General features: G+C 43.9%; 2 protein-coding genes across 3 annotated transcripts; both read left to right on the top strand.

Annotated features, from left to right (window-relative positions):
- The first annotated feature begins 19,091 nt into the window (after positions 1-19,091).
- Positions 19,092-35,929, top strand: GABRQ (gamma-aminobutyric acid type A receptor subunit theta). Of its 2 annotated transcripts, none has more exons than XM_081564181.1 (9): positions 19,092-19,656; positions 21,592-21,680; positions 26,670-26,737; positions 28,154-28,374; positions 29,550-29,632; positions 30,101-30,238; positions 30,776-30,928; positions 32,501-32,748; positions 33,304-35,929. In XM_081564181.1, the coding sequence occupies exons 1-9, from the start codon at positions 19,508-19,510 to the stop codon at positions 34,213-34,215; spliced, it is 2,061 nt and encodes a 686-aa protein (XP_081420307.1). In that variant the 5' UTR covers positions 19,092-19,507; the 3' UTR covers positions 34,216-35,929. The 2 variants fall into 2 exon arrangements, with proteins under 2 accessions (XP_081420307.1, XP_081420308.1); XM_081564182.1 differs by having other exon boundaries at positions 19,197-19,656; positions 32,501-32,738; positions 33,408-34,215.
- A 20,487-nt stretch (positions 35,930-56,416) lies between these two features.
- Positions 56,417-57,217, top strand: LOC145536624 (melanoma-associated antigen 8-like). The gene has a single exon (XM_081566132.1). It carries the CDS (start codon positions 56,417-56,419, stop codon positions 57,215-57,217), a length of 801 nt encoding a protein of 266 aa, XP_081422258.1.
- The last annotated feature ends 5,326 nt before the right edge of the window (positions 57,218-62,543 follow it).

Genomic DNA, 62,543 nt, shown 5'->3' with positions numbered 1-62,543 from the left:
GTTGTAGAAGCACCACTCTGGAAGCAATGTGGAGAAAGGATAAAAGAGAGGCAATAATGCAATACACATTGTAGCAAAATCTGTAAGGATTGCTGAAGGAAGTAGTAGAAGGCACATTGAGACATACATAGAATTCAGAATCAACAGTTGATTTCCTATGAGCCATGACTGGAGGTGGGGATGCAGGAGATGTTGTTCATATATAGGGATAAGTGGTGGTTGATGTATTTACAACTTAGTAAGTCTTCACATAAACAGCAAAAGAAAGGAGAGAGGAGAATTTCACCAAGCCAAATCAATGAAATGAGAGAAATGGAGAGAATAGATGGTCAGGAAATAGAGATGAAGAGGCAAAGCTCTCAATAAGATCAAAGATCAAAAGTGTAGAGGAAATAGGAAAATGAGAGAGCTAGGAGAATAACTAGGAGGTTGTGATCTAGGATATTTTAATTTATGCTGTCAGAAATAGAGTAAGTAGGTTCAGGTGAAGAATAAACCTAGAATGGGTCTGTAGGAGAGCATGGCTAGTATGGGCTGGAGGTGTTCACTAGAGATGAGAAGGCCAAATTGCTTGGTGGTCGATGTGGAGGTTGACATCATCTGGAAGATGGTAGGATGGGGCAGAGAGTAAGACCATGAGCCAGACAGCCAAGTCCTTGACACGACTGAATAACTAGGAAGTCAGTAGATGATAGCACAAAGAAGCATAGAAGATGACACAGAAGAATGGTATGAACTTCAAAAAGGTAGATATAATTTGGCTTAGAAGCAGCATTAGAGTGAAGAATACCTATCTCTCATCCAGCCCTAATGTACATGGTGTATGAGAGAACAAAGTCTTCACTAGAGAAGACTTCAGGGTAAGCTGTGTTGTTAGTGAATAACCAGGGTACAGTTAAAGCCTGAATGTGAAGGGATCATTCAGAGAAGATGACAGAATGGAGATACCCTAGGTTCTCTACTCTGTTCAACTGATACATTCATCTAGCCTTCTGCTAGAACTTCACTGTCTTATTATAGCTTTATAATGATATTTGGCAGAGCAAATCCTTTTGCTATCCTATTTAGAAATATTTTGATTATTCTTGGGCTTTTGCTTTTCTACATAAATTTTAAAGTTAGATTGACAAATTCTACAAAATAAAACTTGTTAAAATGTTTACTGTAAAAGTATTGAATTATCAATGTTAGAGAGTATTGACATATTTATAATATTTAATCTGTCAGTCCATGAATATGGTATCTGTATTTGTTTCAGACTTGTTTCATGCCTTCCAATAAAGTTATATCATTTTATCTGTGGAAGTCTTCCACAGTTTATATTAAAGTTTTCCCAGGCACTTCATATGTTTTACTATCACTGCACTATTTAATTTTTAATATTAATTTCTAAATATTTTTTGAGTCAACAATGCTATCTTTTTCCTAACTTCTTGGAGGAAATGCTTAGTCCATCAGTTTTCAGACTTTCTTCCTTTTCATTTGAAAGATGCTGCTTTAACTGTATCTCACAAAATTTTTGGCCTTTTGGCATGTGGTAGTTACCCGACCAGGATTTGAACCCACGTCCCCTGCATTGGAAATGCAGCATCATAATCACTGGACCACTAGGGAAGTCCCATGTATCTCACAAGTTTCATTATTTTGTATCTTCATTTTTTTCACTTCAAATTATTTTCAAATTCCTGTTATGATTTCTTCTTTTATCTATGAATTATTTTAAATTGACTATTTTCAAATATGTAGAGATTTTTCTACTTAATGCCTGTGACTGATCTCTAGCTTAATTCCACTCGCTCTGTGTTGTTTCAATCCTTTGCAATTTGTTGAGACTTGCTTTTTGGACATACTATGGCCAATTTTTGTAAATGCTACACACGTTCTGGGAAAAACTGTACTTTCAAATTGCTTGGTAGATAATAGACATAGATGAAGATGGAGATGTAATTACAGATATAGGTATAGAAATAGATATTTAGATATAAGTGCATACAGCTATATGTCTCCGTTAAGTCAAGTTTGTTAATCACTTTTTTCAGATCTTCTATATGTTTACTGATTTTTGTTCCGCTTGTTATAACAATTACAAAGAGAGATGTATTAAAATATCCAACTGTGATTGGTCATTTCTCCTAATAATTATGTCAATTTTTGCTCTTGTGTTTTTAGGCCACATCATTAGGTGGCAGAAATATTTTAAGACTGCCAGGAGAGACGCATACATGTTCATCAACAGAGGAATGGATAAATAAGATGTGGTACCTATATACAACGGAGTATTACTTTGCTGTAAAAGAGAATGATAATTCCACTTACAGCAACATGGATGGACCTAGAGATTGCCATACTGAGTGAAGTAAGTCACACACATAAAGGCAAATATCATATGATATCACTTATATGTGGAATCTAAACAAAATAGTACAAATGAACTTATTTACAAAACAGAAACAAACTCACAGATGTAGAAAACAATCTTATGGTTACCAGGGGGAAAGAGGGAGAGGGATAAATTGGGAGATTGGAATTGACATATAAACACTACTATGTATAAAATAGGTAAGTAATTTTCTCCTGGCCTTTTTCTTCTCCAGAGCAACCACCCCATCTGATTCCTGCAGGCTAATCCTCTCCTAGTCAGTTCTTTGATTCTTATTGCACAGTAGCTTGTCTACCCTCCTTCTTTGCACGTAGGATCTATAGTTTTTCTCTTTCTTACTTCCATCCCAGAATGCCTAGTGCTGGACTGAATAAACAGCAGAAACTTGCAAAGTGTTTTTTTGTTTGTTTGTTTGGTCCCTCAAAATTATATGAACCCAAATGCTCTGTTGGTTTTTTTTTATCCTTCAGATGACCAAACTGGACCAAGTTCATGCTTTTATAGAAGAAAACCCCAAATGAGCTGCAGAGCAGGTCATGAACAAGCCTTTTAATTGGATGCCAATGATGTAATGACACTCATTACAGACATGGGTCTGGCTGTTCTTCACACTCCTTGCATATATAATTTCTATTGCACAATTGCAAGAATATTCTTCAGAGATTGCCACCTTTCTCAGGTGATTTGAGTTTTCAGTATTTAGTGCTTTGCTTTTTAGCATTCAGTAAACATCCCAGCAGTGCTCAGAAATATCCATTGTCTTATATTTCTTCTTCCTCTTCCTGAATTCCCAGTGATTTTATCTATGTGTGTGGGTCACTGCTTTTCCCTTGGATCCACTAAAGCAATCATAACAATGTCCATACCCTCAAGTAACTTACATTCTAGTGGAGAGAAACAGATGATGCACACGCACATGCGCGCGCGCGCGCACACACACACACACACACACACACACAAATAAAATATGAAAGATGACTTCAAAGAGTGATGAATGCTCTACAGAAAATCAAGAGAGCAATGTCATAGAGAGTGAAGTTGGGCTAATGTTAGATTTCAAGAAGATGACTGGCTTGAAGTAGAAATTTGAGCTATGCACCTATCTGGAGGACGAGTATTCTACGTAGTATAAGTGCTCAGTCGCTTCAGTTGTGTCTGACTCTTTGTGACCCTATAGACTGTAGCCCACCAGGCTCCTCTGTCCATGGAATTCTCCAGGTAAGAATACTGGAGTGGGTTGCCATGCCCTCCTCCAGGGGATCTTCCCGACCCATTGACTGAACCTACATCTCTTAGGTCTCCTGCATTGGCAGAAGGGTTCTTTACCACTAGCGCCACCTGGAAAGCCCCACTCTAGGTAGAAAGTGAAAGTGAAGTCGCTCAGTCGTGTCCGACTCTTTGCGACCCCGTGGACTGTAGCCCACCAGGCTCCTCCATCCATGGGATTCTCCAGGCAAGAGTACTAGGTAGAGGGAACAGCAAATACCAGACCCTGAGGCAGCAGTGTGCTTGGTGTGTTCCAGAAACAGCAAGACAGCAAGTAGCGCTTCAGTGAAGTGAGACAGGGTAGAGTAGAAGAAAACATTGGGAATTTGACTTTTGTTGCAAGTAGCACAGAAAGCCATTGGGGAGTTTTGAGCAAGGAAGTTATAGGATCTGGTTCCATTTTTTAAACATTTCCCTTAGCTTCCTTGTAGAGGGTAGAGGGACTTCCCTGGTAGCTCAACTGGTAAAGAATCCACCTGCAATGCAGGAGACCCCAGTTTGATTCTTGGGTTGGGAAGATCCCCTGGAGAAGGGATAGGCTACCCACTCCAGTATTTTGGGGCTTCCTTGGTGGCTCAGATGGTAAAGAATCCACCTGCAATGCATCAGACCTGGGTTCAATCCCTGACTTGGAAAGATCGTGTGGAGGAGGGCATGGCAACCCACTCTAGTATTCTGGCCTGGAGAATCCCTATGGACAGAGGAGCCTGGTGGGCTATAGTCTATGGGGTCACAAAGAGTCAGACACCACTGAGCAACTAAGCACAGCACAGCACAAAGGGTAGAATGTAGAGTTATGTTACAGATAGCAGAAACCACTTTAACTCATTTAAAAGGGTTTACAATTGGGTACTTACAAAGTTGTTGAAAAAATCAGAATAATTTATTGATACTCTGTGTTGAATGTTCAGAACATTTTCACTTAATAGCACATAACTGGCACATCAGGAAGGTGGAGAATCAGGAAGCCACTGCTCCACTAGTTGCCTCCAGGACCACACCGTCTCTGCTCAGATCATCACAAATCCTGACCATATTGCCTCATTCTCTTTCTAAATACAGTGGATACATTATGACCTGTCTTTTGATGCCCACAAAACTAGAAACTGCACCTTGAGAGGTCTGTTACTGCTCATACAAAAGAAGCAAAAGCTTCCAAGACTGTGCTCACTAGCAAAAATTAGAAATCACAGAAGCAGAAGCATGAATTCTGCCCACTAAGCCTTCCAAATTGCATTCAGTTTCATCTGCTTGGCAGAGACTAGGTCACCAGTGGAATGCACACTATGAGGGATTTCGGGAAATATAGGCTTTAGCATTCCAACCTCTATCATTTAGTAAGATATGCTTTGATTGGGGTTATAATGAAGTCAAATGAGCTAATATATGATATTTGCCACAGGAGACAAGATCGGAAGTAAGGGAGCCAGTTAGAGGCTGTTGTAGTAGTTCACCTGCAAGAGGATGATGATGACTTGGACCAGAGTAAAAAAGGTAAAGGTTTTGAAAGATGGTTGGATTTAATATTGTACTCTGAAAATAGGACTTGTTTATAGATTGGGGCAGGAATGATGAAAAAGATATAAAAGAGTGAACATTAAGACTTCTAGCCATCCCTGCCCCAGCTACCCTTGAGAACCTTTCCTAAACAATTAAGCCTGGTTTAGAAGACCCTCTTAGGTACATCACAGAATTACACAGTGTTGGAATCCCTTGTTTTATCATCTGTATTTCTACCAAATTTCCACTTCCCCGCCAGCAGAGCAGGTGTCTGATTGTGAATGGCACAGTGCCTGGCACATTGAGCAATCTCAATAAATACCATCCTAAGAATAGATGAAAGAGATGAGTGAACTAATTCATAAAAACACAAAAACTACCAAAACTGACTCAAGAATAAACAGAAAATCTGAACATACCTGTAACAAGTGAAGAGGTTGAACCAGGAATTAAAACAAAGAAACACCCAGGACCAATTAGCTTGACTGGGAAATTCTAGCAAGTATTTAAAGAAATAACACCAATCTTTTTCAAACTCTTCCAAAAAATAGAAAAGTATGAAGTACTTCTTAATTCATTTTATGAGTCAGCATTACCGTGATACCAATGTCAGTCAAGAAGACAAGAAAAGAAAACTAGGTTCTATCCCTTATGAACATATGTACAAAAATCTTCAACAAAACCCTAGCAAACTGAATCCAGCAGCACATTAAAAGGACTATAATTGTGACCAAGTGGAATTTGTCCCAGAAATTCAAGGGTGGATCCCCAATGAGTTATATGTAGATTTACCATATAAATCAGCAACTCCACTCCTAAGCATACCTAAGAGAATTTTAAAAGAATGTTTTCACAAGGTGTGTACAAGGTGAAAAGGTATACATGAATACTCACAGCAGCACTTTTCACACTAACCAAAAAGTAGACACCACCCAAATGTCCATCAATAGAAGAATGGAGAGACAAAATGAAGTATATCTATACAATGGAATATTATTCAGCATTGAAAAAGAATGAAGTACAGACACATGCAACAAAATAGATGAACCTTCAAAACACACTAACTGAAAAAAAATAGTCACAAAGGATACATGTTGTATCATTTTCTTCATACAAAATGTCTATGATAGACAAATCCATAGAATCAGAAATCAGTTTAGTGACTAAAAGGGCCAGGGAGCAGGGAGGAAGAGTGAGGAGTGACTATTAATGGGTATAGGGTCTCCTTTAGGAGTGATGGAAATATCTTGTAACTAAATAGAGAGATGATTACAGAACACTTTGAATATACTAAAATCCATTGAGTTATACACTTTAAAAGAGTGAGTTGCATGGTATGTCAATTAAATCTTTAAAAAGCTGCTATTAAAAAAAAATGATGGATAAAAGAATACCATATCACCTTGAGTCCATCTATTCAGAGGCCTGATGAATTTCTCAGTACTAACGTGCCATTAAGAGTTCTCACTGATTGCCAAGTGTTGCTGGATGGGGTTACAATCTTTACGGTAGTCAAAAACTGGAATTCAACTCCATTTGAGGGGTATGGAATCCAGGCTTATTCAAGCCAAGAAACACTGTGTTGGGCTGAACTTCTCCTTTACTCTCTAGCGGGGGATTTAGCCTTTTAAAGTAGACTACACTTCATTATAGCAAACAAGAAATGAAAAGATCCTGTGCTTTGTCCTTGTGCTTCATTATGAACTATAGCCATATTCACAGAGATATCTGAGATGATGTTGCTAACAGTGGGGTGTAAACACTAAAGCTCTACTATAGAAACTGCCCTGAAAGAGCTTTTAGAAAATGAAGGTGAAGCATCAGTTAGTTCAACATGGATTGGGAATTTTGAACAAAATCATATATGACACATTTAAATTGTATAACAATCAAATACCAAATGAAATCATTAGAAATTCCAGGGCAACATGATAAGTCTTATGTGACTCAGGCTTTTGATAACCCTACTGGATAAACTAGCAACTGTGTCACAAGACCCCAAATAAAACCTATGATGTATGGTCAGTGGCTTTGTAAATTGCCACATCTAAATTAAGAGGTAAATGAGTAGTTTAAAAACGAACTGTGATTCACTGAGCTTATTAGTTTTTTACTTGAGGTTCCACACTCTTCCTGGATACTGGTCCATGTAGGCCTATTCTTCTGAGATCCAGAAGCTTCAGACTGGGGCAAACACATTTGGGACACATCTCAGGCACCGATTCCTCTGGCCTGCATCCTGCAGTCCTTCTCTATACATGTGCTGCTGCCCCTACGGGAGTCACATAGCTCATCTTAAGAACTATGGATATAGTTAGTAGGCTCCAGAGACACATTTTTCCTTCCCTTCATCCCACCTAACTCCAGAAGATCTCCCATTGCTGACATGTTGGACATGTGCTTGGCCATTGCTTTAGGTATTTTCCATGTATTCATTCACTTTTTCCCTATGAGGAAGTCCTATTATCCCCACTTTGGAGATGAGGAAACTGAGGCACAAAGAAATTAGATAACTTGCTTAAGATCACACAGCTAGTGAGTGTCAAGGCTGAGATTCAAACCCAGGCAGGCTGGCTTCAGAGCCCAACTCCATCACATCCTCTCCACTCCTGGCTGAGAAACAGTAGCTTAATTACAGGGCTGTTGTGAGGATTAAATTATTATTATTAGTCCTCTGAAGTAGAGTGGCTCTTTCTGTCCAGTGGGCTTGAATTGGGAGTACATTTTGCAAATAAAGTTCCAGACATTCTGGAACAAGCATTTCCATTTATTTTAATAAGCCTAAGAGAACCTAAGGTGAAGTTCTGCATAAACAGAGTTCCATAATAATGCATTTCATTGGAAAGAAGCTCTCTTAACATGTTTACATTTAATGGAACACAAGAAGGGTCACTTTGACTTCATTTTCAAAGCTGACTCTTGAGTAACATCTGCACATTCTCGAAAAAGCTTTCATGGACCTAATAACTTGTGGGAAAATGTTATACACTTGAACATGTGCACACCCTGTTCTAAAAGCCTTTTCTTCCACTTTTGTAGTGTTGATGTTAGCCTTGGTCACTGTTCATCTGAAAGGCATCTTGGTCCTTTCTGCTCCATCCCAACTCAATAGGCTCTTCTGGAAAGAAACAAGTCTAGAGGAACCAATTCACTGTAATGGGCAATGTTCCCATAAACAACATCAGGAACATGAAAGCTGTCAGAAACACTGCAATGGGTTCCTGTCATTGTTTTATGGAAATTCATGCACCCAAGTAAATACCATACTCACCTCTGGTTTCTAGCCTCTGTAAATTTAGAGGATTAAATGAATGCAATATGCTCACATCCTGAAGAGCAAACTAGAGAATGGCTCAATTCTTAAAAACCCCATAATCCCCAAGTACAAACCAAAGGCTTAAGATAGTCAAGCCCAGAAGCTAAGAAATGAATCAAATAAATAGTTTAACAAACCTTTCCCTTGGGTTTGATATTTTCTAAAAGAGAGAAAAGGGTACCATGGGCTCAAATGTGGCTCCTTGTTGATTAATTAAGAACACTTAGGCAACATTCAGTGGAATCAATCATTTCTAGCCTGAATGCTTTTTTTTTTTTTTTTCCACTCAGACTTCTACATTGTCCATTAGCACCTAAAATGAGTTATGTAATTTGTGCTTTCAGGATGTCAGGCATTAAATTATTTTTCAGTACAACCCACACAAATCCTGATTGGGCTTATTTGTTTATTTGTTAAATGAGGTAGGGATTCAGGGGAGAAAACACAGTGGGCAAAATGTATTTTTGAAATTAGAAGAGATATGGAGAGAATATAGCTAATGATGACAGGAGGGAAGCTTACAGACTTTTAAGGGGGATAAGCCATACACACAGAGAGCTCTAATACAAGGGACAGTGTGGTCAGGGCACACAGGTGCTTTGTGGGGGAAGGTATGTGGTCTTAGGTTTAAAAGATAAGTTGGATTTAGGCAAATGAAGTTGGCAAACTGAATATTCACCAAAAGGGAGTTTGTTGCTCAAGGAAAGGCCAATAGCCCCTTTGGATGGGAGCTAGGTGTACATGTCAGGAAGGAGGGGGAGGAGAGAGCTAGAAGGGTCAGTTGGAATCAGATAGTAAATGGTTTGAATATAGAATGGATTAAAGTCGGAGCAAATACTGAAGGGGAAAACCAATTAGAAGACAACTGCGAGAGTCCAAGTCAGGCAAGAAGGCAGGAACTAGAGGTGGGAGCCGTGATCTGAGAAGGGCACTGTGGGGAAAAGTATCATGGAGATTGTTTCGAAGCTTATATTGAAAGGGAGATGGTGAGTCACACAGAAAAGCCACAACAACCAATAAATACTCTTTCCCTGTACCAGCTCCTGAAATCTTCTCCCAAAACGGGAGTCAATTATGATAAAACTGCAAAGGAGTAAATGAGAGATTAGTATGGAAAGCCCCAGTTGACTGAGTCAAGGAATAAAATGAACATGCAGTCACTTCAGGGGCTTATTTGATTATTGGGCAAGATGCCAGGTGTGCAGCAGCAGGCATCACAGCTGGCAATGTACTCTCAAGTTTGAGACAGTACCAGTTCCCCTGAACACTGGTGTACACACACACAAGTCCTTGGATAGCATGTACTCACATACTTAGGCTAATTGCTCCAAAAAGACCCTATCTGGACATAAGCACTCTACATCAGCAGAATGGTCTCAGTATATAACTTTATGTCTACACTTCTAATACTTGGGAATTTTTGAATTATAAAACTAATAAATGGAAAAGACTTCAATTTTTTCATCTAGTCCAACCATTACTATTCTCTCCATGATATTTTTAAGAAGCAGTCATGTAGTCTGTCCTTGAACATCTTCCAGTGATGGGGAGCTCGTCCCATCTTTTGCTTGCCCTGCATGACTGTGATTGTGCTTGGTACTAAGTCATCAAGTCATGTCCAACTCTTTTGCGACCCCATGGACTGTAGCCTGCCAGGATCCTCTGTCCATGGGATTTCCCAGGCAAGAATACTGGAATGGGTTACCATTTCCTCCTCCAGGGGATCTTCCTGACCAAGGGATGGAACCCAGGTGTCCTGCATTGACAGGCGAATTCTCTGCCACTGAGCCACCAGAGAAGCCCTGGACAGTGTACCTCTTTCATCCACTCTAACAATTGTTGTGTCAATAATTTCTCTAGGTGCTTTACTGTGTTGATCTCACTTAATCCCCACTTAATCCTCAAATTTTGCAGACAAAAAGCCTGAGGATGAGATAGAGACTGTGACTTGTCCAAAGTCATACAGATGGTGCCTGGCAGAACTGGGATTCAAGTCCCTGTCTGACTCTGATGCTCCTTCCATCAGAGCTAAGATTAAGCTAAAATCCATCTGCCTCTAAATCCCACCCACTGACAGAATTACAGCATCCCTTCTTGGAAAGAGGATGCACTCTTTGAGGTATGGGTAGAGAAAAGCATCTTCTGGATTCCTTTCATCAAAATGAAACCCAAAAAAGCCATAGAGCAAAGCCTGTTCCCCAACATATGGCACTTAGGCTTCTTCTCTCTCAGCTGTCACCTTTGAGCCTTCTAACCAATACATATGATGGCCACTTCCAAGTCCTCATGTTCTGGGAACTCCAACTGCGGAAAATTTTTCCTGTGTTCATTTCCAGGATGCTTCCTTCAACAGACATCTCTTGAGTTCTCACTCTAAAGCAGACTCCGAACTGGTTCCAGACAGCCACAAGATGAATCAGAAACAGTTGCCAGACTACAGGAACTCCCAGTCCACCCCGGAAGAGAGATGAGAGGCAAAAATACCAATACAAGTGGAAAGTGTTGTTGGTCTAGAGGACTGTCTTTTAAATTTTTATTAATTTTTAATTGGAGGATAATTGCTTTACAATATTGTGTTGGTTTGTGCCATATATCAACATGAATCAGCCATATGTATACATACGTCCCCTCCCTGTTGAAGGCACCCCTTGGAGCCTGAAGAAAAGAGTCACTATCTCTGCCTGGCCAGTTGAAAAAAGCTTCATAACAGCTGAAATGAGTCTTAAAAGATGAGTAAGAATTCTGTGCCCTGCACAACTCCAGGAGCTGCCTATTCACCGTTTGTACAGGATCACCATTTCTCAACCCCTGGGAACAGGAGCAAATGTGCCCAAGGCCAGACATCAGCACCTCGGCTAAGGTACAGGGTAGCTGGTGGCCACTAGGACCCCGGTGTAGAAGTTTATCCATTTGTGCACGAAAACTTCCTATATCAGAAGGATCTTTGCTCCCTGTGCTTATCACCCCTCTGTTTTGCTCGTGGAGTTGAAGGGTTTTTTTCAGGTCAGCCTGGCGTCCCGACGTTCGGGAAACAATTAGATAAACAGATTCATTCGACAATTAGACCAAAAAAGCTGAGGACCTCTGGTGGATAGTAGTGGTAATGACAGCAGTCTTTCCAGAATGAGATTATGAGAAATCTGATGGGACTGAAGAATTAGGTGAGATGAAGACCCAGAGTTAGGAAGTTAGCGAGGTCAGAGGCTCCCCTCTGACCATATTGTTCCATTATATGCATTATTATCACCCCCATATTTCAGATGAGAGAACTAAGATTCAGAGACAGTGACACATGCCTAGGTAGCTGATGATGGAGTTCCAATCTAAATCTTCAGATTTTTAGTCAAATCCTTTTTAGCACATATGCTACAACCAGTTCCAGGGGGGAAAGCCCTTTGAGTTAGCGGCTCATTCTTCCTATACCTCCTCCTCCATGCTAAGGGAGTAAGATACTGCTAGAACATGCTATATATCAAAAATCAAGTTTCTGCAGACTGTGGAGGGAAAGCTGTGACCTACACAAATTGTAAATTCCCAGAAAAAGTTAAGAGAAAGCCTGAAAACTCAGAATCAAAATTCTAGCAACCTCTCTCTTAATGACATTTGATCAAAATTGGTGTTGACATATTTGCATGCCACAAATGAAGTAGGTTTACAACTTCGTTGTTGGACAACTTTCTGGTTGGCTTGGGGTGAGGCAACAGAGGAAGCTTTCTAGCTCTCACAAGATTTTCTCTTGGAGAAATTGTTTTTTAGGGAGGATGCTCAAGAGGGTATATAAGAATGTTTACCCCTCAAATAGAAGAAATATATAAAGGAGTCTATCTATGCAAAAACACTTGAAATTCGTCTCTGAAGACCTTACCAACAGATGTTTTTCAGCTTAGGTTGTTGGAAGAGAATTTCAGAGGTGCAGGAGATCACAGAAACTCTGATGCCCCTATATGGCCATCCCCGACAGGTGGCCAGTCAACCAGCCATTACATGAACAGCTCTAGTAACAGGTCAGGAAACCCCTGTGGGAATTCAACAGCAGTCCAGCTAGACAGTGAGTGAAGCGCATGGTCAAGACCTGAAGGTTGTAATAAGGCATGCTGGAAAGCACAGAATTAATTATTTTATATATTTTTCCTTAGAAACAGAGTGAAAATTTGGGAGAGGGTAAGCAAAAGGAAGCCTTTCTACGAAGATTCACTTTTATTCTGCTTACTCTTAGAAGACCGTATATAAGCACGTTTCTCGAGCCGTTGAAATCAGCTGCAACCAGCATTTTAGACGCATGGAGAACTCTTGCTTCTTTCATGGCCCATGAGACAAGAAATACATACTTATAGGAAGATGGCCTTTCAAGCATGACAACTGTGAAGCTCCTACATGTCAGGTTGCTCTAAATAATCCAATTTTTAAAAAATATACTTTGTTAATTGGAAATAAAATGGGCAACATCTTTGTTAAATTGTTTTTCATGGAAAATTTGAGTCAAATACATTTTGAAGGCCAGAGTCTAACATCCCATCGTCTTGTTTCAATCTCTCTTACTTGTGCCTTGATTAGGACCTTACCTCCATCTTGAACCATTATCACAGTTTTCTTTGTCTCTGATTTTATGTACTTTCACTATGATGCCTCTAATGGATCCAAATTTTCAGCCATCATCTTCTTTCACATTTCTCTTGCCTCTCTTTCCAGGAGATCAATTAAATGTATGTTAGATCTCACTCTATTCCTTATGTCTCTGATCTACCTTTTTCTCTTTTACACATAATTTGTTTCTCCAGGCACAATTGTGGACAGTATCTTGTGACCTATCTCCAGTTCAATAACTCTCTCTTCAGTTGCATTTTGCCTTCTATTAAACCCATCTAGCCATTAAATTCTCAAATTTTATTATTATATTTTTTTAGTTCTAGTTCTATTTGATCCTTTCCCAAATTGTCTATATGACATTTTCTGTTCCCCAAAGATATTTTCAAGCTTATCTTTTTTTTTTGAAATATGATCAATTAGTTACTATAGTGTGTCTTGTAATTCTAATGTCTAAAATCTTTGTGAATTTGTTTTTGTCATCTATTCTTTTCTGCTGTCTGTAACTCACAGTACATATTTTTCTTTGTATGCCTAGTTACTTCTGACTATGTGCTGACATAGTATTGAAAAATTATTTGTAACAGTGATTTCAGGCCTAGGATGACAGTACCTCCCTATAGAAAGTATTCTCATTTGCTTCTGACAAATGCCTGGCGATGCTAGCTGTCCAACACTACTTTAATCCAAATTCAGAGCTTCACAGAGCATCCCAATGATGGGTATATAGACTACAAGTCTATGCAAGGGCTGGTTGCTGCTAGTTCACCATTATCCTGAAAGAGTAGCTACTCAGAATCTCAGTTTAAAGTGGTAGGAAGGCTTATCACATTTCCCACTTGTTTGGGCCTTGGACTTCAACTTTTATCCCTTTTTCTCATGAGGCCACCACAACCAGAGCTCAGTCTCACAACTCCCTTATGACTCATCAAGTGGCCTCAGGGCAAAATGGCTTTTCTTGCCAGACTTCCCCCTCTGGGTTCTTTTCTTCTTCTAGATTTTAGCCTCACTATTTTGGGATGGTTTTTTATTTTTTTATTTTTTTTGGTTTGTTTTTTTAGAAACAAAAAACAAATATCTTTTTTGAAATATTATTGACATATGTAAGCTTAATGTGTACAACATGGGGATTTGACACATGTATATGTTGTGAAATGATTACCACAATAAGGTTAGCTAATATCTCCATAATGGTTCAGATGGTAAAGAATATGCTTGCAATGCAGGAGACCTGAGTTCAATCCCTGGGTTGGGAAGATCCCCTGGAGAAGGAAATGGCAGCCTACTCTGGTATTCTTGCCTGAAAAATTCCACGAACAGGGGAGCCTAGTGGGCTACAGTCCATTGAGTCGCAAAGAGTCGGACACAACTGAGCCACCAACACTTTCAGTTTCACTTTCATCCCCTCATAAAATAACTTTTTTATTTTTATTTTGGTGGTGGTGATAACGTTTAAGATCTACTCTCCAAGTTTATAATGCATTATTGTTAGTCATAGTCGTTATGCCGAACATTAGATTCCCCATACCTTATTCATTGTGTGTGTTAGTTGCTTCAGTCGTGTTTGACTCTTTGCGACCCCATGGATGCTTGCCAGTTTCCTCTGTCCGTGGAATTCTCCAGGCAAGAATATTGGAGTGGGTTGCCGTTCCCTTTGCCAAGGAGATCTTCCCAACCCAGGGATCGAGCCCGGGTCTCCTGCATTGCAGGTAGATTTTTTACCATCTGAGCCACCAAATTACTTTATTCATTTTACAGTTGGAAACTTGTACCCTTTAACCTCTATCTCCCCATTTCTCTCCACCCTCAGTCCATGGCAACCAGCATTCTACTCTGCTTCTTTGAATTTGGATTTTTTAGATTTCACATATAAGTGAGAACATATAATATTTGTCTTTCTCTGTCTGAGTTATTTCACTTAGGGTTATGCTCTCAAACTCCATTCATGTTGTCCCAAATGACAGGTTTGCCTTCATTTTGAGGGTTGAACCATATTCCATTGTGTATACGTACCACATATTCTTTATCCATCCATCACTGAATACTTAGGTGGTTGCCATATCTCGGCTATTGTAAACAATACTTCGATGAATGTAGGAGTACAGATAGCTCTTTGAGATCCTGATTTAATTTCCTTCACATATATAACCAGAAGTGAGTTTGCTGGATCATATTGCAGTTCTGTTTTTAAATTTTGAGGAATCTCCATGCTATTTTCCACAGTGATTGTACCAATGTATACTTCCACCAATAGTGCAGAAGGATTTCCTTTTCTCCACGCCCTCGTCAACATTTGTTGTCCCTTGTCTTTTTGACAATAGCCATTCTAACAGGTATGAGGTAATATTTCATGGTAGTTTTGATTTGCATTTCCCTGATGGTTAGTGATGTTAAACATATTTTCATGTGCCTGTTGGCCATTTGTATGTCTTCTTTGGGAAAATAGTCCATTCCTCTACCCATTTTTGGTCAGACTTTTTTTGCTTTTTTGCTATTGAATTGTATGAGTTCCTTCTATATTTTGTATTAACTTCTTATCAGTTGTGTGGTTTGTAAATATTTCCTCCCATTCCATAGGCTTTCTTTTCATTGTGCAAAAGATTTCTAGTTTGATATAGCCTTACTTACTGATTTTTGCTTTTTGTTGCCTATAATTTTGATGTCATAAAAAAAAAAAGTTTCCAAGACCAATGTCAAGAGCTTTTCCTTTATTCTTCCTTGTAGTAGTCTTACAGTTTAAGGTCTTTAAGCTCATTAGAAAAGACCTTGATGCTGGGAAAGATTGAAGGCAGGAGGAAAAGGGTGTGACAGAGGATGAGATGGTTGGATGTCATCACCAACTCGATGGACATGAGTTTGAGCAAGCTCCGGGAGTTGGTGATGGACAGGGAACCCTGGTGTGCTGCAGTCCACGGGGTCGCAAAGAGTCGGGCACGACTGAGTGACTGAACAACGAATTTAAGTCTTAAACCATTTCAAAGTAATTTTTATGAGTAGTGCAAGATGGGATCTGATTTAATTTTTCTGCATGTGGTTAATACAATTTCTCCAACACCATGTATTGAAGAGACTCATTTCCCCCATTGAGTCTTTTTGGCTCCTTTGTCCAACATGAGTTGACCATATAGGTGTGGGCTTTCTTCTGGTATCTCAATTGTATTCCACTGTTCTATGTCTCTATTTTTATGCCAGTGCCATGCTATTTGATTACAACAGTTTTGCAATAGTTTAGAATCCAGAATTGTGATGTCCCCAGCCTTGTTCTTTCTTGGTATTGTTTTGGGTCTTCAGGGTATTTTACAGTTCTGTATGAATTGTAGGTTTTTTTGCTATTTCTGTGAAAAATGCCATTGGAACTCTGAGGTTTCATTGAATCTTAATTACTGTCATCGTCTTCAGTTTTTCTTCCTTCCAGTTTCTCCTTTACAAGGGATTCTTCCAAGGCACCATTCTGATTTAGCCGTTCCCTTGCACAGTCTTTTCAAAAGCACAAGCTGACTCTAAAATAAAAATCAAATTCCTTTTTTTTTTGACAATTAGGTCTAAAACTCCCTCTCTTTTGCTTTATTTATTTATTGTACACTCAGCGTGTGGTGCTTACCAAGCCAAGTTCGCCTAATCCCTTGCCTCTTACCTCCCTTACACCTTGTCTTACTCCAAATACACCGTACACTCCAGCCAAACTGAAACATTCACTGCCATGTGGCAGACCTGGACTGGAACCCAGATGGGCTGACTTCCAGGTCAATGTTCTTTCTCCTACATCACGGTCCCATATTCAGGTTTCAGTTCAGTTCAGTTCAATCACTCAGTTGTGTCTGACTCTTTGCAACCTCATGTATTGCAGCATGCCAGGCTTCCCTGTCCATCACCAACTCTTGGAGTTTGCTCAAACTCATGTCCATCAAGTCCATGATGCCATCCAACCATCTCATCCTCTATCATCCCCTTCTCCTCCTGCCTTCAATCTTTCCCAGCATCAGGGTCTTTTCCAATGAGTCAGTTCTTCGCATTAGGTGGCCAAAGTGGGCTTCAGGTGTAAGTCCATTCAATATTCAGGTTTAAGTCCATTCAATCTGCATAGTTACAGATATTCTAATAAATTAACTGGAGAAAAGCTCAATGAGTACAGATTACACTGACATTTTTGTATTTCTTGTCTTCTGGGGGGTTACTTATCTTGTGAGTTAGAAATTTCAGCCAAGCAATACCTCTAGAGAGAGCAGAAGTAGGGGAGCACCCTCTGGGATGTAAGGTCTGAACGTGAATGCTTCATCGTCAACTTTATGGCCATCTCCATAGTCACAAGTGCGCCTAGGAATAGAACTTCAGGCTTCAGTCCTGTTTTCCCCTGACAAATGAGGGACCAACCAATTGCCTGTGGAATTTGAATCCAGGGTACTGGGAACATTTGCATCTAAATAAATCTACTCCCATCTGCTGGCGGTTGCCTGAATTTGCAGTCATCGCTGAATCACACTAAAAGAAATAAATAACGTTCTGGAAGTAGTTTGGGCGTCTACTGTTATGTGACCTCGGGGCCATCCCCTTTCCTTCTCTGGGCCTCAGTTTCCCCATATTAAAGTCCAGAGGGTGGACAAAATGACCTGGAACGGCCTCCCACTTTTATCAAGCAAGGATTTTCTCTGTAATATTCCTGGACGATCAGAGACAACGAGGGCAGGCCAGCTAGCAGCAGGGATGGGTTTTATTGATCCACTCCTGTATGTAATAGTCAGTGACATATAGGTCCCATCATCTTTGTTTCTGCACTCATGTGGGAAGGAGACCATTTGCTCCACTGGTGGGGTGAAGGGGAAGGAAGGCATGAAGGTGATCTGGTCATTAAAAAAGAAAAAGGCAGGGAACTATGAAACACATTTTCTAAAAGTTTGATTCTAAGGTGGTTAAGAAAGTGGGGATAAAGAGTCAAACACTTAACTGTTCTGATGAGCAGCAAGAGCACAGAGGCTCAAAGCATCCCTGGATGCTCAAGGCTATGCACTTCGGGGTTTCAGAGGGGGCGAGAGACTACGGTCTGCAGCTGCCAGGGAAAGGGACAGACTGTGGGCAGTGAGGGGCAAGGGGGAGCACAACCAACCAGGTCACTGAAGGTTTTCGGGGCACAAGTAGTCCCAACTCACTTCACCAAATCCTGAAAGAAAAGAGAAGAATGCTCCATCTCTGTATGAATGTTCTAGCTAACCATGCTGCTGCTGCTGCTAAGTCGCTGCAGTCGTGTCCGACTCTGTGCGACCCCAGAGACGGCAGCCCACCAGGCTCCTCTGTCCCTGGGATTCTCCAGGCAACAATACTGGAGTGGGTTTCCATTTCCTTCTCTGAGCCAACCATGAGTGAACCTAAAATCCATGTTCATTGCCACCCTTCTCAATGGCATGCCTTAGGAATTGCCTGCCTGGTCCACGGCTCTGAAGGACGTCTTTCTGAACTTGCTTTTTCAAGGATCTGATATAGGAAGGATAGAGGGGTTTGGGATGGAAGAATTTTCCTATTCTCTGAGAGCCTTTTGTTTCATAGGACAGTGTTTGAGGTAGTGGAAAGAGTAAGAGCCCTCTAGTCACAATTTCTGGCTTTTCCACCTGGTGGGCCCAAAATGCAGAAGCATCACAGTCGCCGGCTCTCCAAGGACTCAATCCCTTGAAACACTGGTCCTTGCCTCCTTCCCCTTCCACGGTGCCGGCCCTGGCTCTGGGACCTTCACACCTCAGTGTGATCCCAGTCGGTGAACACTTACACTTCCCGGATCTCTGTCCTGGGGACCCAGAAATGTGCAGCCCTGTCAGAAGGTACATTCAGACAGAGCAAATTCCCTCACTCCCTTCACCGCGAAAAACAAACTCTTGGGCACACGGTCTTCCAAAAGACACGCACATTTTGAATTTTTTTTTGCCGAGAGAAAACACGCCCCATCGGGTGCCTGGCTGCGGAGCGCGTTCAGCCCCCCGGCAGCGACGCTCCTCCCTTCCCCCGGGCCGGCCCCGCCCCTGTCTGTGGCTGGGCGCGACTGCGGAGGCCTGAAGGGGCGGGGGGCCGGGCGGTGCGCTGGCTGCGGGCGGAGGCCAGAGCGCGCGCCTTTTTTGTGCGGCTTCTGGCACCTGCCGGATTGGTTCGACCAGCGCGACCGTCGGAGTGGGCGGAGCCAGCGGGCGCCAGGCTGGGTGCCCAGTCGCAGCCTGGAGCGGATGCAGACGGAGCGCACCTCGCAGCCGCCGGGCGCGTCCTAAGGCTCCAGGTCGGGCACTAGCCCGACTTCTGGACTCCGGTCCGACCTCTGCTCCCCAAACTCTCGCTGGAGTCTCCTTAGAGGCGACTCCTCGCGACTCCCCAGCTCCCTCTCACCTCGCACTGTCCTCGCTCGCTCCGTCCCATTCCCCGGCGGCGGCGGCGGCAGCGGCAGACCGCAGCCTCTCGCGCCCTCCAAAGCCCCGGAGTAAGCAGCCATGAGCATCCGAGGGATGCTGCGAGCCGCTGTGCTTCTGCTGCTCATCAGAACCTGGCTCGCGGAGGGGAGCGACCTCAGTTCCACCCCGAAATTCCACTTTGAGCTTTCCTCCACCGTGCCCGAAGTCGTCCTGAACCTCTTCGACTGGTAAGCGGGAGCCGCCAGGTGGGGCATGGCGGCGACAGGAGAGGACCGGCGGCAGCCCCGGACCTCTTGGACGGAGCGGGCGGGGGAAGACTTGAACCCGGGCTCGCCGATCCCTGGCGCGCCGGCCCTGCCTCCAGATCCCTGGAGGGAGATGGGCTGAGAGTAGGGGCGACCGTTTGAGATAGAGCCCTGGTGCTTCAGCCCACCTGTTAACTGCAGCCCCGGGGGTTGGGGGGAAGGATGCCCTCCCCCCAAGGTCTGCCATCCATCCCCAGAGACCAAAGCCCCTGGCAGCTTTTCCCAGTCACATCCTTTGGCACTTGTAGGATTGAGGGTGGGAGTACAGGGTGATGGGAAATTCACAAAACTGTGTAGACACCTGTTTGAGTCTGGATATTTTTCTCTATTCCCTGAGGCGCGTGCGTGTATTCGTGAATGTGTGTTGAGCAGTGAGGGACATTTTCCGATGCCGCAGACAGAAATTATTGACTCAACCTCATCTGAGCCCAGACAGTGCAATCGGTGGCTGTATAACATACAACCGTGTGGCCTGAGATGGGTGCAATTTTGTAGTGACTCCAATTAAACATTTGAAGATTTGGTGTTTGATTTCAAGTTTGTTTGAGTCTGTAAATATCTGAAGAGATGTTAAACAGTCAGGCTTTACATGGAGATCATATGGAAATATGTGTTTGTGATGGCCACAGATCCTGAGCACTGGCATATGGGTAGTGTGTGTGGTCCTTAACACACAGAAATCATTCATGTGCACACTTTGAAATTTTCTCATTAAAGATAATTGAGATTTTTTTTAAAAGATGATTGAGAATAATTTTTCAAATGGCAAACCAGAAAAGAACATGTATGAGGAAAAGGGAGGGGGGGATAGTTGGGCAAGGTTCCAGCAGAAAGCTCTGCAATGTCCTCAACCCAAGATACCAGATTGCTCTAGTGAACACACACACACACACACACACACACACACGAGATCTGCAGGGGCTGACGTTCCATAGTCACTGCGTGAAAGATACTAAGAGTTATAGTTTTGCCAGGGCCTATTCTCATTCACAAGCCCCTTTGGGGGAAAAGAGGCCCCAGTGAAAGACTATGTGAATTGAAAGGGCGCATCAGAGACTTCTGGAAAGGCCAGCTCTCTGGGTCCATTTACATGTGCTCATCCAAAACACGTCTAGGCTGGAAGCACACGCTTAGCCAAAGAGATGCCGGCTCCAAAAATGCATGTGTTTTTGAGGATGGTTCTGAAACCCAAGGATCAGAAATGGTTTGATTGATGAGGCTCATAAATCTCTGCTACATGAGCAAGGCGCTCTCTGTGCCATATATCACATGCCAAGTCTTGGAAACAGAGGGGCACAAGAACAAGATTCACATAGACGTGATAGCAAAATGCCGGCCCTAGCCTAGGTAGGGGAAATGTGAGTGAGGTGGAGGATGCAGGCTGGTGGGCTCAGCTCATGGAGGTACTGAGGGGGTAAGGTGCATCCAGGCCAGTGGTAAGGTGGGTCTCCTTAGGGGGCTTGAGGTAATGCATTTCTGTGAGTGCTCACGCCTGCCCACACCCTCTCCTCTCCACTTCCCCTACAGTTTTCCCCCATCCCCCCAATTCTGCCTGGTAACAAGAAGCCAGTCTTTATGCCCCACCCTTTGGATAAAGGCTGTGGAGGGGGAGGGGGAAAGAAGAGTCTGCGTCACTGCTGCACTTCTGGCTGACTCACTGGAGGAAGGGAGGGGAGCGGGGAGACATGTGTACATGTATGATGCACATGTCTGCATCAGTGACTGCACGTGTCCGCGTGTGTGCGGGAGGAGAGAAGGCCCTGGCGAGTTGATGCCCGGGGTGCTGTTTGCTGTTTTCTGAGAAGTGATGCGGCATTCACTGATGACCAATACCTACCAATGACTTCTCTGTTCCAGCAAAAATTGTGCAAATGAAGCTACGGTTCACAAGATTTTGGACAGGGTGCTGTCGAACTATGATGGCCGTCTGAGGCCGAATTTTGGAGGTAAGACACGTCCAGGTACTAGAGCTGAGAGACAGCAAGCCAGCTCCACCCAGTGAGCTGACCAGGGGCATTCCTCTGGACTGGGCCCTTCTGCCTCTGCAGACCCCCCTTCCTGACCCTCCAGAGACCCCAGCAGAGCATTCCCAGGCCCCAAGTCCCAGGCCTATAGCTCTTCTGCCGGCATTTCTCCCACTTCTCTGCCCCCTCCACACTCCTGTACAGCGGCCTGAGCCTGAAGCACATTGCCTGGGCTGCAGAAGCACTCGTCACCCCAGCTGTGCTTCTCCGTCTGGAGTTTTCTGCTCCATCTGTGGGGAGGACACACGTTCCACTTGTGCACACATTCTTTGAACCCTGGGCACTTACCCTCATTCAGCTAGTTGAAAACTAAGGGCATGGTCTTCTCTGCCTAGTTTACTTCATACACTCGGGTCCCAAGTTCCGCTGCCTCTGCTCACGCTCCCCAAGCCTTCAGCTCCCACCAAGTTCAGTTTATTGCACACACTGCAGTCAATGTGATCTTTATGAATCCCACCTGATTACCTTAGGAACTTCTGATAGCCTTATCTGCTAAGTAAAATCTACACTCCTCAGATCTCAAGCACAGAGATGAGAAATGACAAAGAAACTGAAGTAACAAACTCCATGAAACCTATACATCAGTTTCTCCTGTTGTTGTTGCCTAGCCCCTCACCCCACCCCACCCCGCCCCGGCTTTGGAAAGGGAGACGGGCCATCTCACAGCACAAAGTGACAGGCACCTACCTGAACTGCACGGAATAGGAATAGCATTCTCTGGCTGAGGGGACGCCCAGGAAACCTAGACCAAGGACAGACAAGAAGAGAGGTGCCTTAAATAGACATTAGTCACATTTTGGCTCAAAGGAAACCAGGAAAGATCTAAAAGGCAAGATGGCTAAGTCAGAGAAAGCACTTCCCTTCCTGCAGATGGACTAGACACCCACTCTAAAGGGTTAATGGATGCTAATGTTCACATTGGCACATTTGTGTGAATAGCCCTCTTCTGACTACACAATGCCTCAGCCCTCAAGGGCATACAGTTGTTAGCAATTGCCCTTGTGGTAGACCAGTAGGGGCTCTGTGATCTGCCTAGGAGCCACCTTGAAAGCATTTGTGTGAATAGCCCTCTTCTGAATACACAATGCCTCAGCCCTCAAGGGCACACAGTTGTTAGCAATTGCCCTTGTGGTAGACCGGTAGGGGCTCTGTGATCTGCCTAGGAGCCACCTTGAAAACCACGTTGGTTGCCCCGGGCCCTAAGGTTTGGGGGCGGGGCACTTGACTGCTATCCTCTTTGCTGCTTTGCTTCCGACACAGCCCTCGGATCCAAGGTGAGTGTACACTAGGGACTGGGAAGTTGGAGTGGACAGGACAGAAGGCAAGTGCTAGGGCACAGCCAGCACCCCACTGGACCAGTTGCACCAAGCAACAAATGGCAGGTGTCAACGGTGTAGCTGTTGCATTTTTTTTCCTCCATTCATCGTTTTCATGTTTTTCAGCAAAGGCTGACCAGCAGCCGTTCAAATACATCAAGCGCATTCTCCCCACTCCTTCAGGTTGCCATCTCTGCAGGCACACAGGGCCAGGGGGAGGGAATAGAGGGAACAGAGCAAGGACCAACCACTGGGGGTTGTCAGGTGCTCCTGACCCACAGATCTCCAAGGCACCTCACCACCATATTTTGAGCTAACCTGGATTTGTTTACACCTGATGTCTAACCTCCTGGATTATGCTAAGCTTCATGGACGTGCAGACTTAAGGAGTCGGATAGCAGCTCGGCCCCCAGTTTGGCCAAATAGTAGATGAAGGTGGAAGGACAAGGACAAGGCAGAACCTTCTAGCATTTAGACAGAGGGATGCACTACAGGCTCCAAGTCTGGGGCTCTTTTATGGGAGGGAGGGGGCAATCATGGGAGAGCAAGGCCAGGGGGTTTAGGGATGGGGGTAACCCAGCACTCCTACTGTACACAGAGTCAGATTCTGAAGTTAAGTAGTTTCAGGGCTTCACACACCAGCACACATGGACAGACGTGACCCAACTGTGGTTAGCTTCAAATGGGAGATGTTACTTCCTTGAGAAGAGAAGGAAGGTGAAGAGGAGGCATAGGAGGGGCCAGGGAAAGTTAACAAAGTTGCTTCTTTCTGAGCAAGAGAAGTGGGACTCCATAGTGCTGCAGAAGCAGGTCCCTAACAGCTTTGCTTAGCCTGTCACTTGGCATGACATAGGTGTGGAGCAAAGGATAAATGGAACACCTTCATCACTCCTTCAGTTACCTCCTCTTCCTCTGGTACTCTGATGGATGCTAGGGAGGAAGTATAGTTGGGGTTGCAAAGTTTCCAAGAGGGACAGAAGTGGTTACCCCCCCTCCCACTTTTTCTGCCTTCTTGAGTCCATCAGGAGGGACAGCGATGGGATATGGGGCTGAGACCATCACCCCAAAGACAGCATTTAGACACCTTATCTGGAAGCTTCTTGTTCCCCTCTGTTATGCTTGTAGGGGTGTGGTAGCTTAGTTAAGCTCTCGTTATGACCACTGCCAGCACATAAGATGTTCCCTCTATGTGGGTAAATTAGAAAAAGATCTCAGGTCCCCTTCCTTCAGGTCGCACTCCTGGGCCAGGACTCATGGCTTACTGAGGAGAATGTGGACTGCACGTTCCCACTTGCCCCTTTAACTGGGAGCCTTTGGACAAAGAGCCCTGGCACTTTAGGGTTCAGATCCCCAGGATTCTGCTGTAAAGGATGGGATTGCCTGAGTGATACAGAACGGTCCAGGATTACAGGTTTGACACTGGAGTGAGACAGCCAAGGGGATGGCTGCTCCGCCCTTCTGGGGCTTGTTGCCTGCCTAACACAGCTTTCACCCTTCTCTAAAGGCATGCAGAGAGCCTGAAAGGCTATAATAAAGAAAAACTGCCTTTATAGAAACCCCTATCACTACAAGCACTTTGCCAGGGATCATTCACAATAACCCTGAATGCTGGAATTGGTTATGCCCTCACACGGAGTCCCATTTACTTCTCAGCTGCCATTCATACATGGATTCCTAGTAGCACTTTGTAGCTTAGTTTCTAGGCAGCCAGCCTGCAGTGAAGCCAGCAGGCTGAATTGGAAGCCTCACACGTGTTTCCGTAACAACGGTGTGATATAATACACGTAGAATAATGGTTCGGCTGTGGGGCTGGGTGGAGGGAGTCCTGAGTCAATGAGGAAACAATAAAAATGTTTTTTTCTACAGTACTTTATAGTTTATGACATTTTGCACATCCATTATCACATTGGAATGGGCAGTGCTAACACCTAGTCCTGAAAAAGAAAGCCAGGAGGCAGAAACATAGACACACACATGCACGGATTCAATCATGGTTACATATTAATACACACAAACACCCTCACGTATGTACTCATTCACATGAACACACATTCACTCATTCATTCACACATAGACACATATCCACACATGGTTTGACATTCACATACATGAACGTACTCACATTCACACATGCTCACACACAAACATGTCCACATTTTTACCAACTCACAAACACATTCACACATGAACATGCTCACACATTCACTCATAGGTGTATAGTGACACACTAACACAGATGAATGTGCTCATGGGTTCACTTGCACATCAAAATAGTTGCACATTCACTCACACACAAACATAGTCACAAACATTCAATCATACTCACTTGGACATGTTCAAACGTTTTCTCAAGCACATCAACATGCATACATAAACTCACACTTACACACTCATAAGTGTGATAAGTGTGAGTGTAGAAGCATAATCACTTATCACACTTTTCACTTGCATATGAACAAAGTCACATGCACAAATGTATTCACATATACACACAATGAGCATGCTCACTCACACTCACACATACAGTCACATACCCATAAGTTCACTTACATTCCCAAACACAACTTTTCACACACAAACATAATCATGCATTCACTCACACATGAACATGCTCACAAATATATTAACAAGTGAACAGGCTCACACAAACAACCTACATAGTCACTCCCACATGATATATGCAAATACACACATGTGCTGACACATTGATTCACCCGGAAACATGCTCACACATTCACTCACACACAAACATGCTCACAAACAACATTCATGAATTCACTCACGCATGAATATATGCATGCATTAACATGCTCACATATACAAACACACCCACAAATTAACTCACACACAAACAAGCTCACAAACACACCCATGTTCACATTGCCTTGTGCATTAACAAGCTCACATACATTCACAGTCACACATTCTCTCATACATGAAGACACAAACATTCACTTGCACAGGAACATACTTATAATTCACTCCCACACAACATTCCTACATACGTGGACATGTTCACATATTTATTCCCACACAACACATTCAAGTACACAAATAGACACTCATGCATTTTTCTCACACACAGGCATGCTCACATACACTCATGTGCACACTGGCACATTCACCTGCACATGAATACATCCACAGATTTACTGTGTCTGTGAACATGTTCACATCCACTCATGCACACAGCTCACACATTCATTCTTCATTCACACGAAGACACACATTCACATGAACTCACACAAACATGCTCATGCACAGCATATGTCTTGTTTTGGGTCTCATTGTTCTTGAGTTTTTATCCAGAAAACTTTTAGAAAAAGAGTGCTTCATCCCCTTATTTTTTCTTTATTTTTGCCTGACCCTTTCTTTTCAGCATATTGTGAGCCAGGCCCTTCTCTGAGTGCTTGGCTTGCATTAACTGTAAGCTAAGTATTATCGTTAGCCCCATTCTGAGGAAACTGAGGCTCAGAGAGGTTAGGTAACTTTTTCAAGGTCACACAGCTAGTAAATGCCAAAATGAGGTTCAAACTCAGGCAGTTTTTTACCCTTTTTCCTACCCTGAATGTAACAGTGCCTTCCTCTATTGTAGGTGCCCCTGTGCCCGTGGGAGTGTCTATCTATGTCTCCAGTATTGAACAGATCTCAGAAGTGACGATGGTAAGTGTGTCAGCTCCAACCTTGGGGCTGGGGACCAGGTACATAAGACAAGGAGCAGGGTCATAAGCGAACTCCTGTTGTTACGACCTCCAGCAGAGCCCACATGGAGGAACATAAGAGGTTTCGGAAACTACAACCACCTGAAATAAAAAATAAATCCAGATGTATCATAGATCTAAAAGTGAAAGAGTTATGAATCTTTTAAAATATAAGATATTGTTTTAGTGTCTTTGCGATAGGTAAGGAGTTTTTTTTAAAAGACACAGAAAACACAGATTATAAAAATAAATACTGGTAACTTCAACTATAATAATATTCTCTTTAGCCAAAACTTTTGGCACTTCAGTCTTGTAAAAGAAAGAAACAAAACCATTATGAAAAGTTTGAAAGGAAAACTCAGATTGGACTACGATATTTGCACCACAAATGACTGGTATTGAAAACACACATAATTCCTGTGAATTAATAAGAATATTTTTAAACAATAGAAAAATGATCAGAAAATGCAAACAGGAACTTCACTTTTGTGAAGAAATACAAGTAGCAGATAAACTTATGAAATGATATTTGACTTTATTATTAATCAGTGAAACACAAAATAAGACCACAGTGAGAACCCATTACATACCTGCTGCACCAGCAAAAAGTCAAAAGTCAGACAAAACCAATATTGGCAAGGCAGGAGCGCTGGTAACTCTCATCTGCACTTAGTGGGAATATAAACTGGAACTTTGGCATCATAGTTCTTATTTCATTGTGATTTTGGTATGTATGGTGTCATCACATAGTAATATACATAGTATAATCATATAAGGCAATATTATCCAGCAATGCAAGTGAATGAATTTTAATTATCAACATCAAGCTGAACAAACACAAGCACAATGTTGAGTGAAAGAAGCAAGCTATGAACACAGAGAGTGTGATTTCTTTCAGAAAAAATTTTTAAATAAGTCCAAGTAAGCAATACATTCCTTAGAAATGCATAGGCAATAAAACTTAGGAAAACATGAAGAAAAAATGTAAAAAGCAAAATTATTACCATTAAAAGTTAAGATAATGTATTACTGCTGGGAGATATGGGAAATATGTTCTGCAGGGGATACACTGAAGCTTGAAAGTTATTGGGAACATTGTATTTCTTAACCTGAATTTTATTATATGGAGCTCATTTTATTATCCCTAACATTGAACATTCTTACATGTTTCATTACTTGTCTATATGTAGGATAAATTTCATATATCTGCATGCACGTGCACGCGCACACACACACACACACACACACACACACACACACACACACACACACACACACACACACACACACACACACACACACACACACACACAGAAACTCGGAGGACCAAAAGCTGAACAACCACACTTACAACTGGGATTTATCTTTCTCTCCTCAGGACTATACCATTACGATGTTTTTTTATCAGACCTGGAAAGATCCACGTTTAGCGTATCATGAGACCAACCTGAACTTGACCCTGGACTATAGGCTGCATGAGAAGTTGTGGGTCCCTGACTGCTACTTTCTAAATAGCAAGGAGGCTTTTGTTCATGATGCAACTGTGGAAAACCGCATGTTTCAGCTTCACCCAGATGGAACGGTGCGGTATGGCATCCGGTGAGTTCCCCAGGGACCTGGGGATCACCCTGGCAGGACTGATCTCTGCCTTTGGTCATTTTTATGCAGCATCCAGGGGACCCAGGGGTGCGCAGTTGTGCATCTACTGCCTATGGCTTTGTACAAACAGAATGTAGGCACCCTGGAACGCCTCGCTGGTCTATTTGTAACATAATAGACAGTCACCAAAGCCCTCCTCACAGCCTCATCTCTTACAAACCATCTTGTAAGACAAATGTAAGAGATAAATTTAGCTCAGAAAATTTCTCCAACAGGTAGCTACTAGGGTATAGCTCTTTCACACACACACACACACGCACACACCACCTACTGTACAAAATGGAAATCACTTTAAGAATTGAAAGAGACAAGGGTGGCACCTGGGAAGAGCAGGACAAAGAAGGGTCCAGAGGCTCCCAGCTGGGGCTGCAGAAAGCTTTTGTAAATCCTCTTCCCCACTGATCTCTTCTCCCATGGCCCCAAGTCTTCCAAGATCCCTCCTCAGATTCTTCTTTTGGACTTCCCACATGGCAATTGAAGCCTCATTCCATAGCTAACCTCAGAGATATTAATCCCTCCTGCCCATTTACACTCACTGGCATTTGCTAAGCCCTAGGACACTCATAAGCAGATGCACAGAGATGGGAGTGCTGCAGGGGCAGTTCTCATGGCCAAAGGTGTGTCTGGGTCACTGCTCACATCAGGGTGTGCACACCACATACATAAGATCTAGCACTTCAGCTGCTTCAGTGTTGTGGTTTCCTCCAAACAGCCTTGCTGATTCTTCAGCAAGAAAGTCCCCTTTCCGACTCTGCATTCAGTTTCCTCCAGGGTCCTTCCCATTCTGACACCTCAAGGTTTCCTGACATGCCAGACATCTGTTCTCATCTGTATTAGTCCCACACCACTTTTTGGTTTCTCTGTCACATACAGATTTCCTCTCTCCTCCTTACACAACTCATCTTTACTGCAACTCATCTTTCCTCTGGAGGGAAGGAAGGGAGGGGAAGAGAAAGAAGGAAACAAGAAAGGAAGAGAAGAACCCAGCTTTAATGTAGGCAGTGTGGGCCAGTCCTTGGGGCACCTCTCCCCACTCCACCCCTGCAGTTTTCTCAGGAACAGTTACTTGCCTGGGCTGGACTTACTTTCCCCTTCCTTTTGCTTTTCCTTTGCAGGCTCACCACCACAGCAGCTTGTTCCATGAATCTGGAAAAATTCCCTCTGGACAAGCAGACCTGCAAGCTGGAGGTGGAGAGCTGTACGTTTATCTCCCATGGCCCCTTCTTCCCTTCCTGGGTGTGGGGCCATGAAGAAACCAAAGGTGCACTTGACAGTGAGAGGGACTGCATATGTCCCCTACTCCCTCCCCCGCCTTTTCTCTCCTAGGTAGACAGATAGATAGACAGACAGATGGATAGACAGACAGGGGTGTATATAGGCATCTGAAAGAAGGTGGCCTTCAGGGTGGAAATAGTCCCATACGGGAATGGGCCGTGCTCTGGGGAATTTGTACACAAGCCGGTGGCACATCTGTCTATTCTGCTTTCCTTCCTGGATAAGAAACTCCAGACTGAAAGTTCTCTTTTCATGTGCCCTGCTGCCCCAGGGTCAGACCCACAAAACTGCAAACTGCAGGTTCCAGCTATCCTTTGGTTTTCACAAACTCCTCTGGTATGAAAGCCACCTGTGCCTGCTTCCTTTGACTCTGCTCGCTTCGCCCCTGTAGATGGCTACACAGTTGACGACATCCTGCTCTACTGGGAAGGCAGTGGGAATGCCGTCCAGGGAACAGAGAAGCTTCACATCCCTCAGTTCAGCTTCCTGGGAAAGACGATCAGTACCAAAGAGGTGTTTTTCTACACAGGTGGGTCTGACCCCCTTCTTCTCTCCTGTCTCTTGTCTCTTTTGTATGCTAGGGAACTCCTCGTGACCTCTGCCTTTGACCTCTAGAATCTCTTCTGCCTTCTTTCCTATTCCCTTCTTGTTCTGGGCACCTTGCAAAGCCCCCTTCAGGAAGTCTCAGAGGCTTACCTTCTGCCAGTGAGGAAATGAGTGCAGCAGCACTTGGCTGGGTTTGACATTCTACAGGCCTGCTTTCAGGGCCAGCTGCTCCATCTGTGGCACCTTTGAAATATCTCATCTCTCTCCCATTTCAACTTCAGTTGACATGGAGCAACTGAGGAAGGAAGGAAGAGATAGCAGACTTGCTGTGCCATATGGGCCTACTAATATGTGCCATTGTCACTGGCCTTAAGGCAGCAAAAGGGGTCAGGTCTGCGGACTGCCCAGGCTGGGATAGTAGAGGCTGAAGTGGCCATTGGTTTCCCCTCAACCATCCTGTACTTCACCCTGAAAATCCCCTCAGCCCTACCACCCTAATACCAGTCTGTCTCCTGGCCAGGTTCCTATGTGCGCCTGATCCTGAGGTTCCTGGTCAAGAGGGAAGTCACCAGCTACCTTGTGCAGATCTATTGGCCCAGCATCCTCACTACTGTTGTTTCCTGGATATCATTTTGGATGAACTATGAATCTTCTGCAGCCAGGGTGACAGTCGGTAAGTCCTGTCCCCATCTCAGGGAAGAACTTGGCTCATCTTGCTCAGAAAAGAGTTGAGAGTAAGGAGCAGTGTGTGATTGCACAGGCAAGGGAACAAGATGGGGCCTGACTAACAGGCATCTGTAAGGTGCCCAGCCAACCCCCAGCAGAGAGACCAACATTGGAGACAGATGCAAAAAAACATCAGGGTTGGGATCTTGATAGGTTGGGTCCAAACTATCAGAATTTCTATTTGCTGGATACATAAATGAATGGATAAGTCACAAATTTACATTAGAAATGGAACACCGTAAACACTGATTAAGAATCATATCAAAATCCTGTGAAGCAGCAGAGGGCTTCTAGATGAACTGCCCTTGACAAATGTCTAATGAAAGGCTGAGATACACACAGTCAGAGTCCAGAGGAAGAAATGACCTGTGTCTTCTTGGCTATAACTGCAGTAGGAAAGTACTGCTCAACCTGGGTTTTGAGGACTTCCAGGAGGCGGAGACATAAGTCTCAGCATTCCCTGAAAGAGGAAGTAGTTTGATTACAGGTAAAGGGTAAATTTCAGGGTACTTAGGGCTTCCCTGGTAGCTCAGTTGGTAAAGAATCTGCCTGCAATGCAGGAGACCTCAGTTTGATTCCTGGGTCGGGAAGATCTGCTGGAGAAGGGTTAGACTACCCACTCCAATATTCTTGGGCTCCCTTATGGCTCAACTGGTAAAGAATCTGCCTGTAATGCGGAAGACCTGGGTTTGATCCCTGGGTTGGGAAGATCCCCTGGAGAAGGGAAAGGCTACCCACTCCAGTATTCTGGTCTGGAAAATTCCACAGACTGTAGAGTCCATGGGGTCGCAAAGAGTCAGACATGACTGAGCAACTTTCACACTTTCACCTGGGGCACAAACTGGGGAAGTGGGGAGAGTAAGTATCAGGAAGAAAGCCTGGGCTGACTTGGGAATAACTTCAAATTCCACTTTAAGAATTTGGAACTTCATGTCTAAACAACGGGGAGCGTTGAAGACTTCTGAGCAGTACCAAGGAGGGGCCTAAGCTCCCAAATATATTTGGTCCCACTCTTCAGAATGCCTGTCTATCCCAGACCCTGGTCTGCTTTCTCCTTCACCATCTTTGGGGCAGACTTTTTAGCCTTCCTCTTTAAGAGCACACAGTACGCTAAACCTTTATATTTGTGCAATATTTTAGTGCTCACCAAATCTTCTGAGGGATGGACTACAGGAAAGCCTATATACTAGGAGGCAAAAAAGGGAAGGAGCATCATAGGGTAAAATGGGGCTAGATGTGTAACTCACTATGAACCATGGCTGGAGATTCTTGACTTGACCCTAAGAGCAATAGTCACTGAACTGTTGAAGTACAGGCTGGGCCTAAAGATGGGGGTGAAGAAGCTAAAAGGGCAATTGAGCCAAGGTTCTAAGCCAGGAAAGTTAAAGGCCTTTTGCTAAGGGCCCTCTTGACCTCTTGACCTTGGCCTTTGCTCCCTTCCAGTGGGATATGAGCCTGATGGCTTGTGCAAGAATTTCAGCCTCCTGAGGGGACTAACTCTGTGCTGTGTTGTTTATAGGTTTGACTTCAATGCTCGTCCTGAACTCCATCAACTCACATCTGCGGGATAAGTTCCCCCAATTTTCCTGTATCAAGGCCATTGACATCTATATGGTCGTATGCTTCTTCTTCGTGTTCTTGTCCTTGGTGGAGTATGTCTACATCAACTACCTTTTCTACAACCGAAGAGGATCCCAGCGTTCTCAGAGGCAACTCAGAAGAGCCCTAAGAGTCATGGAGCGCTACCGCTACCGAGAGGCAGAGCAGGTTTGGCTTTTTGAATGACAATCCACTTTCCTTGAGCACCTCTTAAACCTAAGATTAGCAGTTGAACCTTTTGCATTTCTTAGCTCCTTTCATCTTCACATAACACACACACACACACACACACACACCAGATAAGACAGAAGTAGAACAACTTATCATCACTTCTTTATAGGTTGAGTCATTATCCACGGTCACAAGGCTAACAAGTAGCGGAGACAGATTTCCCCAGACCTTTGGGCTTCAGATCTGGTCTACTCAGCATGCGTCAAAGGGTAGGTGTGGAGCCAGAAGGAAAAGGAACACAGGGAAGCTGCAAGGAAGAGACACCAGAGAGGCTAACCTACCTCTCCTTCCTTTGCTCTTCTGACTCCAAAACCATGCTGAGTCTTTTGCTGCTGGCAGTGCGTTAGTGTCCCTGCTTCACAGGGAGCCCACCCCCACCTGCCTGAGGAGGTCTTGCCTCTGCCCACTATGCAGCACTCCAGAGTGGGCAGCAACAGCCTGGGATGCTAACAGCCTTGTATATGCTAACAGCCTTTTGGTCCTGTTCCTCAGCACTGTGTGCGCAAGAGACGCCGGGAAGAAGAGACACTTTACCCAGTGGACGAGCCCATCAATCGTGCTGAAGAGGAAAGTCCTCCCTCTCCTCCCTCCCCAACAGTGGTTGTTCATATACCATTCAATGACCAGGTTCACCTAGAAGATGAAACTGACTCTCCTCCCTCCAGCCCACAGTGGGCCGGCCTAGCAAGCCTGGAAAGTCTTGGCTCTTTGGCCTCCCTTACAAAGGAGGCACCACTGGCCTCCTCAGAAAGCCTCAGTTCACTGTCCTCTCTGTCTGATGGGGCCTCACTGGCCACCACAGAAAGCCTGAGTGATCTCCTGTCCACCTCAGAGCAGGTGATACACCACGACGGCATTCGAGTTAATGGTATTGGTGTTGATAACAGTGTTGTTCCCACCGAAATCCGCAACCGTGCTGAGGCCCATGGCTGTGCTGAGACTCACGACCCAGAAGAAGACCCTGAAGAGAGCTCTGACTCCGATGAGAGTGAAGACAATGGCCCCAGCAGGAGGTGTCTGCTTGTCCGTGGCCAGAGGCGTGTGCAAGAAGAAACCTATGAGCTTCAGGAAATCTGTAACACCCTTCGTGATATCCATAGCTTACCTGATGACGTCAGAGTTGAGAGCGGCTACCTTGACCTTGAGGAGCAACTCAAGCGTAAAGTTGACAGTACCCGAAGCGTCTATAGTGATGATTCTATGGACTTTGATGGAGACAAGGAGAGCGACTCAGAGTCTGATGACAGTTTCCCCCCAAGCCCTGGCTGCTCCTTCAGTAAAGGGTTCTCCTCCGATCTCTTTCACCCTGACTACATCCCTAAGGTTGACCGATGCTCCCGGCTCCTCTTCCCTCTTGCCTTCGTGGTGTTCAACATTGTGTACTGGGTGTATCATATCTATTAGTTCCTTAAGTGTCCCCCGGTGGCAGGGACACTGCTGTGCTCCTTTCGTAGTTCCATTTTCTTCCATTTTGCCTTCTTTTCTGTCTTCATTTTACTTCATAGTTATTGGGCGCTTGAGTCCATTCCACATTTTTCTTTATAAACGTGATGTGAGGAGTAGTTGAAAAAGATGTATTCTGGCCAGAAGGGAAGGGATTGAGGAGGAGTTCGAGGTAAAGAACACACTGAATTTCCTTTCCTTCTGAAGACTATCATGTTGTCAATGACTTCTAACACCTAATAAAGACAGAAAAGCCACCTGGAAATGTTTACAGGACAGAGAGGAGCCGAACTGGAGGACAGGAAGGATCCGAGCCCTCTGTACAAAAACATTTCTGGGGACTTTTCTATCCCACTGAAGTGTTGAATTTTCTTTTTCATTAGTTTTTTCTTCTGTTTTTTTTTTCCCCTTCCTAGTGGTTATGGTCCTTGCTCACCCTCTGCTTAGGGTTTCATAAGAGAAAGCCAGACTGGGTTGTAGAGGGGCTATAGCCATCTCTTGCAAGTGCAGGGGTGGCTCTAGGGAACTTGGGGCTTCTGAGTGTCTTTTTTCCCCACTATTTTTTCTGTTGCATTTTGAGTGTAGTGTTCTGGTGCAGGCTGGGTGGGTAGGGGCGCTGAGTGAGATGTCAGGATAAGTGAGAGAGCATGCTTCCAGCAGGAACTTGCAGAGCATGATGCTGCTGGATTGGACATTACTCAGATTGAGCCAGCATCTTTGGAGGGATTGAAACTTCTCTTGTGTATGTTTCTGCTTCAAAATGCTTGATGATAGGGGCTCAGTACATCTGTCTGGTCAGATGCTGAGTTGATCATCACTAGACACAGTGCAAGCACTTGGTGAATGAAGACTAGCGTTAGGAAAGTTCACCATCTAATCTAGAATAGCAGATGAACAACTGTTGTGAGTCTAGATAATAATTCTTTCTGTTTGCCTAGTGCATAGTAAGTGTCAACAAGCTTACCCACACATCACATTGCCGAACCCTCACAAGAGTCCTGTCAGCCAGGGAAGGCAAAGCACATTGTCTCCAGTGTTCTGAGGGGGAAAAATGGAATTTATGTGCCATGCTTGAGGGCATGCATCCAATGAGGGGTGAAGTCATCCCACTTGCTCTTCCTTCTTCTTGTCCTCTTAACTCTGAGAGCTGAGGCTCTCCCCTCTTGCCCCTCTCTTTTACAAAAGGGTGTGCTCCATCAGGGTCTGCTTATGTGCTGGACATCAGACCTCATTCTACAGCACCTGGAGATGCAGAAAGAAGACAGTGACCAGCCAATAGGTGTGAACTGAGCACACCGGACATGGGAACTGCCCACCCAGTGGGCTCCTAAGGGAAGAAAGCAGTAGGCTGCTTGCCAACTTGCCACGCAGCTCCACTTCATTGATGCAGGAGGTGGGGGAGCAAGACTGGTGAAGCACTCAGCTGACGTCCCTCCTTCCTATGTAGGCAGCCTCTCCTTCAGCCCCTCAGCCACTTACGCTGTTAACCATGTTCCTGTATTTGTGTTTCTGTGTATACCTCGGTGTGTGTCTGCATCAGTTTAGTTCTGCATGCACATACAAGCACTTGAGAAGCTGTATAGTTCTATGTACGTCAGTGTAAGTCTATATTGGTGTGTGTAAGATTGTATATATAACAACATGTAAATGCAAATGCGTGTGCACCCCTATGAAAGAGTGTGTAAACTTATGTATGTGTGTTTACAAGCTATGTTTATCTATCTGAAATTGGTGTGAAAGGAAATACACCTGAAAGCGTATATATTCCCTGTACGTGGCCCTTCTAGAACCACCAGAATTATCTTGGCCTTTTCCCACATCAGGGGTGGGGGGATGTATCTGGCCAGGCTATTTAACTGAATGTTTCATTCCAATTCCCTGCCCCAGGGAGCAGGGTCTCCCGGTTCCCATCCACTCCTGTCTCCTGGATGGAAGAGGCAGAAAATGTGAATGTAGTCTCAGGAAGTGATCATTTAGTGCCTTGAGGTAGGAAGTGCTCCTCAGTCTGTACATATATACACACTTGCACAAACACAGCCACACACATGTATGTTCACATGCAGTGTCACACATTTACCCTCATATCCGCGCACACACACACACACACACACACACACACACACACACACACACACACACACACACACACACACATCTTGCGAGACAGCTAAAAACAAGAAAGATGCTGCCAGAATGTCTAAGATAGCCTCTCTTTTTGGACACCCCTCACAGAGAGGTGGGGGGATGAGCAGTGACCTCACATCAGAAGCTCCCATCATGGCTATTTGAAAGGCTTGCTTTCTTTGGCTTAAACATTGGTTGATTTATTTCGATTTGGGTTTCCAGGACCCAGGAGTGCCTTTGAGCCCTGCAGGAGGCAAGCAGTTCATTTGGGATGGGAGATCATACAGATAGATTGGAGCAGGAGAATAAAAAAAAGAAAGATTTAAGATGTATCTGGCAGAAATGCTCAGGAAGGCTTCAGAGCAAGGACAGAGAGCCCAGTTGTAAGTATCTCCATAGATCCATGTACCTTATAGATCTTAGATCTTATTATACCTTAAAGAATACCTGGCCCTAGTGTGCTGCAATGAGAACAGTTGAACGACTGTGACTCACTGTGTGAGAGTATGTGTCCAGGTGAAGCGGAGGTTTGGCAATGACACCTTTCCAAAAACTTGAACGTTTGAGTTTGCCATTGACTTGGTCATTTTAGCCTGTGCATTGCCAGATCCCCCCTTGTCTCCTTCTCTGCGTGTTCTGTCGTCAGCATCGTAATTGAGCCCCAACCTTCGCTGCCTCCAGCTGGCTGCCTACATCCCCTCCCAATTCCTCACCTCACACCAAGTAACTCTGGAAGTCAGGGCATCTGGCAGGGTGCTCCTGGGGCTCAGCCCATGGAGGCTTTCTCAGCCCAGACAATCAGAGTGTTGTGGTGATAGAGAATTTGGAGCTTGGGCAGAGGGAAGGGTCTAGCTTAGTCTGGGATGGAACAGCCCTGACTTGACTCCTCTACCTCCCTTCACTTTCTTTTCCTGTTAACTTTCCCCCTAAAACCCCTTCTCCACCACTTTCACAGGAAGGAGACTTCTGTGCCTTTAAGATGTCAGTTTGTTGTGGGGATATGTGACACGATTCCCATCAAGTTCTTGCCCATTCCATCTGCCACTGTGGAACACCTTTTCAGAGATAATAATCAATCTCTGTTATCTTACTGGAGCTTGTCAAATGTATTCTTACAATTCATGTCATCTTGTTAATAGCAAGGCTGCAAAGTCTTTGCATATTTAGAGCTGAGTTTTGCTGAGACTGTGGCCATTCCTAATGGGGTTTCCTTATTCTGTACATAAATGAGCTAACCCTTTGAGCTACTAAATAATGAATGCATTTACTAAGCTATCCACCTGCATGGTACCCTGCTGTGGTGATGAGCACTAAAGGAAATCGTGACTTGTCCTACTGAAAGTGCAGTGCGTTTGTGTTTGTGTTTGTTGTATCATGTCCTGTGATCAATATGAAATCTCGGTTATCAGTGTTGGGTTTTCAGGGTAGGGAGGGGGGAGGGTGTTACAGTGTCTCCCTGATGTACTTCAATTATGAAATACTCCCAGCTGGTCAGGGTCACCTCTGTTGACTCAACATATGTAAGACTTTGCATCCACTGTCTTGCCGGGTTGCATCCCCGGCATCAGCAGTCATCAGCAGAACTGAATTCTTCAGAGGGCAGCCAAAGCAGTGCCATTCTGGAAGCAGATGAAATACAGCAAAGCCACATACATGCAGGTCTTCAGGAGTGGTGCCAGGCCCAGGCAGTGAAAACCAAGAAAGGAAGAGGACCAAGAGCCATGCGTCCTGGATGGTCTGACTGGCAAAAGGGCCCAAAGAAGCAGAGATCACTCAAGATGACCCTGTTCCCGGTTCCCTCTTCGTCCTCATAATGCACACTTTTGCATGAAAAAACCTTGACCAGTCCTCACTTTTAAAAAGGAAAATATGAAGAAACAAAGTTTCATGTTTCTGAAAATATGCTGAAATAAAGGTTTGTAAATAGCCAAAAGGAGGAAATAAATATATATAATTGCAAATATGCTCATGAGTCATTGTATTTCCTGTCTGTTATGTTGGGAGGGACCTCCATCTGGGTCCAGGAAGCCTCTGCCTTCCATTCATCACCTTTGCCTCCCCACAGCTTTGCATATCCACCTGCTCATCCCCTAGGACATCTGAATCCATGGTTTTCAAGAGGAGGGAAAATAGTGATGTCACAGTTGAAATTTGTTTATGCTCTTGCACAACTCATTCTAATCATTTAAAACAAAAATTTAAAAACATGGCAAGTCATTGTGGTGTCAAATACAATGTGAACACGTATTTCCATTGGGGGGGAGGGGGGTTCATAAAGAACACTTAAAAAAAAAAAAAACTTTGCCAATGTAGATGTGCAGAATAAAAAGCAAGAAAGCCCTGCCCTGTCAGGGTGGGAAGAGGGGTGTGGTCAGGTTTTAAAAAGTCTGCAGAGTCACGTGAAAACATCCTGCTAATTCTGCAGAAGCTCATCGCTATGGCCCACATTTGTCAGTGTGGCCAGTGCTAAGCACCTTTTGATGAAAACCTCAGAGTTGCAATAGGAACACTAACCTAATCTCTCTCCTCTGTGATCTTTTGTGACCCAAAGCAGAACAGGAGAGCTGTGCATTCACACCTGACAGGTGTGATCTGCCCAAGGGGCTGGGAGCTGGTGTTGTCATAGGTACACATAGAAAGAGAAAATGCAGTTGGGGGTGGAAGGGTAGTTTTCACAGTATGTCTGGGGCCTGCCCTAAGCTGCTGAGTTCTCTGCTGGCTAATTTCTTGCCAACAACTCAGGTTCTGAAAGTGACCTGTGGCCCCAGTAGAGTTGTGGTCCTTGAATGTTCCTACTATCACTTGCTGCCCACCAACTAACTATACCACTACCTTAAGGGATATGGGGTAAGAGAAGGGGGATGCGGTCTCCCTCCTCATTTACATCTTCCCTAACTCTCAGGGTGAAAGATCCTTGCCACAGCCTCTCCAGGCTTTCAGAAAGGTCTCTTTCCAGGCTCCCATGTTGGCTCAGCTTCCTCTGAGCCCTGGAAGGGTCTCCCAGGGGCTCCTTGGTGCTGCCACGATGCTTCTTCCCCCATCCAGGTCTCTCCCAAGCTCTCTTCCTCATCAGACTCTCAAGGGAATTAATAAGATATACAGGACTGAGGCAGGATTATTTTATTTTTTAACAAACATAAGCACATTTTTTATACTGATATGTTTAAAAGGAATAGGGAAAATGAGGAAAAAAGAAAGTGAAGATTAGAAAACAAGTTATAGGGGATAAGGGCCTATTCCTCATGGGACTCAAACAAGTTTTCGTCCAATGGTCTAGATGCAACTCAGGAAATGTACGGTGAGCAAGGGCCACAGTTTGAACATAAATTCTTTCAATGGCCGGGCTAAGACTTGGTGCAATAGAATGCCGTCCTGCATCCTTGACTTTAGATTTCTCAGTTTCAATTACAAGTCAGCTTCTTAGAGAGTCTCCCTTTAATATCACCTTCTTTTCCAATGAGTAGAAAACATTCTACTCCATCATACCAGCAGATAATGGCTGGTCATATAATCCCAATTTATCATAGGAAAATCAATAATTGGGAGAGGTTAGGTGGGTGCTGATGTGGTAATAATCCCAAAATCCCAGTGACTTATTTCTTTCTCATACTGTGTGTCCATTGCAGGTCATCAGAGTAGTTTCTACTTATCATAGCCACTGAGGGACAAGCTGACAGAGGCTTCAATGACATGTGCCTCTCTAATGTTTGTAGCAAGGGGAAGGGAAGGGGGTTGGTCCTCACATTAGTGATTCAGTGTTGCACTTGGAAAGGACACACAGCACTCACACTCACAATTCATTAGCTAGAATGTATACCCTGACCCAACTATAAGGACCCAGGCTGTTCAGTTTGGTATATACCCAAAGGAGGTGAACCATATATCACTGAGTAGTACTAACAACCACTGGGACTTTACCTTGATCTTCACACGGATGTTGCTTTCTCTTCTTCCTTCTCATCTTTAACCTTGACACGGGAGACAGCAACATACATTAAAATTCAAAAATGCTGCCATTCATCAGTGAGAGTGCCTGCCATTCTTAAAGGAGGGTTCTTTTGCCTCTGGAGGAAGCTGCACCTTCTCTATGGATAGGAATCCAACTTGTCCTTCCAGCTACTCTGGGCCAATCACCTGTCAACTGAGGTAGTTGCCACTGGCTGAAGTAAGACCTTTATGGTATGTGGGTGTAGGCAGAGTGTCCAGAAGGAGCTTCAGGTATGCAAACATTCCTCTCAGCCCTTTCCCTCAGGAACAGGGAAGACATTCCCTTTGTTGTTTCAAATGGGTTGCACTACCAAAATTCCAGAAGTCATGGTGGCTAACAGCCGAAAACTATCCCCTAGCTGTCTCCAGGTTCACCACTGAGGATTTATACTCAATGCTAGCTACAAGGAGAGATTAACTGCACCCAGGATGCTAAAACCAAAATTGAGGAGCAAGTAAACTCCACCATAGCTGAGTCCTGAACAAAGTAGACTAGACCTAAAGGTGAATGACTTAAGTCTTCAGTGAAATCCCTGACAAAACTACAAGTAAACTTCTTTTCGAATCTCAGGGTTTCTGAATTATTCTGAGAGTCCTGTCAAGAGTGAGGACTGTTGAAATGGACTCTGTGGAGCAGAGATAGTGGTAGGCCTAGTTCTGAGCTAGCAACTCCTCATGGGTGACTGAGATGGCCAAAATGTATTCCTTCTTCCTGTAGGGTCCCTCAGCTAATGGCCTCGTGGTTCTATTTATGTGCAACCCCATACTCACTCCAAGAATAAGACTGCCAACCTGTAGCCTTTCCACCCAAGAGCTTCAGATCCCATTTTGACGGTGGAAGGACTTCATTAAGACACATTATGACATCCTACCGAGACTGGTGGTAGCTCATGTGCCAGAGGGGGAGGTCCTTCCACTGGCATCTCTGGAAGCTCTGTGATCACTGTGAATCAGTCCATGATTCCTGCCCTCTCCCCATTTAGAGTACCCTTGACCTCGGAAAAGAGAGAGGCCCCTCTGTTGCTCCATTAAGTAGTGAGGATCTACAGAAAGGGTTTTCTGCAAGACAGGAGGATCGGCAGGACACCTTCACCAGAGCAACAAAGGAGAGAGGCCAAGGCCTCCAAGTCCTTCTGGATAGCAAGAGCTTTCACTCATGTGGGAAGGGAGGTATGATATTGTCCCCTTCACATGCCAACAACCTGGCACTAGCTCCAAGTCAGTAAAGGACACCTATGTTTGTTCAAGCTGTCTGTAGTCAGCCCAATATCCCTTCGTTGTGAGCATCTGGAATCTTACTGTCAAGTCATACATGTATGAGTGGGTCAAGACCCACTCTCCAGAGCTCCAGAGATAGCAGAAAGACTGGTACAATGGGAGGCAGAATAAACAAATCATTGGCCCAAGTGGCTTTCTCCCAAGCCACTGCTAAGTTCCTGATCTTTGAAAACAAAAGCCTATGAAGGTAGCAAGACTATCAGTGCTGGAAAAAGGGGGCAGAAGGAGCTACCATTTCCTCTCCTCCCTGCCACAATTCACATCATCTCAATTTTTTCTGTTGCTGCCTTATTTTCTAGTGTTAAATTTCTTTGCATTCTGGGGATAAACCGTGTCACCAGCAGTTAAACATGTTTGTCTCTTTATAACTAATAATAAAAAAATAAAATAAAACAAAATACCCCTGAATCCTAGAGTCTCCAAATGACATTTTATCTCTCTCATCCTCTTTAGGAGGAGGCAATGGCACCCCACTCCAGTACTCTTGCCTGGAAAATCCCATGGACAGAGGATTTTCCATCCATGGGGTCGCTAAGAGTCGGACATGACCGAGCAACTTCACTTTCACTTTTCACTTTCATGCATTAGAGAAGGAAATGACAACCCACTCCAGTGTTCTTGCCTGGAGAATCCCAGGGACAGGGGAGCCTCGTGGGCTTCCGTCTATGGGGTTGCACAGAGTTGGACACGGCTGAAGCGACTTAGCAGCAGCAGCAGCATCCTCTTTATAGCTTTCTCAAAAATAATTTTTAGGCTTTCAATTTCCAGTTCTGCGTGTAAGAAAACTGGAAGTTGCTACTCCTTAGAAATCAGTAAAAAGCTAGAACAGGCTGAAAAATCAACAACTTTTCTTAGATCCATATGAGAGGTAAGAACACAGCAAACTGTGGTCCCCAAGATTGCAGAGACAGGCAGGTGAATACAGGGAGTGAGATTTACCAGAGCAGAGTCAGTAAGTATCAGAGAAAAATCCCCTCATGCTTCTGGTGGGAGGATGAGGGGTGCAAAGGAAACATTTTGAAATACACCAAAGCATGCTATTCTTCTCAACAAGTCCTAGCCTCAGAAGAAACTGGTTAACCAGAGCCTAACCTACTATGGTATTATCAAAGTGTAACTGACCACAGGGAAGGGAAATACCCAACTCAAGTCAGTTGTAGCCTTCTATGTGGAAGTAGAGAAATAACTCCAGCTCAGTATAGTCATCCCATGGCAAGAAAGGTGTGGAGGCAGAGAAAATGAAAAATAGCAATACTTGTGAAGTTCACAGTTCAGAGACATAGACTCACTAAATGACTGAGACCTAACACAGGACTACAGAAAATTTCCCCTCTGCTGACACCTTACCACCACATTAAAGGCTATTTATAGCAGTTCCTTTTATCCAATAATTGTGTCCAGCTATCAAGAAAAAGTTAGAAGACATATCAAAATGTTAAAACACAATTTAAAGAGAAAAAACAAACATCAGAATCAGACCTGGAAGGAATGTTGGGATGATTAATATGTAATGGCTCTACTGGATAGAGTAGATAGTATGCAAGACATCACATGGGCAATGTAAGAAGAGAGATGGAAATCCTAGGAAAGAACCTGAAATAAATGCTAAGTCATCAAAAATGCTAACAGAAACAAAAATGTATTTGCTAGGTTTATTAGTAGCCTGAACCTGGCTGAGGAAACAATCTCTGAGCTTAAGGACATCTCAATATAAACCTCAATTTCTGAAAAGCAAAGAGGATGAAAACTAGGAAAAAAAGGACATAATATCCAAGGCCTATGGTAAAACTACAAAAGGTGTAACATAAGTGTAGTAATAATACCAAAAGAAAAAAGAGAGAAAATGAGAGAAGAAATATTTGAAATAATAATGAGTGAGCATTTCCCTAAATTAATGACAGAAAATAGACCACAGATCCAGGAAGTTCAGAGAAAATCAAGTAAGACAAAGGTTAAAAGAAAAAAAAAACATAAACCCTACACCTAGGAATATCATTTTAAAACCACAGAAAATCAAAAATGAGTAAAAAAATTTTGAAAGAAATCAGAGGGGGAAAAAACACCTACTTATGGAGGAGCGAATAGAAGGATTATGTCTGACCTCTCCTCAGAAACCACACAAGCAAGAAAAGAGTAATGTGAAATATTTAAGCTGTTCAGAGGGAAAAAAAAACCCTAGAATTCTGTATCCTGCAAAATTACCCTTCAAATATGAAGAAGAAATAGAGATTTTATCAGAAAAGCAAAAATTGAGGGAATTTGTTTCCAGTAGCTCTGCTTTGCAAGAAATTTTGAAAGAAGTTCTTTAGAGAGAAGGAAAGTAATATGAGTCAGGAACTCAAATTGACAGACAGTAAGGAAAAACATCAGAGAGGGAATAAGTGAGAGTAAAATGAAAACAAATTAAAAAAATTAATTCATCTAACCGATAATACTTTATTGAAAATAATGCCAACAATGTATTTGCATGTATGTTTATTTATATTAATGTCATATGAACGTATATATACACATATTCATCTGTATATGTGTACACATATTTATGTATGCTTTTATAAAAGTGAAGTAAATGATTGCAATATTATAAGGGGCAGGAAGGAGGCATTAGGATTATCTTGTTATTATAATGTAGTAACACTAACCATGAAGCAGTATAGTGGTATGTGAAAGTAGACATCAGTTTAGTTCAGTCACTCAGTCGTGTCTGACTCTGTGCGACTCCATGAATTGCAGCACACCAGGCCTCCCTGTGCATCACCAACTCACGGAGTTTACCCAAACCCATGTCCATCGAGTCGGTGCTGCCATCCAACCATCTCACCTTCTGTCGTCTCCTTCTCCACCTGCCCTCAATCTTTCCCAACATTACGGTCTTTTCCAATGAGTCAACTCTTTGCATGAGGTGGCCAAAGTATTGGAGCTTCAGCTTCAACATCAGTCCTTCCAATGAACACCCAGGACTAATCTCCTTTAGGATGGACTGGTTGGATCTCCTTGCAGTCCAAGGGACTCTCAAGAGTCTTCTCCAACACCACAGTTCAAAAGTGTCAATTCTTCGGCACTCAGCTTTCTTCACCGTCCAACTCTCACATCCATACATGACCACTGGAAAAACCATAGCCTTGACTAGATGGACCTTTGTTGACAAGTAATGTCTCTGTTTTTAATATGCTGCCTAGGTTGGTCATAATTTTCCTTCCAAGGAGTAAGTGTCTTTTAATTCATGGCTGCACTCACCATCTGCAGTGATTTTGGAAACCAAAAAAATAAAGTCTGACACCGTTTCCACTGTTTTCCCATCTATTTCCCATGAAGTGAAGGGACCAGATGCCATGATCTTAGTTTTCTGAATGTTGAGCTTTAAGCCAACTTTTTCACTCTCCTCTTTCACTTTCATCAAGAGGCTCTTTAGTTCCTCTTCACTTTCTGCCATAAGGGTGATGTCCTCTGCATATCTGAAGTGCTTGATATATCTCCCAGCAATCTTGATTCCAGCGTGTGCTTCTTCCAGCCCAGCGTTTCTCATGATGACTCTGTATATAAGTTAAATAAGCAGAGTGACAATATACAGCCTTGATGTACACCTTTTCCTATTTCTTGTTGTTCCATGTCCAGTTCTAACTGTTGCTTCCTGACCTGCATACAGGTTTCTCAAGAGGCAGGTCAGGTGGTCTGGTATTCACATCTCTTGAAGAATTTTCCACAGTTTACTGTGATCCACACAGTCAAAGGCTTTGGCATAGTCAATAAAGCAGAAATAGTTGTTTTTCTGGAACTCTCTTGCTTTTTCGATGAACCATCGGATGTTGGCAATTTGATCTCTGGTTCCTCTGCCTTTTCTAAAACCAGCTTGAACGTCTGGAAGTTCATAGCGATGCAATCTCAAAAATGACAGAATGATCTCTGTTCGTTTCCAAGGCAAACCATTCAATATCACAGTAATCCAAGCCTATGCCCCAAACAATAACGCTGAAGAAGCCGAAGTTGAACGGTTTTATGAATATCTACAAGTCCTTTTAGAACTAACACCCAAAAAAGATGTCCTTTTCATTATAGGGGACTAGAATGCAAAAGTAGGAAGTCAAGAAACACCTGGAGTAACAGGCAAATTTGGCCTTGGGGTAAAGAATGAAGCAGGGCAAAGCTATTAGAGTTTTGCCAAGAGAACACACTGGTCATAGCACACACCCTCTTCCAACAACACAAGAGAGGATTCTACCCATGGACATCACCAGATAGTCAACATGGAAATCAGATTGATTATATTCTTTGCAGCCAAAAATGGAGAGGCTCTATACAGTCAGCAAAAACAAGACTGGGAGCTGACTGTGGCTCAGATCATGAACTCCTTATTGCCAAATTCAGACTTAAATTGAAGAAAGTAGGGAAAACCACTAGACCATTCACGTATGACCTAAATCAAATCCATTATGATTATACAGTGGAAGTGAGAAATAGATTTAAGGGAGTAGATCTGATAGAGTGCCTGATGAACTATGGATGGAGGTTCGTGACATTGTGCAGGAGACAGGGATCAAGACCATCCCCAAGAAAAAGAAATGCAAAAAAGCAAAATGGCTGTCTGAGGAGGCCCTACAAATAGCTGTGAAAAGAAGAGAAGTGAAAAGCAAAGGAGAAAAAGAAAGATATTCCCATCTGAATGCAGAGTTCCAAAGAATAGCAAGGAGAGATAAGAAAGCCTCCCTCAATGATCATGCAAAGAAATAGAGGAAAACAACAGAATGGGAAAGACTAGAGATCTCTTCAAGAAAATGAGAGATACCAAGGGAACATTTCATGCAAAGATGGGCTCGATAAAGGACAGAAATGGTATGGACCTAACAGAAGCAGAAGAGATTAAGAAGAGGTGGCAAGAATACACAGAAGAACTGTACAAAAAAAGATCTTGATCCAGATAATGATGATGGTGTGATCACTCACCTAGAGCCAGACATCTTGGAATGTGAAGTCAAGTGGGCCTTAGGCAGCATAAATAACTATGAACAAAGCTAGTGGAGGTGATGGAATTCCAGTTGAGCTATTTCAAATACTAAAAGATGATGCTGTGAAAGTGCTACACGCAATATGTCAGCAAATTTGGAACACTCAGCAGTGGCCACAGGACTGGAAAAGATCAGTTTTCAACCCAATCCCAAAGAAAGGCAATGCCAAAAAATGCTCAAACTACTGCACAGTTGCACTCATCTCACATGGTAGTAAAGTAATGCTCAAAATTCTCCAAGCCAGGCTAGAAAGTAGACATGGATTAGCCTTAAAAGTATATTGCACACTATAAGTCAACAATTAACAACAAAAATTTAAAGCCTAATTGATATGCTATCAATTTTGGAATAAAAATAGAATCATCTAAAATACTGAATAAAAACCACAAAAGGCAGAAAAAAAGCAGAAGACAAAAATAGGAACAAAGAACAAGGGCACCAAATAGAGAAAAACAACAAGTGTAGTAGCTATTAACCCAACTATATCAGTAATCACTTTGAATATCAATGGTCTAAATCCACCAATTAAAAGATAGAGGTTGTCAGAGTGGATCCAAAAAAAAGATGTATAACTATGTTGTCTTCCAGTACCCACTTTAAATATGAAGAGCCATATGGATTAAAAGTAGGGGACTTCCCAGTGGTCCAGTGGTTTAGAATTCACCTTGCAATCTAGTATTCTTGGGCTTCCCTTGTGGCTCAGCTGGTAAAGAATCCACCTGCAGTGCGGGAGACCTGGGTTTGATCCCTGGGTTGGGAAGATCCCCTGGAGAAGGGAAAGACTACCCACTCTAGCATTCTGGCCTGGAGAATTCCATGGACTGCATAGCCCATGGGGTCGCAAAGAGTTGGATACAACTGAGCTACTTTCACTTCACTTTGCAACACAGGGCACAAAGGTCGGATTCCTGGTCCAGGAAGATTCCACATGCCATGGAGCAACTAAGCCCACATGCCACAGTCACTGAGCCCACACACTCTGGAGCCCATGTGCCAAAACTAAGACTTGACATAGCCAAAATAAATAATTTTATAAAAGCAAATGGATGAAGGAAAACATACCATGCTGATACTAATCAAAACAAAGTATAAGTAGTATATTAATTGCAAACAGAGAAGACATCAAAGTGAAAAAAAAATAGTCATCGGGTATAAAATGGCCATTTCATGAAGAAAAAGGGGTCAGTGCCTCAAGAAGATATAACAATCCTTAATGCATATGTGCCTAACAAGAGAATGTCAAACTATGTGGGAAAAAAAAATGAGAGAATCACAAAGAGAAATAGATAAATACACTATCATCACAGTTGGAGAATTCAACATCCTTGCATCAGAAATGGACAGATTCAAGCAGGCAGAAATTCAAAAAGAACATCAGTTCAGTTCAGTCGCTCAGTCGTGCCCGACTCTTTGCGACCCCATGAACCGCAGCACGCCAGGCCTCCCTGTACATCGCCGACTTCCTGAGTCCACCCAAACCCATGTCCATTGAGTCGATGATACCATCCAACCATCTCATCCTCTGTCGTCCCCTTCTCCTCCTGCCTTCAATCTTTCCCAGCATCAGAGTCTTTTCAAATAAGTCAGTTCTTTGCATTAGGTGGCCAAAGTATTGGAGTTTCAGCTTCAACATCAGTCCTTCCAATGAACACCCAGGACTGATCTCCTTTAGGATGGACTGATTGGATCTCCTTGCAGTCCAAGGGACTCTCAAGAGTCTTCTCCAACACCACAGTTCAGAAGCATCAATTCTTCAGTGCTCAGCTTTCTTTATAGTCCAACTCTCACATCCATACATGACCACTGGGAAAACCATAGCCTTGACTAGATGGACCTTTTTTGACAAAGTAATGTCTCTGTTTTTTAATATGCTGTCTACATTGGTCATAACTTTCCTTCCAAGGAACAAGTGTCCTTTAATTTCATGGCTGCGATCACCATCTGCAGTGATTTTGGAGCACAGAAAATAAAGTCAGCCACTGTTTCCACTGTATCCCCATCTCTTTGCCATGAAATGATGGGACCAGATGCCATGATCTTAGTTTTCTGAATGTTGAGCTTTAAGCTAACTTTTTCACTCCCTTTCAGTTTCATCAAGAGGCTCTTTAGTTCTTCTTCACTTTCTGCCATAAGAGTGGTGTCATCTGCATATCTGAAGTTATTGATATTTCTCCCGGCAATCTTGATTCCAGCGTGTGCTTCCTCCAGCCTAGCATTTCTCATGATGTACTCTGCATATAAGTTAAATAACCAGGGTGACAATATACAGCCTTGATGTACACATTTTCCTATTTGGAACCAGTCTGTTGTTCCATGTCCAGTTCTAACTGTTGCTTCCTGACCTGCATACAGGTTTCTCAAGAGGCAGGTCAGGTGGTCTGGTATTCACATCTCTTGAAGAATTTTCCACAGTTTATTGTGTTCCACACAGTCAAAGGCTTTGGCATAATCAGTAAAGCAGAAATAGATGTTTTTCTGGAACTCTCTTGCTTTTTCGATGATCCAGTGAATGTTGTGAATTTGATCTCTGGTTCCTCTGCCTTTTCTAAAACCAAATTGAACATCTGAAATTTCACAGTTCACGTATTGCTGAAGTCTGGCTGGGAGAATTTTGAGCATTACTTTACTACCGTGTGAGATGAGTGCAATTGTGTTGTAGTTTGAGCATTCTTTGACATTGCCTTTCTTTGGGATTGCAATGAAAATTGACCTTTTCCAGTCCTGTGGCCACTGCTGAGTGCTCCAAATTTGCTGACATATTGAGTGTAGCGCTTTCACAGCATCATATTTCAGGATTTGAATAGCTCAACTGGAATTCCATCATCTCCACTAGCCTTGTTGATAGTTATGCTGCCTAAGGCCCACTTGACTTCATATTCCAAGATGTCTGGCTCTAGGTGAGTGATCACACCATCATGATTATCTGGGTCGTCAAGATCTTTTTTTGTACGGTTCTGTGTATTCTTGATACACAGATTCTGTGTATTCTCACCTCTTCTTAATATCTTCTGCTTCTGTTAGGTCCATACCATTTCTGTCCTTTATTGAGACCATCTTTTCATGAAATGTTCCTTTGGTATCTCTTACTTTTTTGAAGAGATCTTAGTCTTTCCCATTCTGTTGTTTGCATTGATGGTTGAGTTAGGCTTTTTTATCTCTCCTTGCTATTCTTTGGAACCCTGCATTCGAATGGATATATCTTTTCTTTTCTCCTTTGCTTTTCACTTCTCTTCCTTTCACAGCTATTTGTAAGGCCTCCTCAGACAGCCATTTTGCTTTTTTTGCATTTCTTTTTCTTGGGGATGGTCTTGATCCCTGTCTCCTGCACAATGTCATGAACCTCCATCCATAGTTCATCAGGCACTCTATCAGATCTAGTCTCTTAAATCTATTTCTCACTTCGACCGTATAGTCATAAGGGATTTGATTTAGGTCATACCTGAATGGTCTAGTGGTTTTCTCCACTTACTTCAATTTAAGTCTGAATTGGGCAATAAGGAGTTCATGATCTGAGCCACAGTCAGCTTCCGGTCTTGTTTTTTCTCTGCTGGTAAAGAATCTGCCTGCAATGCAGGAGACCAGGGTTCGATCCCTGGGTCAGGAAGATCCCCTGGAGAAGGGAATGCCTACCCACTCCAGTACTCTTGCCTGGAGAATTCCATGGACAGAGGACCTGGTGGGCTACAGTTCATGGGACTTTATGAAAAGAGTCAGACACGATTAGAACATAGTTGAATCCAAAAATATCAGCAATCAACTGGATATAATTGACATCTATTGACTGCTTCATCCAACAACAGCAGGATACACATTCTTCTCAATATCACGTGAAACATGCACCAACATAGATCACATTCAAGCCCGTAAAACACACCTTCTCAGTCTACAACGGAATTAGGCTAGAAATCAATAACAAAAATTGTTGACAAATTCCAAACTACTTGAAAATTAAACCACAGATCTATAAATAATATATAGGTCAAAGTAGAAATCTCAGAGAAATGAAAAGAATATCTTGAACTACATGAAAATAAAAGCAGAACTTATCAAAACTTGTAGGATGCAGCAAAAGCATGCTAACGGGGAATTTATAGCATTGAAAGCATAAATTAGAAATGAAAAAAGATCCAAAATCAATAACCTAAGTTTCTACCATAGGAGTGCCTAAGGAACTATGAACTGAGATTTGTAACATTGTACAGTAGGCAGTGATCAAAACCATCCCAAAGAAAAATAAATGAAATAAAGCAAAATGCTTGTCTGAGGAGGCCTTACAATTAGCTGAGAAAAGAAGAGAAGTGAAAGACAAAGGAGAAAGGGAAAGACACATCCAACTGAATGCAGAGTTCCAAAGAATAACAAGGAGAGATAAGAAAGCCTTCTTAACTGAACAATGCAAAGAAATAGAAGAAAACAATAAAATAGGAAAGACTAGAGATCTCTCCAAGAAAATTAGAGATATCAAAGGAACATTCCATGCAAAGATGGGCATAATAAAGGACAGAAATGGTATGGACCTAACAGAAGCAGAAGGGATTAAGATGAGGTAGCAAGAATACACAGAAGAATCATTAAAAAAAAAAAAAAAAGGGCTTAATGACCTGGATGATCACGATGGTGTGATCACTCACCTACAGCCAGACATCCTGGAGTGTGAAGTCAAGTGGGCCTTAGGAAGCATTACTACAAAGCTAGTGGAGGTGATGGGATTTCTGCTGAGCTATTTCAAATCCTAAAAGATGATGCTGTGAAAGTGCTGCACTCAATATGCTGGCAAATTTGGAAAACTCAGCAGGAGCCACAGGACTGGAAAAGGTTGGTTTTCATTCTAATCCCAAAGAAAAGCAATGCCAAACAATGTTCAAACTACCAGATAATTGCACTCATTTTACATGATAGCAAGGTAATGCTCAAAATCCTTCAAGCTAGGCTTCAACAATACATGAACTAAGAATTTCCAGATGTACAAGCTGGGTTGAGAAAACGCAGAGGAACCAGATATCAAATTGCCAACATCTGTTGGATCATAAAAAAATTCCAGAAAAATGTATATTTCTTTTTTATTGACTACACTAAAACCTTTGACTGTGTGGATTACAACAAACTGGAAAATTCTTAAAGACATGGGAATACCAGACCACTTTACCTGTCTCCTGAAAAACCTGTATGCATGTCAGAAGCAACAGTTAGAACTGAACATGGAACAATAGACTGGTTCAAAATTTGGAAAGGAGTGTGTCAAGTCTGTGTATTGTCACCCCGTTTATTTAACTTACATGCAGAGTGAAAGTGAAAGTGTTAGTCACTCAGTCGTGTCCAATTCTTTGCTATTCCATAAATTGTATCCCAGCAGGCTCCTCTCTCCATGGAATTATCCAGGCAAAAATACTGGAGTGGGTTGCCATTCCCTTCTCCAGGGGATCTTTCCCAACCAAGGATCAAACCTGGGTCTCCCGCATTGCGGGCAGACTCTTTACCATCTGAGCCATACGCAGAGTACATCATGTAAAATGCTGGGCTGGAGGAAGCACAAGCTGGAATCAAGATTGCCAGGAGAAATATCAATAACCTCAGATATGCAAATAACACCATCCTTATGGCAGAAAGCAAAGAGGAACTAAAGAGCCTCCTGATGAAGGTGAAAGAGGAGAGAGGAAAAGGTGGCTTAAAACTCAACATTCAATAAACGAAGATCATGGCATCCGGTCCCATCATGTCATGGCAAATAGATGGGGAAACAATGGAAACAGTGACAGACTTTATTTTCTTGGGCTCCAAAATCAATACGGATGGTAACTGCAGCTATAAAATTTTTTAAAAGATGCTTGCTCCTTGGAAGAAAAACTATGACAAAACTAAACAGCATATTAGAAAGCAGAGACATCAATTTGCCAACAAAGGTTCATATAGTCAAAGCTATGGTTTTTCAGTGGTCATGTTCGGATGTGACAGTTGAGCCATAAAAAAGGCTGAGGGCTGAAGAATTGATGCTTTTGAACTGTGGTGTTGGAGAAGACTCTTGAGAGTCCCTTGGACTGCAAGGAGATCCAACCAGTCCATCCTAAAGGAGATCAGCCCTGAATATTCATTGGAAGGACTGATGCTGAAGCTGAAGCTCCAATACTTTGGCCACCTGATGCGAAGAGCTGACTCCTTGGAAAGACCCTGATGCTGGGAAAGATTGAAGGTGGGAGGAGAAGGAGGCAACAGAGTAAAAGATGGTTGGATGGTGTCAACAACTCAGTGGACATGAGTTTGAGCAAACTCAGGAGATCGTGAAGGACAGGTAAGCCTGGTGTGCTTCAGTCCATGGGGTCGCAAAGAGTCGGACATGACTGAGCGACTGAACTGACTGAAGGAGTAGATGAGAAATAGAATAACGAGTGAACCACAAATAGTAAGGGTAGGTATTCTGTCATAAAATTATATATATATATATATATATATATATATATATATATACCTATATATATTATATCAGCACTGAACAATGTTGTTGTTCAGTCTCTGTCTTTTCTAAATCCAGCTTGTACATCTGGAAGTTGTTGGTTCACATACTATTGAAACCTAGCTTGAAGAATTTTGCTAGCATGTGAAATGAGTGCAATTATGCAGTAGTTTGAATTATTTGGCATTGCCCTTCTTTGGGACTGGGATGAAAACTGACCTTTTCCAGTACTGTGGCCACTGCTGAGTTTTCTGGACAATGCAGACAACCTGAAAACAACAGGACTTCACTCAACCTCTTCAGTGTAGTAAAGAAACCTGGTAGAACAAAGGGATTCTGAAATCTGGTTGCTGCTGAGGGGCCCCCATGGGAAGGCATGTGGTTCCCTGTGCTCCCCCAAGGTCATGGGCACAGCAGCTCCCCATCCAGTATCTGTGCTGGGACTGTAACCTTCTGTCAAGGGTTAATGAGGCCCCCTCCTGAGTGAGAATGAGGGGGTCCAGTCACCCTGGAACAGAGTGTCCTATAGAATACAACTCCATCCTTACTGGGACTCCTGGGGGCCCTGGTCCAGGCTGTCAAGCTGAGCCCCCCACCTCCCCCTCACTTTCTCAGTGAACTTGGGGAGTCAGAGGCTTGGTCTGTGGGGTGCAGTCTCAGGTGGGCAGTGGGAGGGGCCCACATCCTGAGGATACTCAAGGTGAGAACCAGAGGAGACTGAGGGTCCCCAGGGGATGAATGTGCAGCCCTCCCGACAGCCCTGGGGGACCACGGGTAGTGGAGTCCGGATGTGACGTCACTGATTCCACTGGGAGGGGAGAAATGAGGGCCTGGGTCAGCTGCCTGGGTTCAGGTCGGCAGAATGAAAGAACCCAGCTGTGCTAGGAGTCAAGGTAGAACCCTGAGTGGGGCTCTGGGACCCCAGGACATCCAGGTTGTCAATGCTCTCAGCCCTGAGAGACCCAGCAGGGTTGTAGGAATGAGTGCCCTACTCCCACTTGCCTCTCAGCGGTCCTGGATGGGGAGAGCCTGGTTCTAAGGGGAGCAAGTTCAGGGTGAGAGGGTAGTGCTTAGACCTGCTGAGAGTCAAAGTGAAGAGTGGAAGGAGGGTTGAGGAATGCAGGGGGCATCATTTCAGCTCTGGGAAGCCCTGGGCTTGGAGCCCTGATGTCATGTCCACAGATTCCCCCTGGAGGTATCAGGGCAGTGACATCCTTGGTGTGAGGGTCCCACCTCCGGTCAACACAAGGGGCATCCCCGGACCTGCCAGGGCTCAAGATGAGGGCCTTGAGGGAGAACACAGTGAACCCCACAGGTCCCGGCACCTGCTGTCAGCCCGGGGCGACTCTTGTGGGGGCATGAGCTCGGGGTCTCAGAGACACTGGAGACTTGGTATAAGGGGCGGGGCTCAGAGATTGGAGGGGCGAGTCTTAGGTTCTGAAGAAGTTTAGATGAGGACCCTGAGGGAGGGCTGAGGGAATGCTGGACCCCAATCAGAGGAGACTAAGAGAAGCCCATCCTGGCTGTTGGTCCTGGGAGACCCTGGGGTACGATGAGCACAACAGGCATGGCCTGACTTCCTGACATCTGGGTCTCAGACTAGGGACCTGGTACAGGGGACTGACTTCCTGACTTCCGGGTCTCAGATTGGAGACCTCGCATACGGGGCGATGCCTCAGATGGGCCGATTCCCAGGTCTGTGGGGTGTCAAGTTAAGGACCCTGAGGAGGGACTAAAGGACCCTGGACCCCAGAGAAGCCCGTCTCTGTTGTCAGTCCAGGGCGACTGTGGAGTAGGATGAGTGCAACAGGCATGCGCTGACTTCCTGACATCCAGGTCTCAGACTGGGGACCTGGTACAAGCGGCGGACTTCCTGACATTCGGGTCTCAGAGAGACTGGGACCCTGGTGTGAGAAGCTGGGCCTCAGGTATGGAGAAGACAGAGCCCAGGTCCTAGTGGGAGTCAAGGTGGGGACCCTGAAGGAGGCGTGAGGGGAGCTGGACCCCAGTGGGGACCCTGGTAGTCCCCGGGTTGAACAACCATGTGCAGCATATCCTGATACTGGGTCTCAGAGACACTAGGGACCTCGTGAAAGTGGCAGGGTTTCAACATGTTGGACAGGAAAATCCGGGTCCTGCCTGGAATCCAGCCTCCATGCGAGGAAAGACTGAGGTGGTTAGACCCCAACGCAGGGAGGGATCCTTGCCTTTGATGGGGATATTGGAGTCCCTGGAACGGGGTGAGCAGGGTGAGCATTTTCTTGACCTCTGGCTTAGGGCCTTGGGAGGTGAGGTGTTTGGCCAGAGGGCAGAGGCTTCAAGTCCACTGAGGGTAGACTCCCTGGACCCCGAGGGAGGACTGAGCAGAACCCCGCCCCTGTGGTCAGTGCTGGAAGGCCTGGTGGGACGTGAGGAGAAGCTGAGGCCCAAGCATCTCCCCAGCCTAGGACCCCTGGGAGGCCCTGGGCAGGTGCAGCCACATGTGGGGCCCTTTAGCGCTTTCTGTCCAGACTCGGGTCTTGTTCTGAGTTTCCCTGCAGGTCCCCAAAGGGGATGGTCCAGGCCGGCCAGGGGAAAGGTGAGCACTACAAGGGATCCCTGAGGGGACCTCCCACTGCACAATGGAGGGACCTCACAGATTCCACCCCTCCTACCATCACAGAAGGTGTAAGTCTGTGCCACAGTCTGCCCCTGAGGTGCCCCCTCCATTTCTCTCACAGGGGCTGCAGGAACCAGGAGGTGAAGGCGGAGGTCTGAGGCCGGTGTCCTGAGGTCAGAGAGCAGAGGAGGTCCAGGCAGTGCCAGGAGTCAAGGTAAGTTGTTTCCCCTGAGTGTGCACCAGGGACTCCCTATCCCAGAACAGAGGGGACCCCACAAGGCCCTAATTCCCCCTCCGTGTCAGCCCCAGAACCTCAAGCAGTGCTGGCTACACCCTGGGGAGCCACCTCACATCCTCCTTCAGGTAGCCAGGAGTCAGGCCGCTCAGCAGGAGCTAGTCTATGAAACCCGAGAGCACCCCTCAAGAGGAGACCTGTAAGTGGCCTGAGTCAGATGGCCCAGGGTGTGTTTCTCAGCCGAGGCCGCTCACAATCCCCCTCTCCCACAGGCCTGTCATCCTGATCTGTCCCCCTTCCTCACTCCTGTCTGCAGTTCGACCCTAGTCATCATGCATGGGATGCATGAGCTCCACCTGCCTGAGAGAGTCTTTCAGGATCCAGGAGAGGACGAGCGTCTGATGGAGGCATAGTTCATTTGGAGTGAGGAGGAGGAGGTGGAGGAGGAGCAGGTGGAGGAGGAGGAGCAGGTGGAGGAGGTGGAGCAGATGGAGGAAGGAGATGCAGCTTACTCCTCCTCCTCTCTCCCAGTCTGGGGCACCCTGGAGGAGGTGGCTGCTGCTGCAACAGCCAGTCTCCCCCAGAGCCCTATGGGTATCTGCCCCTCTCCCACTGCCATGGCTGCCACTCCAGGGAGCCAATCTGAAGACCATGGCCTCAGCAGGAAAGATGAAGTGCCAAGCGCCTCGTATGACCAGAAAGATGCCAGGTCCTCGCTCCAAGATGCACTACGGGTGAAGAAGATTGAGATGGTACAATTCCTGCTCAGTAGGTATCTCGCCAAGGAGCCAATCACAAGGGCAGAAGTGCTGAATAGTGTCCTCGAAGATTACCAGGACCACTTCATGGTGGTCCTCAGTCAAGCCTCAGAGTACCTGCAGCTGGTCTGTGGCTTGGAGGTGAAGGAGGTGGACCCCAGTGAGCACACCTATATCCTGGTCCACACCCTGGGTCTCACCCTCAATGAGACACTGAGGGATGAGCAGAGGTTGCCCATGGCCGGCCTCCTGGTGGTGGTCCTGTGCTTGATTGCTGTGGAGGTCGAATGTGCCCCTGAGGAGGTGATCTGGGGCGCACTCAGCAGAATGGGGGTGTGTCCCGGGAGTGAGCACTACATCTATGGGGAGCCCAGGGAGCTGCTGACCCAAGTATGGGTGCGGGAGGGTTATCTGGAGTACCGGCAGGTGCCTGACAGCGACCCTGCTCGCTACAGTTTCCTGTGGGGTCCCCGGGCCTATGAGGAGACCAGCAAGTTTAAAGTCCTGGAGTATCTGGACAGAGTCAGTTGAAGGGGTCCCAGCTCCTTCCACCCCCCACCCCCACCCCACAGAGGCTGCAAGGGAGGAGGAAGTGGGACTCTGAGCCAGAGAAGCAGTCAGGCTCCTTCCAGGCCCACATGCAACAGCTTGTCCTGGGGGCAGGAAGGGAGGCTGATCCTTCCTTCTGTGATTGAAGAGGGAGCAGTCAGCCTTCTTAGCAGTGAGTGCCTGGGCCCATTGGGAGAACCTGATGTGTGGCATCTTTGTGTTCCTTTTCTCTACAATGACATGGGGACTCATCTCTATTTTCTTTAGGAATTTTTCAGGTATTACTCCTTTTTAATAGAAGGCTTAAGGAGTTTCATTGTCTAACTATGTCAGTGACGTTGATCACACCGTGTTTGTACTTACCCATTTCAACAAGAGTTTTGCTATTTTGTAAAAGGAAATTAGGAACCCTTCCATTTTATTTCATGGTTTTGAACAAGATAATATGGAATTAGAATGGTTTTGGAAATGTGAACTTATGTAGTAGTTACACAGTTCGCAGAAGAATTCGAAAATAAAAAGTGATTGTAGTGAAGTCTTGCTTCTTATACTTTTTGTCTATCATTTTGTACAGCTAAGCTATCTCTGTTTATTTGGATTTTCCCGGGTTATTATTTAAGACAGTATGAGAAAATTGATCTGAGTTCATGTTGATCTCACGTGTATTTGTACTTATCCAATTCAAGACTGAGTTTTGCTATTTGTAAAATCAACCGGGAAGCCTTCAGTCATGGTTTGTGATCCCAAATTAGACAACATAGCATTGGAACAGGAATTTACTTGGAAATGTGAAAGTAATCAGCGGTACAATTAATGGGGTCAAGAAACAGAGTAATAAAAGTAAATGGTTGTTGTTTTCTTTTTACTTTTTTTATTTTCTATTTTTTAACTTTACACTATTGTATTTGTTTTGCCATACATTGACATGAATCCACCATGGGTGTACATTAATTTAGATCATACCTGAATGGCTTCAACAGTACATGAACCAAGAACTTCCAGATGTTCAAGCTGGATTTAGAAAAGGCAGAGGAAACAGAAATCAAGTTGCCAACATCCGTCGGATTGTTAAAAAAGCAAGAGAATTCCAGAAAAACATTTACTTCTTCTTCATTGACTATGCTAAAGGCTTTGACTGCGGATCACAGCAAACTGTGGAAAATTCTTAAAGAGATGGGAGTACAAGACCACCTTACCTGCCTCCTGAGAAACCTGTTTGCAGGTCAAGAAGCAGCAGTTAGAACTGGACATGAAACCACAGACTGGTTCCAAATCAGGAAAGGAGTACGTCAAGGCTGTATATTGCCACCCTGCTTATTTAACTTCTATGCAGAGTATATCATGCAAAATGCCAGTCTGGATGATGCACAAGCTGGAATCAAGATTGCCAGGGGAAACATCAATAACCTCAGAAATTCAGATGACACCACCCTACAGAAGAAAGCGAAGAGGAGCATAAGAGCCTCTTGATGAAAGTAAAAGAAGAGAGTGAAAAAGTTGGCTTAAAACTCAACATTCAAAAAACAAACATCACGGCATAATCGGTCCCATCACTTCATGGCAAATAGATAGGGAAACAATGGACACAGTGACAGACTTAATTTTCTTGGGCTCCAAAATCACTTCAGATGGTGACTTCAGCCATGGAATTAAAAGATGCTTGCTCCTTGGAAGAAAAGCAATGACAAACTTAGACAACATATTAAAAAGCAGAGAAATCACTTTGCCAACAAAGGTCTGTCTAGTTAAAGCTATGGTTTATCCAGTAGTCATGTATGGATGTGAGAGTTGGACCATAAAGAAGGCTGAGAGCTGAAGAATTGATGCTTTTGAACTGTGGTGCTGGAGAAGACTCTTGGGAGTCACTTGGACTGCAAGGAGATCAAACCAGTAAATCCTAAAGGAAATCAGTCCTGAATATTCATTGGAAGGTCTGATACTGAAGCTGAAGCTCCAATACTTTGGCCACCTGATGGGAATGATGCTGGTAAAGACTGAAGGCAGGAGGAGATGTGGGTGACAGAGGACGAGATGGTTGGATGGCATCACTGACTCAATGGACATGAGTTTGAGCAAGCTCCCGGAGTTGATGATGGACAGGGAAGCCTGGCTTGCTTCAGTCCATGGGGTCGCAAAAAGTTAGACAAGACTGAGCAACTGAACAACAACTAATCCATGGTATGCAAGAAACAGTTTCTTTAATTATTCCTTTAGTAAGGACAATTTGATTGTTTACAACTTTTTTACTGTTACAAGCTTTATTTAGCTTCAGTGATATTCCTGTTTGCTTTCAATATACTTAAATCATTATATTTGAAATGTTTCTCACACATATGATACAATTGAGTCATTTTTTAAAAATTCACTCTTTCACTTTCTGTCATTTACTTGACATATTTAGACCATGTGGTTTAATGTAATTATGGAAATGTTGGGACTTGAGTCTGACAATTTTTTTAAACATAATTTGGTTTTCAGAGCAGTTTCAGATTCACAGCAAAACTTAGAGGGAGGTACAGAGATTTTTTTATGTATGAGTAAAACCATACAGTATTTCTCTTTCTCTTTCTGACTTATTTCACTTAGCATAATATCCTCAAGGTCCATCCATGTTGTCTCCACATCTTTTTTATCCAGTCATCCATTGATGAAAACTTAGGTTGTTTTCATGTCTTGGCTCTTGAAAATAATGCTGTGATGAACATATGAGTCCATATATATTTTCAAATTAATGTTTTCGTGTTCTTTCAATGGGCTTCCCAGGTGGCACTAGCAGTAAAGAACCCACCTGTCAATGCAGGAGACATAAGATACAAGGGTTCGATCCCTGGGTCAGGAAGATCCCTGGGAGGAGGGCATGGCAACCCACTCCAGTATTCTTGCTTGGAGAATCCCATGGACAGAGGAGCTGGGCAGCTACAGTCCAAAGAGTTGCAAAGAGTCGGACACGACTGAAGTGGCTTAGCATGAATTCATCGTCTGGATAAGCCATAGTTTATGTATTCATTTACCTACTGAAGTATACCTTGGTTGCATTCAAGTTTTGACAATTAGGAGTAAACATCTATGTGCAGGTTTTTTGTGGACGGAAGTTTTCAACTACTTTGAGTAAACACCAATGAGTGTGATTGCTGGATTGTGTGATTAAGAGCATAGTTTTGTAAGAGATCTCCGAACTGTCTTCCAAAGTGGTTGTACCATCTTGCATTCCCACTGGCAATGAATGAGAGTTTCTGTTGCTCCATATTCTCACCAGCAGTTGATGTTGTCAGTGTTTCAGAATGTATCAATTCTAATGATATGCAGTGATATCTAATTATTGGTTTAATTTATACTTCTCTGGTGAAATATGAGGTAGAGTATCTTTTCATATGCTTATTTCCATCTGTAACTCTTTATTGCTGAGGTGTCTGTTTAGATCTTTAAACCATTTCTTAATCAGGTTGTGAATTCTCTTGCTGCTGAGTTTTAAGACTTCTTTGTATATTTTAGATAACAGTCCTTCATCAGTTATGAACTACTGGAAAAACCATAGCTTTGACTATCCTGCCCTTTGTTGGCAAAGTAATGTCTCTGCTTTTTAATACTCTGTCTACATTTGTCATAGCTTTTCTTCCAAGGAACAAGCATATTTTAATTTCCTGGCTGCAGTCACCGTCCACAGTGATTTTGGAGCCCAAGAAAATAAAGTCTGTCATGTTTCCATTGTTTCCCCATCTATTTGCCACAAGTGATGGGATCAGATGCCATCATCATAGTTTTCTGAATGTTGAGTTTTAAGCCAACTTTTTCACTCTCCTCTTTAACCTTCATCAAGAAGCTCTTCAGGTCCTCTTCACTTTCTGCCATCAGAGTGGTGTCATCCGCATGTCTGACGTTGTTGATATTTCTCCTGGCAATCTTGATTCTAGCTTGTGAGTCTTCTAGCCTGGAATTTTGCGTAATGTACTCAGCACACAAGGGTGACAATATACAGCCTTGACGTCCTCCTTTCCCAATTTGGAACCAGTCTGTGGTTCCATGTCCAGTTCTAACTGTTGCTTCTTGACCTGCAAACAGGTTTCTCAGGAGGCAGGTAAGGTGGTCTTGTACTCCCATCTCTTTAAGAATTTTCCACAGTTTGTTGTGATCCACACAGACAAAGGCTTCAGCATAGTCAATGAAGCAGATATAGATGTTTTTCTGGAATTTTCTTGCTTTTTCTATGATCCAGCAGATGTTGGCAATTTGATCTCTGTTTCCTCTGCCTTTTCTAAATCCAGCTTGTACACCTGGAAATTCTTGGTTCATGTACTGTTGAGGCCTAGCTTGAAGGATTTTGAGCATTACCTTGCTAGCATGTGAAATGAGCGCAATTGTCTGGTGGTTGGAACATTCTTTGGCACTGCCTTTCTTTGGGATTGGAATGAAAACTGACCTTTTCCAGTCCTGTGGTCACTGCTGAGTTTTCCAAATTTGCTGACATATTGAGTGCAGCACCTTCACAGCATCATCTTTTAGGATTTGAAATAGCTCAGCTGGAATTCCATCACCTCCACTAGCTTTGTTCACAGCAATGCTTCCTAAGGCCCACTTAACTTCATACTCCAGGATACCTGGTTCTAGGTGAGTGATCACACCATCATGGTTATCCGGGTCATTAAATAGCATTGTGTTTTAATTTTCTACCTCCATCTGGTTCTGGTGATTTCTGCTTGGGACAGTTTTTAGTTAATTGAAACAAATATACTGTGTAGTGTGGGATATGGGTTGTGTGAGAGCTTGTGCATGTGTGGGGCAAAGGGTATGTGGGAACTCACTGAACTTTCCATTCAGTCTTGCTGTGAACCTAAAACTGTTCTAAAAATAGTTTATTTTAAAAAGCAGTTCTTATTTTATCAACACCATAATCCTCATTTCTGAGTAATTCCAGTGATTAAATATTTCCTCTCTCATCAAATCTTTTATATTTATTCTTTTCAAAAGTTAGGATTTTCTCCTACGGAGAAAATAATTTTTATTATATAAATTTCAGATACACAGAATTATAGTTCAAGATCTATATATGGTATAGAGTAATCAACACAAGTCTAATTACCATCTCCCTGTACAATTGACCCCCTTCATCCATTTCACTCACCCCCAATTCCCTTCCCCTCTGGTAATTTGTTCTGTGTATCTATTCATTTGTTTTTGTTTTGTTTGTTCATTGGTTTTGTTTTGTTTTGTTTAGATTTTACATATGAGTAAAATCATACAGTATTTCTCTTTCTATTTCTGAGTTATTTCACTTAACATAATATCCTCAAGGCCCATCCATGTTGTCTCC

This window comes from Giraffa tippelskirchi, chromosome X (assembly GCF_054371585.1).
Source record: "Giraffa tippelskirchi isolate mGirTip1 chromosome X, T2T-mGirTip1v1.2.pri, whole genome shotgun sequence".
Classification (NCBI taxonomy): domain Eukaryota; kingdom Metazoa; phylum Chordata; class Mammalia; order Artiodactyla; family Giraffidae; genus Giraffa; species Giraffa tippelskirchi.
This window is presented reverse-complemented; position numbering and strand designations above follow the sequence as displayed.

Excerpts from the sequence above, each read along its gene's own strand:
- GABRQ (XM_081564181.1), top strand. The coding sequence starts at position 19,508 with ATGAGCATCCGAGGGATGCTGCGAGCCGCTGTGCTTCTGCTGCTCATC. Across the intron at positions 26,738-28,153 it reads AGATCTCAGAAGTGACGATG|GACTATACCATTACGATGTT; the intron begins GTAAGTGTGTCA and ends TTCTCTCCTCAG. Across the intron at positions 29,633-30,100 it reads CAAGCTGGAGGTGGAGAGCT|ATGGCTACACAGTTGACGAC; the intron begins GTACGTTTATCT and ends TCGCCCCTGTAG.
- LOC145536624 (XM_081566132.1), top strand. The coding sequence starts at position 56,417 with ATGGAGGAAGGAGATGCAGCTTACTCCTCCTCCTCTCTCCCAGTCTGG.